This window comes from Lactuca virosa, chromosome 8 (genome assembly GCF_052849685.1).
Source record: "Lactuca virosa cultivar CGN04683 chromosome 8, Lactuca_virosa_CGN04683_v6, whole genome shotgun sequence".
Taxonomy (NCBI): Eukaryota; Viridiplantae; Streptophyta; class Magnoliopsida; order Asterales; family Asteraceae; genus Lactuca; species Lactuca virosa.
Genome location: NC_136433.1, coordinates 101,896,273 through 101,968,361, shown reverse-complemented (window position 1 = coordinate 101,968,361; position 72,089 = coordinate 101,896,273). Strand labels below are relative to the sequence as shown.

The 72,089-nt window shown below is 38.5% G+C and overlaps 1 protein-coding gene across 1 annotated transcript; it reads right to left on the bottom strand.

Annotated features, from left to right (window-relative positions):
• Positions 1-25,458: 25,458 nt before the first annotated feature.
• On the bottom strand, positions 25,459-27,292 carry LOC145132079 (putative indole-3-pyruvate monooxygenase YUCCA5). Its single transcript, XM_079066732.1, has 3 exons — positions 26,521-27,292; positions 26,040-26,411; positions 25,459-25,946 (listed from the first exon to the last, which is right to left on the bottom strand). The coding sequence occupies exons 1-3, from the start codon at positions 27,181-27,183 to the stop codon at positions 25,722-25,724; spliced, it is 1,260 nt and encodes a 419-aa protein (XP_078922858.1). The 5' UTR covers positions 27,184-27,292; the 3' UTR covers positions 25,459-25,721.
• Between the last annotated feature and the right edge of the window lie 44,797 nt (positions 27,293-72,089).

The window sequence follows — 72,089 nt, the reverse complement described above, 5'->3', positions numbered from 1 at the left end:
GCATGATCACTTCTCTTGATGTAACGATTTTGTTCTATTGTGATTATCTTCAACCTATATATGTAAAGTTCACACTTTAGTGCCATAAATTGCTACTAGATAGCAATTAATTAGGAGCATGTCTAGAGTTTAAATGCATTAGAACTTAATTTATGATTATTCTCTTAGGCATTTCATCAAACAGTTGGCGTATCAAATAATACTTCTCCAATTTTTCTGTCCTCAAATAGATGGTACATCAATTGCTACTAATGATGAGTTGTTGAAATTGTTCTATAATGGAGAAATTGTTCCTTCTTGATGATGAATTGAAGAAAATCAATCCTTACTTATCCTTCTGTGGTTTGCAATTTGCGATTGAACAAAACTGATTAAGAAAATCATGAAGATATTGACTCATATTTGCAATTACAATTGAACGAATCCAACTCAAACAATCATCAGATAAAGAATAAAGAAGATGAACTAGCAAATCACTAAAATCATGAATTTAATAGCTGAGATTTTGATAGGAGAGGATAATTGATAAATCAATGAATGTCAATCTCAAAATCACGTTGATATGGTATAAATACATACCTATTCAAGGCGATGAAGATCTTGATTTCCTGAATGTGATGATTTTGATATGAAGGATAACTGATCGATCAATGAATATCTATCCGACATAACGATGATCTGGTGTGAGATTTGAAGATCGAATGAGATAAAGATCTTGATTACGTGAATATGAAGCTAATTTTTGTAACAGGTATGTTGATGATCTATTTAACCTAACAATGACTAATCTGCCCTTAATTAACAAATCAGGTACATTAATAAGTCTTAATCACGTTTTTTTATGAGCCATAGGATCAATTTTGATCAAAGGCTAATATGTTGTCCCCGTGTCTCACAAAAAACTCATGGTCTCAAATGAACCTCTACCTACCTATATATATATATATATATATATATATATATATATATATATATATATATATATATATATATATATATATATATATATTGACGGAAATGAGGAATAAGAACCCTAGTTCGTGAATAAGTTGTACTCTAGAATTGATGACTTGTACATAAGCTTAATATCTGAATTATAATCTTAGAGTTATGATGTGAGTAATTATTTGAAATCATGATTTGATTGTTATGTGGTTCCTATGGATATTATGGATAATTGGATATTATGAGCATTAAAGGGTGATTCCAATAGAATCCACCATTAGAATGGAACAGAATGATTTTCTAAATAAGTTAAGTTATTTATGTTTTTGGTTAATTTAAATAAATATTTGGATATAAATCTATAAGTTTTTGGAAAGTTGAGATGGACTAAACTTTTTGATGATGCTCATAACCACCACAAGTGTATATAAGTGTTTAGACTTTAATGTTCAAACTGGAATCATGTAACTAGGGAATGGAAGCATGATTAGGGATTGAATTGACATGAAATTAAGTAGATATGTTGTATATATAGGATCATCATGATTATTTAGTTGTGATAATGTAAACAAGAAACTTGTATTAAGTCATTTAAGACTTAAGTCATAAAGTGTTGGTTGTTGTCATTTGTGTGTATCTTTTAACTAAAATGACATTAAGTTCTTAAGCTATTAAGACATAAATGAACAACGTATATTTATGTAGAAAAAAATTAAAATAAGTCTTTTTTTAATAATTAATAATCATTAGTTAAATTGTAAATGGTTTCGGGGCCAATTGACTAAAGTACATTCCATTAATGAGCAAAAACGACATGTTTTATGTTGAACAAGGGTTAACCTGGGTGGGTCCAACCCTAGGAAAAACGGCCCCAATCGGCATTAGGCCCCTATTTAAATAATTTAAATGTTGCAACTTGAGTTTGGCTTACCCTCTTGAACTCTAGTTGCTTCATAGCTTCTATAAAAGCTTGAAAAAGTAAAAAATTATTAAATCAGTTAATCAACTTTGGAAGGGTATTTTGGTAATTTTTTAACCGTTTAATGGTAAACAATAGGTGGAGAATATAATTACTTCATACTTGAAGGAATTAGGAATTTTAACTTATTAGCTGATGTGAGTTTACACGAAGTACATGTGTATATACTATTTTGTTGCTTTGATTGATTGATCTATATAACTTTTTTTATGTAACACCCGATTCAAGGTACTTTTCATTTTTGACCCTTGGTGTGTAAATATTTTGCAGATTTGGTCCCTAAGGGGCAGTTTTGCTATTTTTGGAAATCTTGGAGTACGTTGGGCGTACTTCTCGTATGCAGGGCGTACGCATCCAAGGGGTAAACCCTAAACTTTAGGGTTTGGACCCTATTTAAACAACATTATGACCCGTGATCCTCTTATTTCTTAGCCTCCATTTCCTTTTGAGCCCCATTTCGAAACCATAGCCCCTATTCAAGAGATTTGACCCTCTTGTGTGTGTTTTAGTGTATGTTGGTGAGATTTGAGGAAGAAGAGCTTGGAAGAAGGAGCCTTGATCAAAGGAGAACTTGTAGATCCAGATTACACACTTCATTTTTAGCTTCATTGAAGTATAAAGCTTGGAATTTTCTCATTGTATGCTTAGATCTAGTATTTCTGAAGTTTTGATCCCTTTTTGGTCCTATGATGAGATCTAGTGAGTTTCTTCCATTCCAAAAGTTAGGAGTTGCTTCTCTTGATGTTGTTGAGGTCCCTAGTCCATAAAGTGAGCATCTTGATGGTTGTGGATCAACCATGCATGTGTTTAGGTTCATTTGGTAAAAGTAGAATGCTAAATGTAAGGTTTGGGTTCCTTTGAGCTATACAAAGGCTCCAAGTTCATGACTTTATGGATTACGACGTTCCATAAGGCTTAAATCTGGAGTTTGGACGTTTGGTTATAAGAACTAAGCATTTAATGGAAAAGGTGCTTAATTGGCGCGTATGTTGGGTGTACGCAAGCGTATGTTGCCGAGTCCCCGATCCATCACGCGACCTAGTACGTCGGGCGTAAGTCTGGTACGCAGAGTACTAGGCCTGGTCTTTAGGCTTTACGGTTTGGGATAATTTTAGGCTATTGGGGGTTGTAGGCCTTTTGGGCCACTAGCCTTTGTGACTTTGGGCCATTTTTAGGCTTTGGGCCTTCCTGGATTTGGTCATCATTTAGGATTTTAGGCCATATTGGGCTTTTGGAGCCATTGGATTGGGCCTCGGTTATTGGGTCAAGTAAGGAAGGGGTAAAATGGTATTTTACCATGAGAGTTAGACAAATGAAATATATTCCTAGTTACGGTTTATGGTCCAATTATTAATTGGGGTTATATTAGACTAATTAGCGCGGGGACTTTTCGGATCAACAATCTGAGCATTTATCTGATGTTTAGCAGTTTCAGGTGAGTCTCCTCACTGTGCTTGGCGGGTCAAAGTCACCAATGCCGGCCAATGGTTTATTATGATTAGGATGCTAGTTTTCTATGTGACACTTGCATGTGTAGTATGTGATATGTATATCGGGCGGGGTCCGATGTCAGGCGAGGCCTGATGGGTGTATTGTATGCTATTTATCTTAGTGATTCTTGCATGTGTTTATGTGTCTGTATGAATTTCGGGCACGTCCTGATGCCATGCGGGGCCTAATTAATGTGATGTGGCGGGGGCCATCTCATGTTCTGACAGATCTATTCCGAGTGGGGCTCGATGCCGGGCTGGGCCCGATGGTGATCGGGCATGGCCCATCGTATGTTCATATGTATGGTATAGGGTGTTTTGGGGAACTCACTAAGCTTCGTGCTTACGGTTTTCAATTTATTTTTCAAGCACTTCTGAATCGAAGGGGAAGAGATCAGTATGATCGCGTTGCACACACCACGACTTCTGTTTATTTGACTTTGATGTATTGAGATGATTGATTGATATACTATGATTTTATTTTATGGTTTTATGAAAAGGTTTTGGGTGTTGGTTTTATTGTTATTAAAATGAAAATTTTGGTCTTAATATTTGGGATGTTACAAGTTCGTATCAGAGACTTGGATTGAGGGATTCAGACACACCCTCGGATGTGTCTGAACTCAAACTGAGGATTTGGTAGATTTTCCATAAAAGGAATGTTTTATATAAAGATTTTTTTACAAAAGAAAGGGGTGTGGTGCATGAAATCGATCGAGCTTAAGTAAGTTTTCCCAAAATACCCATACATGTTTATGTTATATATTGAATTATGAATCTGTGAATCACATGCTAGATTAAGGCTAAGGATCTGCTCAGGATTGCATGATAGAATGCTAAGAGAGATGCCCTTGTATGCCTGATGTATGAGCTTGTAGACTTGCATACTGGTAGTGATCAGTCAATGATAGGATGGCCTGGTTAGGTTATGCTTGATTCTGATTACTCGATGCCCGAATGCTACGCGTTTTGTGCTTTTAGGAGTTCCCATTAACTTCAGCTAACTAGTAAGTGAATATGCTAAGTTACATATTATTGAAGCTAGATAATTTTAGAAGGTTAGGTATTAACTCTATTATGCAGCACTTGTTTGATTCCAACCCTTGTAGTGTGAGACATTTCATTCGAAAAATTATCTAGTGTCGGTGATATGTAATTGTATTCTTGAGCTAGTTAGCGGGTGTTAGGGGAGTTCCTTGTGTAACTGATAGCGGAGAGTGGTGTAGGGTTACCTTAGGGAGACCCAGGATGTAATTCGGTGCTGAGAACCTTATCATATTGAGATTTGTTGGTTTGATAAGGAAGTGACCTGGAGGACTCGTGGTGATCCTTGAGGAAAGTACGGATAGATGTGGAAAGTAGTATGGGCCCATACTACTGGAAGAAGAGGATCCGTACTCGAGTCAAGGAAAGTTGCGATGATACCAGGAAGCTTGTAGAGTATAGGATACCTCGATGTGTATATATATATATATATATATATATATATATATATATATATATATATGTGTGTGTGTTATGATGGTTTGAATGGTCTAATTTCAGTATGGTGGTCACTCGAGGAGGATCTGGTGCCGGTGAGGGTTTAAGTTCGGGCTCTGGGGCCGAAAATTTGGATGACCAAATGCAGGAGTTCATTTCATTAGAGATTACCCGCAACATTCTAGAACAGACTCATGTGATCTTTGGTACGATCAAGGAGGGTATCATGGAGATTATGCATAAGCGCATGGGCGCTTTTCGTTCTGAGATGGTGGTGATGAATGAAGCTCGCACTTTGACTTTCCGTGAGTTTTGGGCATGTGGAGCCTCGAAGCTCTTCGAGAAGAAGGACCCAATTATGAGCAGGCGTTAGTTGTCAGACGTCGGGAACGCCTTCCGATCTAGCCATTGTCATGTGTAGGCGAAGGTCCGACTTGCATCCTGTGTTCTGAAGGAGAGAGCTTGAGACTGGTGGGAGGAGGTTGGGCATGCCTTGGGAGGCGAAGCAATTGATTCGATGACTTGGGAGGATTTTGTGATGAGATTCCGGGCTGAGTTCGCACCTATGATTAAGGTCCAACAGTTGGCGAGGGAGTTTTAAGACCTTCGCCACACTACTGAGACAGTAGCAAAGATCACTGCTATGTTTCACGAGAGGGCGTTATTGGTTCTGTAGTATGTGGCGAACAAGGAGATGAGGAAGGCATGGTACCATGAGATGTTGAAGAGCGATATCCGGCAGGTTGTGAGCCAATCCAGTTGCTGAACACTGGAGGATATGATAGCGCGAGCCAGAGAGAGGGAGATTGAATTGGAGATGGAGAGGAAGGGGAAGCTAGATCAGGTTCAGAGTTCAGAGGGTTCGGGAAAGAGGCCCAAGGTTTTTAACTCAAGGTCGAGGGGTTAAAAGTGTCGTGTCCGCTGTAGTAAGTGCGGCAAGACGCACCATGGGGCTTGCAGGGTGGGTGGCTATGGCTGCTTCAAGTGCGGTAAGACGGGTGATTTCAGCAAGGATTGTATTGTCACCACCACCACCCAGGTATCTGATCTGACTTTCTTTCATTGCAATCATAGGGGCATAAGAAGGCCAATTGCCCGAGTTTAGAAGCAGCGGTACCAGTTGCAGCACCCGCTCTGGCGACCTTGCAGATTACAGATGGCCGACAGGGTAGGGCAGAGGCGCTGGTCATGAGGAGCAGGCCTTTCCAGCTGACAGGAAAGGAGGCTCATGAAACACCAGATGTGGTGACGGGTATGTATCTTCTCCTTATCTATTTATTTATGTTGATTTTCTGCTTATATTTGTGTGTTTTGTTTTAGGATCGTTCCTTGTGAACGGTATCTCTGCTTTGGTATTGTCTGATTCGGGGGCTACCCGATCCTTTGTATCTCTTGCCCTCAGCAAGTGGTTTGTCGATGCTCCGTGGGAGCTTGATTTTCCACTAGAGGTTGATATTGTTGATGATCGTCCTGTACGAGTGTCGAGGGTTCATCGGGGTTGTGTCCTGGATTTGTTCAGTGAGCGATATCCAATCGATTTGGTTCTTATTCCCCTACGTGAGAGCAAGGTTATAGTGGGGATGGATTGGCTAAGCTCTAATGGGGCAATTATTGATTGCGAGCAATAGTTGGTGCGTATCCGGGCCACAAGTGGGGAAGAGTTGGTGATTGTTGGAGAGGGTGTTCAGTGCGGGCCGGTTTTATGTTTCGCAGGTAGGGCCATACGCTATCTTCAGCAAGGTTGTTTTGGATTTTTTGCCTATGTTATGGATGCCCGGTAGAAGGGTAAGGTGACTGTGGTCGATGTTCCGATTGTTCGGGAGTATCAGGATGTGTTCGCATATGATTTTCCTGGACTGTCTCCGGAGAGGCAGGTGGAGTTTTGGATTGACTTGGTTCCTGGTGTGGCTCTGATAGCCAAAACACCTTATTGATTAACTCCCCTAGAGATACAAGAGTTGTCTACACGATTAAAGGAGCTATTAGACAAAGGATTTATTCGGCTGAGTAGTTTGTCATGGGGAGCGCTGATCTTGTTTGTGAAGAAAAAGGATGGGCCGCATTGGATGTGTATCGATTACTAGGAGTTGGATAAGCTCACGGTGAAGAACCGTTATCCACTCCCGAGGATTGACAATTTATTTGACCAGCTTCAGGGTGCATCTTGGTTTTCTAAGATTGATCTGTGTTGTGGTTATCATCAGATGAGGGTCAAAGAGGAGGATACGCAGAAGACGGACTTCCGGACTTGTTATGGTCATTACGAGTTCGTGGTGATGCCCTTCTGTTGAGAGAAGAACTTAATAACGAGATAATATATTGAGGAATAGTAAGTTAATCTCAATGGATCTTTGTTAGCTCAACAATAAAAGTTAGATTGCAGAAAAGTAAGGAATGTAAATAGCAGCAAGTTATATCAATAAGCATAAACAAGTAGACACTTAGTTGAATCGTAACATACTCAAACCATGTTAGTAAATGATGAACAACATAAGTGAAGAGGGACTCGGATAAAGTATCAATGAGACTACTTTAGATAGTATAGAGATGAAGAAATCTTATATTGATAAGATCAGAATTGGTACATAAACATGAAGTGGAACACTCTATTTATAAAGGTCCAAAAGTTATAAGAAATAATAAACACTTACAAGGCTACGGACTTCGGTGGCTCTGAAAGGTACACCGGATAATACTAAGATTACACGCATAGTTAGTAAAGATAACTTGTCACAGTCTTCATGGTCAAAGATGTCTTCAGGTCTTTTTCTCGTCTTCGGGTTCCAAAAGATGACAAACAGTCTTCAGCATCCTCCTCTCTGGTTCAGAAGAGCTTTTGGGTCTTCGGGTCCTTCTTAGTTGATGAGGGTCACTTTCTCGTATCAACACCTTCGAGATTACCATTGCTCCAGCCGCATTCATAGATCTCACGAATCGCGTATGCAGACCCATGTTGGATCGTTCTGTGATTGTTTATATCGATGACATCCTGTTCTATTCTAAGACCCAGGAGCTGCATGAGGAGCATCTTAGGGAGGTATTGGAGACCTTGCGGAGGGAGAGACTGTATGTGAAGTTCTCAAAGTGTGAGTTCTAGTTGCACGAGGTGCAGTTTTTGGGGAACCTTGTCAACCAGAATGGTATTCTGGTCGATCCAGCCAAGGTCGAGGCGGTGATGAGATGAGAAGTTCTGAAGTCTCCATCTTATGTTCGGATTTTCCTTGGTTTGGCAAGTTACTATCGGAGATTAATTCAGGATTTCTCTAAGATACCGATTCCTTTGACTCGATTTACGAAGAAGACCATCATATTTCGTTGGGGGCCCGAGCAGCAAGCAACTTTTGAGACCATGAGGCAGAAATTATGTGACGCACCGATTTTGACCCTGCCAGAGGGTTTTGAGGATTTTGTGGTTAATTATGATGCATCGATCATAGGTTTGGGTGTAGTTCTTATGCTGAGGGGTTGCGTTATTTCTTTCGCTTCGAGGCAGCTGAAGCCTCATGAGGCGAACTATCATACGCATGATTTGGAGTTGGGGGCTATGGTATTCGCCCTCAAGATTTGGTGGCATTAACTCTATGGGGTCCGTTGTACTATCTACATGGATCACAAGAGCCTGAGGTATTTGATGGATCAGTCGAATCTGAACATGAGGTGGCGTAGGTAGTTGGATGTGGTGAAGGATTATGATTTTGAGATCCTTTACCATCCAGGGATGCCAACATGGTGGACGATGCTCTCAGCCACAAGGCGTTCACAGCTCTGATCATAGATGTGTGCTTGACGATGACGGTGATTACTCCACTCTTGGAGCAGATTCGAGAGGCTCAGCTTGAGGCTATGAAGGAAGAGAACCGGAAGAGTGAGTGCATAGTAGGCCAGGTGGCTTCCTTCGACTATGATATGATGGGTTTTGAGCATTCTAACACTTCCTAAGTATACATGCAACCCTAATAACCTTGGATCTATGTTTGTCTAATAATCATGCAAAGTTGAATTCCAAGGTTATATTCCTATCTAGCATATATGGGGAACATTTTTAACTTGAATGAAAGATAGAATAACTTACCTTGTTGTTGATTATGATCCTTGAAACCTTGTGAGCCTAGCACCCCAAGTGTGATGCCTCAAATGCTTCACACAACACCAAATGCAAAGGAGTAAACTTTGAGAGAATCTTACACTTGCAAAATCGGCTCTAGCCCTCTTGTTTCTTAGTGTCGCCGATTTTGGTGGAGAACATGTTGCTTATATAGTGTGTCACATCTAGGGTTACACCATGTAAACCATAATGTGGCATGACTCTTCATTTCCATGACCCATGGGTTTGTAACTCCCATGGAGCCTCCATGGAGCATTCAATGGGTTTAACCCAACTTGATTATCCATGGAGCCTTTTAGCCCACTATACAAGTTATGGATGATTTACATGATCAACCCATATATTTAATTAGTCATCTTTTGATCACTTAATTAATCCTAGATTAATTCTTGATCAATACTAATTAAATAATACTATTAATATATTAGAACTTATAATATATTAATAAACCACAAGTGTTATTTCTCTCATTTAGTCTATCCAAATGCATGATGCCATGCAACCCAAATGGACCATGCCGGGTCGGGTCAAGTACATACCAGAAATAGTTATGGACTTAGACACCTTATCCAACAGTCTCCCACTTGGATAAGTCTAATAAATATAACTGCAAGTATGACTTCAGGAACCGATCAGCAATCGTAGCTCTTTTCAAGGTTTCTCGGAACTGAGAAGATGATGATACGCCATTTCAGATAAGTGATCATATAATCCTCTGTTCTAGATATCAGCCGGACAAATATATGGAACAGTGTCTTACTTTGTGTCCAGCAGTTTGTTTCCCGATTTCCGATTTGTTTGACATAGAACTCAATTGAACACATCAACTTAGTTCTGACCGGGCCCGGTACATAGGTCAAAACAAAATCATCGAGGGGCCCAGATATCAGCTTCTAATCCAAGAAGGAACAGATAAACTTCGACTCATATGTTTGTTCTACCACTCATTGAATTATACACAAAAGCACGTTTTATAACATCGAGTTACCAATGCGTTAACGTACAATCAATGCATAACCAACTCATAAGTAACAAATCATATCTCTAGGTTTGAAGACTTATATGATATTACCGTCTCACGATCACTCGAGATAAATTCCATGAAGTGATTCCAGTGAGCGTGGGTTGAGTCCAATGCTCAGAACTTATGAGCACTCATGAGTGTTGTAGCCATGTCCAACAACTTAGACCTCTGCAACCAATCATGACAGTCTTGATTCATACCTACTTCCGACATATGACCGACTGTGGAGGTTCGAATAATATGATATACCAAACATAATTATTCTGGAAGTCAAAACATGCAAAAGAAATATAGTAAACGATCGACAAGAGATAGCAACACTTTACTCATAAATAAAACACCTTTTATTCATCATCTAATGTCAATTACACTTTACAAATTTCAAGGTTATCTAACTACTAAATCTAATATCATCCTTCAGCCCTATGCTCCGAGCATGCTGGAGATGCTTAACCCGAGTCAGTCCCTTCGTGAGGGGATCTGCTGTATTCTCATCCGATGATACCCTCTTTGCCACGAGGAGTCCTTCTATTCGATGTCTGATGAAATGGTATTTTCTGTCGATGTGTCTGGATCTCCCGTGATCCCTTGGTTCCTTGGCTAAGGCAACTGCACTTTCACTATCACAGAAAATTTCCATTGGCTCTTTAATAGCTGGTACAACTCCAAGGTCTCCAATGAAGTTCTTCAGCCATATCGCCTCCTTTGCTGCCTCGCTAGCTGCTATATACTCTGATTCGCAAGTTGAATCAGCCACTGTCTCTTGCTTGGAACTCTTCCAAGAAATTGCTCCTCCATTTAAGGTAAAGACCCAGCCTGACTGAGAGCGGAAATTATCCCTATCATTCTGAAAGCTAGCATCACTATAACCTACAACTCTCAAGTCTTCACTCCCACCGAGGGTAAGGACCCAGTCTTTAGTCCTCCGTAGGTACTTAAGGATATTCTTTACCGTAGTCCAGTGTACCTTGCCAGGGTTCCCCTGATACCTGCTAACCATGCTCAAAGCAAAGGCTACATCAGGTCGAGTACACGTCATAGCATACATGATCGATCCTACAGCCGAAGCATAAGGTATTCGACTCATTTCTGCTATCTCAGCCTCAGTACTAGGGCTTTGTGTCTTACTCAATCTGGCATTACTCTGGATGGGTAACTCTCCTTTCTTGGAGTCCTGCATGCCAAATCTCTTCAACACCTTATCCAAGTAAGTACTCTGACTAAGTCCAATTAGTCTTTTACTCTGGTCTCTCAAGATCCTTATCCCTAGAATATAGGCAGCTTCTCCTAGGTCCTTCATAGAGAAACACTTCCCAAGCCAGGACCTAACTTCCTGCAGAGTTGGGATGTCATTTCCTATGAGTAGTATGTCATCCACATACAATACCAAAAAGCTAACTATACTCCCACTAGCCTTGACATATACACAAGATTCATCTTCACTCCTAGAAAAGCCAAATTCCTTGACTTTCTCATCAAAGCAAAGATTCCATCTGCGAGGTGCTTGCTTTAACCCATAAATGGATTTCTCAAGCTTACACACTCTATTAGGGTACTCTGTGTTGACAAAACCCTCTGGCTGACTCATGTAAACATCCTCAGCCAACTTTCCATTAAGGAAAGCGGTTTTGACATCCATTTGCCATATTTCATAGTCATGAAATGCGGCTATGGCTAACAGAACCCTAATAGACTTAATCTTGGCCACTGGAGAAAAGGTCTCATCATAATCAACTCCCGGAGTTTGTGAGAAACCCTTTGCAACCAGTCGTGCCTTATAAGTGTGTACATTACCATCCATGTCGGTCTTCTTCTTGAAGATCCATTTGCACCCTACAGTCTTACGACCTGGTACATTCTCAACCAAGTTCCAAACTTGATTGTCATACATGGACTGTATCTCGCTGTCCATTGCCTCTTTCCACTTGGCTGACTCAGGGCCTGTCATGGCTTCCGCGTAACTGTTAGGTTCATCCAGACCTATCAGTGTCTCATCACTGATAAGTGTATCACCTTCCGCAGTAATATGGAATCCATAGTAATGCTCAGGTGCATTCCTAACCCTTGTGGAACGCCTCAGAGGTACAGACTTGTCAATTGGCTCAACAGGAGTTTCCTCCTCAAGTTGAGTGCTAGGGTTTGAAGTTCCTTCACCACTTGACTCTTGAATTTCTTCAAGGTCAACTTGCCTCCCACTGTCTCCTTGGCTTATGAACTCTCTCTCTCTCGAAAGAAAGCCCTCCTAGCTACAAAGACCACATTCTCACTAGGTCTGTAGAAGAGGTAACCAAAGGATTTATGTGGGTAGCCGATGAAAATACACCTCTCACTTCGAGGTTCGAGCTTATCATGAGTCTCGCATCTCACGAAAGCCTCGCAACCCCAAATCTTAATGTGGTCTAGTTTGGGTACTTTACCAGTCCACATCTCATGAGGAGTTTTGGCAACTTTCTTTGTGGGAGCTAGATTAAGGATATGGGCGGCAGTCTCTAAGGTATACCCCCAAAATTAGATTGGAAGCGAAGCTCGACTCATCATGGAACGAACCATATCCAACAAGGTTCGATTACGCCTCTCAGCTACACCATTCAACTACGGTGTCCTGGGAGGTGTCAATTGTGAGACAATCCCACATTCCCTAAGATAGTCGAGGAACTCTGAACTAAGATACTCACCACCTCGATCGGATCAAAGCATCTTAATGTTCCTGCCCAATTGATTCTCGACTTCCTATTTAAACTCTTTAAACCTCTCAAAAGTCTCTGACTTATGCTTGATTAAGTAGACATATCCATATCTACTGTAATCATCAGTAAAAGTCAAATAATAACGATTAGCATCCCTTGTGGCATGTTTGAAGGGCCCACACACATCCGTGTGTATAAGATCCAACAAACCTTCACCCCTCTCACAAGAACCTGTGAAGGGTGACTTTGTCATTTTTCCAAGTAAGCATGATTCGCAACTATCATCTGACTTTAGGTCAAATGACTCCAATACTCCATCCTTTTGGAGTTGGCCTATGCGTTTCTTGCTTATATGTCCAAGACGACAATGCCATAATGATGCTTTACCCAAGTTATTATCATTAACAGAATCAATACACAATACATTATTTCCTAAGTTATCAACCACAGATACAGTTTGATACACACCATCACAAGGTAATGCTTTAAAATAAAGAACATTATTAAAGAAAGCATTAATCGAACCAACTTCATTATCAAATGAAAAGGTGAAACCTTGTTTATACAATGCATGAAAGGAAATAATATTTCTTGCCATTTCTGGCGAATAACAACATTTATTCAAATCTAAACTAAACCCACTACTTAGCGATAAAGTATAAACTCCAATCTTGGTGACAGTTAAAGCTTTCCTATTCCCCATGATTAAGTTTATTCTTCCATGCTCCACATTCTCACTTCTTCTTAGTCCCTGCAAATCAGAACAGATATGAATACCACAACCGGTATCAAGGACCCAAGAGTTAGAATGGGGTGAGTTATTAGATAAGATAGTGTAAATACCTGCATGGTTGGGTTTAACTTTCCCATCCTTCACATCTTGCTGGTACTTTGGGCAGTTCCGCTTCCAATGTGACTTTTCATGGCAATAGAAGCATTCAGCCTCTTTAGGGTCAGAAGAAGGAGTGACAAAACCTTTCTTGGTTCCACTTGAAGAAGAGCCATCAAGGGTCCTAGCCTTGGTACCCTTCGAAGAGCTCTTCCTCTTCTTCCCTCTACCTTTCTCGATTGCCAAAATCGGGGCGGAGTTTGGATTAGGAGTGTTAACAACCGACTTACCCTTAAGACCTGTTTCTACGGTCTTGAGGAGTCCCTGAAGTTTGCTGAGTGTGACCTCTTCCTTATTCATGTGATATGTCATGCGGAATTGATCATAGCACGATGGTAAGGAGTGCAAAATGATATCTATTGCAAGCTCCTCAGGGAAGTTCACATTAAGCTTCAGCAACCAATCCACATACCTTTGTATTTTCTGCATGTGGCTCGTGACGGATTCCCCGTCCTTCATCATGGTTGTTATGATAGAGCATATGATTTCATACCTCTCTTGTCGTGCACTTTGATGGTATCTTTCCATCAGATCTTGGTGCATTTCAAAAGGGTAGAAGTCCTCATAGGACTTTTGGAGTTCCGCTGTCATGGTGGCCAACAGGATGCATGCCACTTTTGTAGCATCCCTTTCATGTGCCCGGAAGTCAGCGATCTCCTGGGGAGTTGCAGTGGTCTCATCAATCTCCTTAAGCTCCTTGTCAAGGACATATTCTTTGTCCTCGTAGCGGGTAATCATCCTGATGTTTCTGATCCATTCATTGAAGTTGGATCCATCAAAAGTGACTTTCCCACACAAGTTCATAAGGGTAAAGGAGCCATTAGGATTAGAGCCAGAAGCAGCATTGTTTGAAGACATCTGAAAGAAGAGGACAAGATTAGTTTAGATATTAAGAGAGTCCTTAATAAAACACCCAAATGTAATATTAAGGCTAGGATCCAATCACAATATATTATAACTTCGAAGAGGTATGTCGTAATCCAAGCTATAACATATTTGAAAGGTAGGTGAATGACGATTCACCAATTTCTACCATGAAAAACGAAATATAAATATTAGGTTTTTAATTGGTTCTTAGAAATTCCTAGATTCTTTTGAGATTCAATGAACTTTTCAAAGGCATGTTTCAATCTCGAGTGTGCCCTCCAAGTTTTGTGACTGGGATACCGAGGATCACAAAACGAGGTGTGAAGTAACCATGCAAATCACTTGGTACCCTCAAGGTTTATCACTCAATCGATGCGCCGGTAAACCACACACGCTCCACCGATGCTATGGTAAACCTTAAGTCACCCTTTACCTACCTTGTTAAGTCCAAGTTAGTGTGCCGGTTAACCACACACGCTCCACCAACGACTTAAACAAAGTGTAAAGTGTAATTTCATGGATTAGCACCTTATTCACATTTTCCTAAAGTAACTAAGATTGGGAATTTAATAAAAGCATTTAGTTACTTTATAATATTCATCATACTTTTAATGAGAATTTATAAGTCCTTGTCTTACCCGTTCGGCTAACGACCCTCCACCGATCAAGGAAGCGGTGGGTGAGAGTGGACACCCATTAAGTTACCATTTTATAGGCAACAACCTTATACCCCCCTTATAGACCGGCTTCGTGAATGAGGCGTACTAGCGGTAAGACGACTTGACGTTATACATATATATATTAGTAACTTATAATATTATAAAGTATAAGGGTTGAATTTTAACTTTTAAAATTCTAAGGGTTGGAACTAAAGTTTTAATCAAGACTTTACATGTTCCAAAACTTGAGGGCAAGTTTTGTAAACTTCCAAAACTTTTCATTTCTTATAACTTATGAATTAATTGAGTAATAAAAATGAAGACTCTTCATTTTTATAACTCTTGTGTTCTTTTAATGGCTTTAATAAAAGTGAGACTTTTGGTTTTCCATAACTTGAGGATAAGTTATGGACTCCATTAAAACACATTATGATCATGAATTAAACTACCATGAAGGTTACAAACAATTCCTATGATCATCTAATCTTCATAAGTTCAAGAACATGAATATGAACACTTTCAAGAATCAAAAAATTACACTTAAAAAAAACTTGTAATTTTAATAATTGCCATTGTAAATGGATTAGCATAAACATTACACCATCTAAAACAAGCTTTAAAACATCAAAACAGTTTAGGGTAATGTTTCTAGTCCATTTCCAGCAACAAGTGTGCAAACTTTCATACGAGCAGAAAACAGAAAAACGATTTTTTTTTCAAGCTGTTTGCACACAAAAAAAAACAACAACAAACGAACCTGGCTCTGATACCACTGATGGGTTTTGAGCATTCTAACACTTACTAAGTGTACATGCAACCCTAATAACCTTGGATCTATGTTTGTCTAATAATCATGCAAAGTTGAATTCCAAGGTTATATTCCTATCTAGCATACATGGGGAACATTTTTAACTTGAATGAAAGATAGAATAACTTACCTTGTTGATTATGATCCTTGAAACCTTGTGAGCCTAGCACCCCAAGTGTGATGCCTCAAATGCTTCACACAACACCAAATGCAAAGGAGTAAACTTTGAGAGAATCTTACACTTGCAAAATCGGCTCTAGCCCTCTTGTTTCTTAGTGTCGCCGATTTTGGTGGAGAACATGTTGCTTATATAGTGTGTCACATCTAGGGTTACACCATGTAAACCCTAATGTGGCATGACTCTTCATTTCCATGACCCATGGGTTTGTAACTCCCATGGAGCCTCCATGGAGCATTCAATGGGTTTAACCCAACTTGATTATCCATGGAGCCTTTTAGCCCACTATACAAGTTATGGATGATTTACATGATCAACCCATATATTTAATTAGTCATCTTTTGATCACTTAATTAATCCTAGATAATTCTTGATCAATACTAATTAAATAATACTATTAATATATTAGAACTTATAATATATTAATAAACCACAAGTGTTATTTCTCTCATTTAGTCTATCCAAATGCATGATGCCATGCAACCCAAATGGACCATGCCGGGTCGGGTCAAGTACATACCAGAAATAGTTATGGACTTAGACACTTTATCCAACATGATAGTCAGGAGTTATTGAGCCTTCATATGAGGGTGTGGGTTCCATATTTGGGCGATGCACACCAGGTTTTGATGGAGGAATCACAAAAGTCGAGGTTCTCTATTCATCACGGAGCAACAAAGATGTATAGAGATCTCCAGCTTGATTATTGGTGGCAATGTATGAAGCGAGATGTGGCCTGGTATGTTGAGAGGTGCTTGACTTGCGGGAAAGTCAAGGCCGAGCATCAGCGACCTCATGGCAAGATGCAGTAGTTAGACATTCCATTTAGAAACATGAAGAGATTACTATGGATTTCATCACGAAGTTGCATTGGACAGCGCGCAGAGTGGATTCGATATGGGTCATCGTGGATCGATTGACAAAGAGCATGCATTTCATTCCGATTCAGGAGAGTATATCTGCAGAGAGGTTGGCTGACATTTACATCAGGTAGGTTGTAGCACGGCATGTGGTGTCTGTTTCAGTAGTTTCAGACAGGGATGTTAGGTTTAGTTCCAGGTTTTGGAAGAGGTTTCACGAGGATTTAGATACTCGTCTGCATTTCAGCATGGTTTTCCACCCGCAGACTGATGTAAAGAGTGAGCGGACTATCCAGACCCTGGAGGATATGCTATAGGCATATGTGTTGGATTTAGATGGGAGTTACGATATGTGTCTCCCTTTGGCGGAGTTTTTGTATAACAACAATTATCACATCAGCATTGATCGACCTCTTTTTGAGATGCTCTATGGGAGGAAGTGCAGGACCCCGATATGTTGGGGTGAGGTCGGTCAGCGAGTCATCGGGAGTAATGAGGTGGTACTCAAGATTACCAAGTTGATTTAGCAGATCCGAGGTAGATTTCAGACAACATAGAGTCGGCAGAAGAGCTAAGTCGACAAACGTCGATCAGATCTAGAGTTCCAAGTTGGGGACATGATACTTCTAAAGGTGTCACCCTTTAAAGGTGTCATCCAATTCAGGAAGAGGGGCAAGCTGGGCCCCAGGTATATCAGTCCTTTTAGGGTTTTGGCTCGGGTGGGTTGGGTTGCTTATCACTTAGATCTACCCGAGGAGCTTAGTCAGATCCATAGCATGTTTCATATCTCTCAGCTGCGGAAATGTTTGGTTGATGATTCCATAGTGGTTCCATTGGAGGATATTCAGGTGGTTGATCGCATAAATTATATTAAGAGACCGATTTCTATCCTTGACAATAAGACGAAAACCTTGAGGAACAAGGTTGTGAAGTTGGTGAAGGTGTAGTGGCAGCACCGAAAGGAGTCTGAATGGACGTGTGAGCCTGAGGACGAGATGATGGAGCATTACCCAGAGTTATGTACGGTACCGGACTTCGAGGACAAAGTCTGATTCAAGTGGGGGAGAATTATAACACCTGATTCAAGGTACTTTTCATTTTTGACACTTGGTGTGTAAATATTTTGCAAATTTGGTCCCTAGGAGGCAGTTTTGCCATTTTTGGAAATTTGGGAGTACGTTGGGCATACTTCTCGTATGCAGGGCATACACACCTAGGGGACAAACTCTAAATTTTGGGTTTGGACCCTATTTAAACAACATTATGACCCATGATCCTCTTATTTCTTAGCCTCCATTTCCCTTTGAGCCCCATTTCGTAACCCTAGCCCCTCTTGAAGAAATTTGACCCTCTTGTGTGTGTTTTAGTGTATGTTGGTGAGATTTGAGGAAGAATAGCTTGGAAGAAGGAGCCTTGATCAAAGGAGAACTTGTAGATCCAGATTACACACATCATTTCCAGCTTCATTGAGGTATAAAGCTTGGAACTTTCTCCTTGTATGCTTAGATCTAGTCTTTCTGACGTTTTGGTCCCTTTTTGGTCCTATGATGAGATCTAGTGGGTTTCCTCCACTCCAGAAGTTAGGAGTTGCATCTCTTGATGTTTCTGAGGTCCCTAGTCCATAAAGTTAGCATCATGATGAATGTGGATCAACCATGCATGTGTTTAGGTCCATTTCGTAAAAGTAGAATGCTAAACGTAGGGTTTGGGTTCCTTTGAGCCATGCAAAGGCTCCAATTCGTGACTTTATGGATTAAGATGTTCCACAAGGCTTAGATCTAGAGTTTATACGTTTGGTTGCAAGAACTAGGCACTTAATGGAAAAAGTGCTTAATGGGCGCGTACATTGGGTGTATGCTACCGAGTCCCCGATCCAGCACGCGACCTAGTAAGTCGGGCGTACGTCTGGTACGCGCAGCGTACTAGGCCTAGTCTTTGGGCTTTGCGGTTTGGCCCGTTTTTAGGCTATTGAGGATCGTGGGCCTTGTTGGGCCACTAGCCTTTCTGACTTTGGCCAATTGTTAGGCTTTAGGGCTTCTTGGATTTGGTCATCATTTGGGATTTTGGGCGATACTGGGCTTTTGGAGCCATTGGATTGGGCCTCGGTTATTGGGCCAAGTAAGGAAGGGGTAAAATGGTCTTTTACCCTAGGAGTTGGACAAATGAAATAGATTCCTAGTTACAGTTTATGGCCCAATTATTAATTGGGTTTTATTTGATTAATTAGCGCAGGGACTTTCCGGATCAACAGTCCAAGCATTTATCTGATTTTCACCAGTTTAAGGTGAGTCTCCTCACTTTGCTTGGCGGTTCGAAGGCACCTATGCCGGCCGATGATTTATTATTATTAGGATGATAGCTATCCGTGTGACTTTTTCATATGTAGTATGTGATATGTATATCGGGCGGGGTCCGATGTCAGGCGAGGCCTGATGGGTGTATTGTATGTTATTTATCTTAGTGATTCTTGCATGTGTTTATGTGTCTATATGAATGTCGGGTGGGGTCTGATGCTAGGCGGGGCCTAATGAATGTGATGTGGTGATGCCCATCTCATGTTCTAATAGATCTGTTCTGAGCGGGGCTCGATACCGAGTGGGGCCCGATGGTGGTCGGGCATGGCCAATCTATAACACCCGCAGATTCGGGCTAGTCAATTTAGAGATAATAAGCGTTAAAAATGTCTTTTTGATAGAAGATTATTTAGAATAAAAATCTTAAACAAAGTTATAGTATATGTCACAAGGATTTTGTACATGTAAAGAATACTAGAATCCGACTTATAACGAAGAAGTTATGAACCATCGAAGTTTCGCGATTAAACTGGCACGGCTCTGCGTAACGTAAAAAGTGAATTGTTGATAAATTACTTTTTAGCCTTAGTAATCTAAATGAAAGTCATAGTATTCGTTAAACCGAGAGCGTGCTTATAGAGAATATCCAAATCTGACTTCGTTAGAGGAAGTTATGATTTTTCGAAGTTTCAGCGAGCAGTATACAACTCAGAAATAGAATTTTAGATTGGTAGATTTTTAACCAAAATGATATAAATGACAATTTAAGATCTCAATAATAGGAGTTCAACGATAAAAAGACAGTTGAAAACGGAGTCTATATGTAGAAGATATGAATTTTACACGGTCATTAACAGTGTAATCTTCTCAGGGTACTAAATTTAAACCGGTCAAGAACTAGCCAATAGAGTCAAAAGGAAAGTTGTATATCTTGTCAATACCTACGCGTGTATATAAAGAACGTCAAAAATGGAGCTCGTATGCGAAAGTTATGAATTTTTTAAGATTGGTTGTTTTTACATGCGTCCTGCGCCACATGTCAGCACCAGGCGAAGCCTTGGTTCCTACACAAGCCCACGACATAAGAGCCAAGTCTCATGACATGAGAGGCCCCTGGACAGCCTATAAATAGAGCCGAATTTCACTCATTTCATCACACCTTTCCATTCCACTCTCTCCCAAACCCCCAATGTCCTAAGACCTTTTCTCTAGCACTTCCTATGTGTTAGTAGCGAGCCCCGGAGCGCTGGAAGGCCCCGAGAAGAAGAGCTTTCGGCTCAGAAGTTCTGCCCGCATAGAGCCCGGTTTCTTGCTAGTTGTTCTTACCATACTTTAAGTATAACTTATGTTTAAGTTCATTATCGTTATTATGAACCTATAAACAAGATTTATTAGTGATTCCAAGTCGTTATACTGATTGATCTACTTACGGGAATGATTTCTAGGCTGTGATTTAGTGAGGTGTTTAAAGTGGGATTTCCAAACAGTATACTTCATATACCAAACGGACCCTATCTTCGATATGATCCTACCTGCTTGTTCCTTACTTGATAGATCATGAAAGTAGACTTTGAGTTAATGATGAATCTAGACTAATAATTAGTCACAATAAATATTAGACTAAAACTTAGTGATAATGACACTATGTTACGTCAAATGAAAAGACAATTGCTAGAAGCGAAGCGCTGTCCGAATTACGAATTATCAGATTAACAAGTGAGTGCATAGTTTCTTTCATCTTACACATAGATATGAAGTATCTGGATAATTACATGCTTATGTGCTTATTATCTATGCCGAGAATATTATGTGTTACATAAAATATTATGAGATGATGTTTAACTTATTTAATCATATAATTATTATATACTTATAAATATGTATTAGGTAGCGACGGGTGATGAGAGATAGGTGATGATAGAAAGGTGATGATAATTAGGTGATGATAGATATATGATGATAAATAGGTGATGCGAGATGAGAGATGATTAGGAGATGCCATAAATTAGACATGCGATGTTGCGATGTAGTCATCTACCAGAGTATAGATGGCGATCACTAACTAATTTAAACAAGTCATGTGGAAACACAGGTAGGCTCATAACCTGTAGGTGATGAATTACGAGTTCAGGCGATGTAGTAACTACGTATTCATACGATGATACTCTAACCCTTACCGGATATGTATTTGGGGAGTAATACCCGAATCAGTAATGTCTATGCAATGTAGGCGAAGATCCTTAGGAAGAGTCCTTAAGAACAAACATATAAGGAAATGTGATGTAAGGCGATGAAAGGTAAATACGATGTAGGAGATGACCCTTAGGATAAATCTTTAGGGAAGAATAAATAAAGAAAATGGGAATAGGTAATCGGGTTAATTGTTTGACATGAAATATGTGAAGAAACAAATTAACTATATTATTGTGGGTTGAAAACATTAAGTACTCACCAGCTTTCCCAACCTGACCCACTAAGTTTATTGTATCACAGGTAGCGACATTAAAGATACATTCTGCTGAGGGATTCAAGGAGATGTAGATCATTAGTGTAAATTAATGTAAGGTCTGTTTATGCTTATGTTTCTGTATTGACGATAACCTAAATGTTTTAATATAAATAAAATACACTTCTTCGGAAATGTTTTGATAATATCATTACAATGTTTCCTGGGAACAAATTCCGTAATGTTATTCCTCAAAAAGGATACTCTGATTTTTAAATAAGCATAAACAAATCGGTCTTTTCTGGCCATGAATTTGGGGATGTCACACCATCGTATGTTGATGTGTATGGTATAGGGTGTTTTAGGGAACTCACTAAGCTTCGTTCTTACGATTTCCAGTTTATGTTTCAAGTACTTCCGCATCGAAGGGGAAGAGCTCTAGATGATCGTGTTGCACACACCACACCTTCCGTTTATTTGACTCTCATGTATTGAGATGATTGATTGATATACTCTGATTGTCTTTTATGGTTTTATGAAAATGTTTTGGATGATGATTTTATTATTATTAAAATAAAGTTTTTTGTCTTAAATTTTGGGACGTTATATTTTATTTGGTAAGTGTCCAGCATGCATATATATATATATATATATATATATATATATATATATATATATATATATATATATATATATATATATTGCATTACATGAAAGTTATTTTTGGAAACATGTTTTCATTATTTGAATTTTTTTTGCTTTAAGAATATTTTTATATCATTATGTGCATTCACTTAAGATGGGAGACAATGGGAGCCATTAACAATATCCATACGGTATTTAACAAAGATGGAGTAATTAGATTTCCAGATAATCATGACTATACACTAGATGTTATCCACCCATTGTGTGTGTCTGATGGGATGGTTCACAAGATGTCTAATCGAATAAAATGTGTGTGATATGGTGTATTGAGTACAATGCATATATTACACAGTGTGAATCTGTATTATATTAGTCCAAAGTTGAACCATCACTGTGAGCTTGAACTTTTGAGATTGACTTGGGAATGTGATATATTCATATTGCATTATTATTATTTGTTGATTAAATCATCCCATTATGATTTGTTAAATTATTGGATATCCTTTGATCTTATTTTGCTAACCATTGTTAGCATTTGATTATATTGGAACTTGACTCCGAATTATAGTTTATTAAACCTTTTTAATTTGGATTATGGGTTAATAAATCCTTTGATTTTGGATTATAGATTAATAAACCCTTTTGACTTTTATATCATGGGTTATTAAACCTTTTGACTTTGGCTTTGGGTCTATAGCACCCTTATTCGAGATTTTTGGAACCTTTTAAAGTTTTGTTGATTTTAATTTGATTTTGGATGTTTGGCTTGAGTCTAATGATTGCCATCATTTTGTTGCTCTAAATGAATCAAGCTTTGACATTCTCACTAGGCATTCCATTAACTATCTTTTGAGTTGTGCTCAGTTGAAGATTAGCGAAGAAGATAGAGAATGCGATGAAATTTAAAAGGCGACAATGTTATAATGGTTTATTTGAACTATGTTTTGTTATTAATTGATGCTACCTTGCTATTTTGGAACTTATTAACTTGTTTAAACTATGAGATCATATTTTTCCGCACTTTTGAAATAAAAAACTATTTGGGATTTAAAATTAAATGATTTTATAAGTATTTTTAAAGTATCCTAGCAATGGGTGTTCTACTTTGATCCTTGAAAACTTACCATCGAGGAAGCTAACAATTAAGTCAAATTGGATGTACATGATCACATACAAACATAATGGAGAGATAGAGTAATGTAAGGCTCATTTAGTCGCTAAAGGATTCATAAAATGGAGGCATCATCCATGAGATCTTTTCACTAGTTGCCTAACTTGTTACTGTCAGAAGCTTGCTTGTCGTGGATACTAAGAAGAGCTGGAACATCCAACACTTAGACATGAATAACGTCTTCTTTCATTGAGATATTGTAAAAGAACTTTTTATGAAGATTCCATAAGGTTTCTCAAAGGAAGGATACACCAAAGTATGGTGCCTAAGAAATTTACTATATGGTGTACGACAAGCATCTCAAAACTGATACAAAAGTCCACACTTGCACTCCTTGATTTTGGTTTCAAATAGTCAAAGACGGACCATTCCCTTTTCATATATTGAAAGGTTTTGATTTATGTTGCAATTATTATTTATATTGATGATGTCATCGTAATGGGGAGCGACGACACCAAAAATAGAGTAAGTCAGAGCACATCTACAAGAACACTTCAACATAAAGGATATGGGGCATGTAAAGTATTTTTTAGGAATTAAAGTTGTACGTACTTTTGATAGACTAGTATTAAGCTAAAACAAGTATACAGTAGACATTGCCTCAAATATTAGACAACAAGGTTGTTGACCAAGTCATTTTTCATTTTACCATGGAACAAAATCTACACCTTGCCCACCTATTGATTCTTCACAATATCATCGTTTAGTACCTATTATACATGTAGGTGATCGCACATGACATTGTCTATGTCGTAAATATGCAATTGTCTATGTCATAAATATGCTAAGCCAATTTGTGTCGGACCTACCTCAAATGCATATAGATGCATCCATATGAGTGATGCATGCGTTATTTGAAAGCTACACCTAAACAAGGAATCTTACTTCTCATAAGTGGGCGTTTGACATAGCAACACATTGCAATGTAGATTGGACGGGTTGCAACTTCACGAGACTTTCCCACACGAGTGTCTTGATCATGCTAAGAGGAGTTGTGATATCCTAGTAGACTAAAAACAATTTGTAATCTCCCGAACCTCAACCCATATTAAATATGGAGCCATTGACACCACAGTAAGCGAGGTCCTATGGTTGTGATGACTGCTACGTAATCTCGATGCCAAACCCGCTGAGTCTACACCCTTTTATGCGACAATCAAGCAACGTTACACATCGTCAATAATCTTGTCTTTCATGATCGAACCAAACACGTTGAAATGGACTGTCATTTCGTGTGGAAACGAATTTAATATAATGAAATCAATACTTTGGCTATTATCACGACAAACCAGTGGCCAACATCTTTACCAGTGCACCTCGCACAAAGCACTTTCATTTTCTAGCGGGTAGGTTGGACATTCGTAACTTTCATGCTCGAGCTTGAAGGGAGTAATGGTAACCATATCTTTCTCTTTTACGTCCTTATCCTATTATATTTTATCCGTGTATATCATCTCCTTAATTGTAGGACCATTCTCTTGTAATTTCATGTATATATTCCGTGTATTATCACTAAAGATCACATAGCTTGAAAGCTTTTAACTTGTACATTTTGAAATCATTTCCATTTTGTTAGCCTTTCTATTTCAGTGAATCCAAAAACCTTAATTTAAGGGTGTACATAAACTCATAAAGCTTTGTTACCTTACGTCTTGGAAATCCATTTTCACTATAATTGATCAATGAGAGATCGATATATCTTTTTACAAACTATATAAAACATTCAAAATATAAGTGCAATGCTAAGTTATACCTTGTGCAGTAACGATTGTACATTGCTGATTTTTTTTGTTGGAAATTTGAATTCAAAGGTTGTAAAAATCACCCATCATCTCCCCATAAATGATCAAACTATTTGTTTTCGAGTCTGTGTTACAAAAGTTGCAAGTATTCGTGACAGAACCTCATCAACATGTGGAAAAAAGTATAAAGTACTAAAGAAGCATTTTAATTACCAACATTTCCTTACATATTAAAAAAAGAAGTAAATTACAAAATTAGCCTCATCATCCTAAGTATACAAAATGCCCATAAAATTTTCTACCTTTTTTTTTAATCTTTTTTTTGGGGCTTTATGGTGAGGGCTGCTGCTCTTCTATTCTATCTCTTTCCTTCTTGTTTTTACATATACATATATTTTTTACACCCCACAGTTAAATATTAGTTTTTCTAAATATTTATGTTAGATAAAATTAGAAGGTTGAGATGCATCTTCTATGCGTAGGAACTTTCAATTTTTTCTGATTTAATTCCTCCTTCCATACTTTCCCAATATCTTGAGAAATTTTCATGGCGTCAGCAGATGCACCAGCAAGCCCTCTTCTTGTGAATCCTGCTGCATATAATCCACACTTTCCCTTCCACCCGTTTGGAAATGGTGTCTTTGGGAAGCCATTTTTGGCAAAGAACTCGGTTTCCTGCTCATAAAAAAAGTCAAAATTCGATTAGTCAAACCGAAAGATTCAATCTTTTTGCGAAACAACAGAGCAGAAATGGAAGCATTTGCTCACCTGAAGCCAGTAGGGAACATTGCTACAATACCCAGTTGCTAAAACAACTGAATCGATATCAAGGGTGTCGCCATTAACGAGCTCAACGGAGGTGCAGTTAAATCTTTTGACTCCAGGAACGACGGTGATCTCGCCTGCTCGGATTTTCTCAAGTGCACCGATGTCGAGAACTGGGGTTTTTCCATGGTGGTTTTTCAGTTCTAATGGACCTAAAGATGGTCTCTTTATGCCGTAATTTTCTATGTTTCCGAGAATGAACCATGCCAGGATTAGCAGAAGCTTATCAACCAGCCATAGAGGTAGCCATTTCATCAGCATCATGGCTATATCGAATGTCGATTTTCCCATCATTTCTCGAGGCAAAACATGAACCTGTAAAGAAATTAGAAGAATTAGATGGTTAATTTTAATTGTTATTGATTTTCTTGAAAATATATTCCATCTTTTTTATGGGTTTTAAAGATTTTTCAAGATTACTTACCGAGCTTCGAACCACCATGGATGGCTTGGCATTGTGATTTGAAAGGTCTAGAGAAACCTCCATGCCGGAATTTCCACACCCGACGACCAATACTTTCTTTCCGTCATATTTCTCGCCGGACTTGTAATCTTTTGCATGAATGACTTCACCGGAGAAATCTTGTAGTCCATCAATTTCCGGCACTACCCCTTCTGCATTTTCTCCGGAAGCCACCACAAGCATCTGGCAGATATACTCAGTCTCGGAGAGGTTCGACCCGTTTGTCGAAATGGTCACGACCCGCCAGAGATGGCAGGCTTCATCGTACTTAGCAGACTGCACACACTCATTGAATTGCGGTTTGATGTCAAATTTCTCAACATAGTTCTCAAGATAGGTGATGAATTGTCTCTTGGTTGGGTACTCAGGGTATTCCTCGGGAAAGGGTAGTTTCGGAAGCTGGCAGAATTTTTTCGGGAGGTGTAGTTTTAGGCGATCATAGGTACGTTTTTGCCATAAAGAGGCAATGCAGTCGGATCTTTCAATGACCACAAAGGGAATGCCTTGTTCCCGGAGGCAAGCTGATACGGCTAGCCCTGATGGCCCGGCCCCTACTATAACAGGGCCGTTCACCCACACACATCGACGACCACAGAAGTCGTTTTGACCCGAAAAGCTAAACATTTTCTTGAAAGTTTCTTTTGGGATACAAGGTAAGATTTTGAAGTTTTATTAGGAATGATCACAAGAGGAGTAGTTTTTGTATGTTTGGAAGTTGGAAGTGAAGATGAGATGATTGTTGTTGGAATGAAATAGGAGGTGAAGGAGAAGATGTTTATATAAGGGGCGGGGGATGAAAGATGAGGTATGGGTAGAGGTCAATTAATGCACTTTGAAAGGTCATTTTCAAATCATAAGCCAATTTTTATATTGAGATTTATCACAATAATAATTATAATCAAAGTTTATATTAAATTATGTTTGCAATCATATGATCGATATATCATAGTGGTATTAGATTTAATTGGATCTTATGGGGTTTAATTAATTGTTTATTTTAATGCTTCCAATGTGGCTATGTGAGTGTATGTGGTTTATTTACAAATTTTATGTGAAAGACAGTTGTGGGCGGGTAAAATAAGGTATTTTTGGTGTTGGTCTAGTTGGGCTCGACTAATGTGAAACTATTTATTTATTTGTGTTTTATAAATGTGACAATCTGATTTTATAATTTTGTGTTTTATAAATGTCACATATAATTTTATGATTTAGTGTTTTATAAATGTCACTTATTTAACCTGTTATAAATAAAATATAATATGAATCAACCAATTAATGACCGAAACAGTCAAGATAGTTACTTTTATGTGAGTTTTAGTGCCCAACATTGTTGGAATAACAAAAGGAATATTGCTGGGTAGTAAATGATAACGTACAAAGCTTTTTTAAATGATATTTGATCATTGCAGAATAAGTAAATTTACATTAAAATTTTATAAGAAATCAAATATCCTCCTATCTAATTTACATTAAAATTTTATAAGAAATCAAATATTCTCCTATCTTTTGTTTCTATTAATCTTTATATTTATTTGGCTAAGGTAAATCTATCCTAATAATCTATCATAATAAATAAAAATCATTTTAATACATGTCACTTCCTCAACACTTTTGTTATATGTCATTTTATGGGTATTTTAAATTAATTTTTGTCCAAGATGTTATTTTTTGGTTTTTCCATTTTATTAAATTTCACATAATATTTAAATGTAATAATTTACAATAAATATAATAATAAATGAATATCAGCTTCATTAATGAATTACCTTCTAGTTTCAAAATTTATAAATTAAAGTCACATTAATTTCCTTTGTTTATCTAAATTATTTATTTATATTTTAAAGAGAAAAAAACACTTCAATTTTAAGAAAAAACATCATAAATGGTCCCTATGGTTTCCCAAAATTTGAAGTTTAGTACTTGTGGTTTAGAAACGTCATAGCTGGTCCCTGTGCTTTCAAACCTTTTGACAGTTGGTCCTTATCCCTCACACCGTTAGAACCCCACCGTTCACTCTTATTTCATTAAAATAATATAAGGGCAAATTGGTCTTTTCACGTGTGCCCTCTTCTTTATTGAGGGAAATGATTATGCTACTGTAATCTTCACGTCAACTCCCAAACAATCTTCATCTCCCAAGAGTACAGTGACTTCATCTTCAGCAAATCACTCTCATCCAAGACACGAAATAGGGGTTTAGGGTTTACACAGCAGTAAAGGACAATGGTTCTCTCAATATGGTGTTTACGTGAAAAAAATGCGTGCTTGAAGGACTTGCAATCGAGATACGGTAAGATTTTTCAAAAAAAAAAAAAACTTCAGTTTTTGTTTTCCTTGAATGTATTCATGAAGATAAATCATCTTCTTTACCCTGTCTATTTTTGTGTTTGCGGAGGGATATGATAACTATTTCACGTTGAAGATACATTATAGTGGTGTCTTCACCAAGTCACCTAGAAGGAAATACGTCGATGGTACTGTATCATATGTAGATGACGTTGACACTAATTTATTTGCAGTCCATGAGCTCGATGACATGGTTCGAGAAATAGGGTACAAAGGTGAACAAACCCTTTACTACCACTTTTGTATCCCTGAATTTCCATTAGACTACGAGTTATTGCCTTTAGGTAATGACCAAGATGTACTTAAATTGGTTTCGTATGTCCCTAAACACAAACTTGTAAAGGTGTATATTGAAATCGGTCAGACTAGGGTACTTACTTATTTTAAGTCTCCTTCCAAAGTTGTTATTGAGGAATTGGAACCTCAGAGTGTGTCACCAGAACTTAATAGAAAAAAACATTATAGAAGAGAAGTATGATCGTGTAGTACAAAGCTTGATTTAAACCATCCTGACAACCATGTTGTTGACTAGTCACAGGTAATAGATATGGATGAAAGTCAGGATCATTCAAAGACTATTGTTCCATATGTTATGTCATAAGTTAGCCAACAAAGTAATGTCATTGATGTGAATGAAGGAGTGATCATGGGCCACATAGAAGAAGTGTGTAAGGGTAATTTAGTCAATCATGCAGAGGAACCAATTTATGAAGATATTGGTGGAGAACAAAGTGTAAGACTTGATGAATTTGAAGCATTTACAAAGGATTATTTAAATTATGTTGACTTTGATGTTGAGTACGGTGTACCAAATGGTGAAGACAATCAAGTAGAAATGGAAATTCTAGAGGGCATGTTAAGTGATGATAGTGGAGATGCTTTCTATAGTCAGAATGGAGATGGTTCTGATTATAGTGGAGATGATTCTAATGATAGTGACTACATTGTACATGGTTCTAACTTGCGATTTGATGTGGATGTATACATGAGTGAATTCTAAAGTGTTGTGGATGTAGATGAACATGGAGTTTTAAACAAGCAAACCGAAACTGTAGGGAATGACATAGTTCATGAAGATTTGGAAGTTATTCAAAGTGATGATTATCAGTATGCAGGATTTTATGAAGATGAAAGGACAACAATGCTTAAGGAGATGAGTAGGTCAACTCCATGCTCACATGGGGAGATCTATTTAAAACAGTATAGGGTGGGGCAGTGTTTCAAAACAAAGAAGGAAGTTGTGGATTACATGCATTCACATACTGTAAATACAAGAGGTCCCTATACTTAGCAAAAAATGATAAAATCAGGATGAGGGTCAAATGTGGAGGTGTTGTGGGCCAATCTACTGAAACAGTTGAATGTGGTGGGCTATCAACTAGAAGTAAGGTAAAGTGCAAGGGCAAAAATGTGATTAGTAAAAAAGGAAAATGTCCTTGGGCAGTCCAAATCTCGAGGGAAGGGAGGCATTGGTGAAGTTGGACCAAAGGGGAAGACATGGGGAAAGGGGAAGACACAGGCAAAGGGGAAGACACAATGAAAAGGAAAGGGGGTTGGAAATTCTGTTAAATAGTTAGTTGGATGTTTGGGTAGTTAGGTCTTTTGAAACTTAAATTATCGTTTGGTTGTTTAAATTATGGTAATTAGGTCTTTTGTAATGTTTATATGGGTTAAGACCTTCCATCAGTAAGTATGTTGAAACTAAGTCTCATGTTTAAACTTTGGTATGTAATGGTTTTATCAACAGTTTGCTTATGAATTACCCTCTCCAAACCTTTCTAAAAAAGAAGCATGTATAACAATGTACATTTGAAATATCATTCCTAACCATTTGCAAGATGCAATTATAACAATGTATATACGAAAATGCACATCAAAACTATTGATTTATAACAAAATACATTACATTAAACTTCCATTGACTTAATGTGTTACATTTCATACAACAAAATGAAACCAAAAATCCCCATTCCATCACAATCCAAACCCCCTGAACTAGTTAGATGCGTACAAAAGAAACCAAAAAACCCCCATCCTATTACCAGCCAGATCCTTCAACCACCTTACTGGTTAAAATAAAACCAAAAAAAACATCCATGAACATAACAACATCAGCTGGTAGTTTCACAGTTCTGCACTTGTAATCGCAACCCTCTCTTCCAATCGATTCATTGATCTTCTAAAACTTGGAATCACCACCAATGCCTTAGCACACATCGGAGGGCCAACCCACCTTACGAACCCACATCTTGAACAATTCAAAATATGCCTTCCGGGGTTACGATCCGTCCATGAGGTCACCTTCGTTGTTTCGATTCCACATCTACAAATCGCCATCTTCGACACTTGCATAAGAGTTTTGCAATTGGATGCACAATAGAGTGAGAGTAGACGAGGGTGGGTGCGAGAAGGGTTTTCAAAATGATCAGACATGCATTTGGTTATAAAGAAGAGGGCACACGTGAAAAGACCAATTTGCCCTTGTATTATTTTAATGAAATAAGAGTTAACGGTGGGGTTCTAATGGTGTGAGAGATAAAGACCAACTGTCAAAAGTTTTGAAAGCACAGGGACCAGCTATGACGTTTCTAAACCACAAGTAATAAACTTCAGATTTTGGGAAACCACAGGGACCATTTATGATGTTTTTTCCAATTTTAATAATTCAATATTTTTCTTAATTTTCTTATAAATTTAAATTTCTCATATATTTAGACTTTTATATTTAACTTTCTTTTAAATAAACTCATATAATACATGAGCCTCATAACTAGTGTCAAAATGAAGAAAAAAATATTAAATGAAAGAATTAGTGGATTCTACGTGTCATTGTTTTATATGAGTATGATTATAAGTATGAATAAAAACTAAGAGAATATTTAATTTTTCAAAATTTAAACCTTCAACGCAATATAAATTGAAAATTAAATATAATTTTTTGATTATATATATCTTCCTATTTAAATAAAAAAACTACATGTTCAATCTATTAATTATCTTTTTTTTTTCGTAACTTACTTTAATCTATTGAGTAGAAAAATAAGTTTGAACAAAAGATAGAAATATATTTTATTTTTCATATAATATTTAGGCCATTGGGTATATTCATCACATTGTCACATGAAAAGTATTAGCACTGCCACCACACTACTTTGATATATAAACCATTCCACATCATTAAAGTATTTTACTTTTAAAATTTTTATTAAACTAAATAATATTTAATTTTAATTATATAACACATAAACTTGAAATTAAAATTCAAATGATCTGAAAATTGCATAAATAAAAATAAAAGCTACATAAAAGATATAATTCAAACATAAAATTACTAAATGTCATCGTCAACGTCGTTTTGGTATAATTGCTCATTTAGGACTTGTTGAAGATATTGGCAGGTTTCACGAGATTGAATTTCCAGAACTCTCTCCATGTATTCATTGGTATTAGGATTAAATTTTTGCAACAAATTAACTTCACCGACCTCATCATACGTGCAAATCACACACTACATTGTTCAAGCGTTTTGATGAACACAATGAAGATCAAATATGGGTTTGTTCTTCAAATATAGGCTTAACAACACACACATGAACTTGAATATAAAATCAGATTTGAAGTGAAGGTTGAAGATCGAAGAACATAATAACCAAGAACATGAAATTGTTTTTCAAAACCAAATCCAAAAGATTAACACACGAACCATGAACAAGAAATTGTATTCGGACTTGATTTGTACTCAAGAACACAACTAAGATTTCACGAATTAAAAGGGTTTTTATGATGTTAATCATAAACCCATTAAAGCAGAGAGAGAGATATGGGTCCTCTTATTTTATAAATTTTAAATAGATAAATAAGTATTAGATTTATAAAGATGAAAGAAAGATAGAAAATAAATACCCAATGGTATTAAAGTCATTTCAGTTTACCGAGAGACCAAATTCACATTAAAACTAGCTCAAGAGGACCATGAAACCAAAAAAGTCGAGTTTGGACTAAATCTTAGAAAAAATGCATACCAAAGCGACTATTTTTGCATTCTCTCTCTATATATATATATATATATATATATATATATATATATATATATATATATATATATATATAAAAGCAGAGTATGTATAACAATTTTGATTTTTTTAAGTAGTCCTTCGAAAGCATAGCAAAACACTCCTTAATTTTCATTGGTCATCGAGTTCCATGGTAAATAGCATGATAGACCACGGCCCTTGCACGGAAGATGGTGTATACGACCATGATTACCTTGCCACCTGACCATGAATGCTTCTAGTAACGAGCATGCCTTTCAGCCTTATGATCGTTAGACTCTGGTCGGTGTGGGCAACGCCCACCAGCGTTATTGTGACCTGGCCATCGAGATAACGTTGTTGCAAGCCTGGAACACCGCCCCGCCTCGGCATTACTAGCCATTAGGTATTATGTTATGATGTGTTGCTGTGGTAACGAAAGGAAACGACTGTTTTACTCTCTTCTCCCTCTCTCAAGACGATGTTTTCATGGACAATCACCACCATCTTTTTACCGTTTTCAAGGCGTTTTCCGGTGCAATGTCCCAAAAACGCAAGCGGACGTTGCCCACACCTTACAGCCTTATATACATATGACTTTGTAAATATCGTCTACTCTTATGATCTTCATCTGAATTGGAATTTAATGCAATGCAATGAATTCACAGAAATCAATCAAGAGCCTCTAGTTGGCCCGTGTCAACATCGAATGTAAGAACATATTAAATCATTTACCAGTTTAGTTTCTTCTATTTATTAAGCGATAATATGATATTTTCCGGCTTTATTTTCAAATACTATCAACGGACACCAATTTTATTCTCGTTCTCAAATTCAGCAGTGGTTTTAATCTACTATAAAATGGTTATCTTTGTGGGTTGATACATCTGTCATAAACATACCGATCAATATTAAATTGTGTTTGTATTATATGAATATTAAATTTTGTTGTTGTATGGAGCTATGGATAGATAAGACATATATAATAACACTGACACTTGAAAAGGAAATAACCAGGGGAGCAAGTAGAATGAAAGAAAGCCCAAAGCGACGTGCCATTCTGGTATGTAAGTGGGCCCGGCGTATCTACGTGGCGGTATCTAATTTCCTACATGGCAATAAGGGGAGCTGCTGACTGGATGCCGACAGTGTGTTCACATGGACTAGGCGTTACCAGGCTGGACCCCCGATAGCCCTCTTCACGCTGACCCTCGAGCCCCTTAACCCTCACCATATTTAACATAGACTAATGATTTATTTTCGTATACATGGACCATGGTATATGTCTTTATCAATTTATATAATAAAATAATGATTATTTATTATTCCAACATGCAACTTTCGAATTAATAAACAAGCTCGATGATTATTTACACATTGTTTTCTAGGTAGATATTAATCCAGGTTAATCATTATTTTTCATCTTAACAAGTTAGTGGTGTTTAAAAAGTGTATCTTTATTTAAATTTCATGCACAATAGCTTAACTTTTTCTAGACTTACGATTTTGGCTACAGCCGCTATCTACAACACACGATGATTAAGAGAAACTAAAGTAGTAATTAATAACTTCACAAAGTGTCCTTTTCGGTAGCTTCATGGAAGACTTAGATAGAATCAATGAGCTTGCACTATATATCTTAATTAATTATTCATCATACCTTGAAGAACTAGCAACGGATGTGAACTCCCAATCACTTTTCCACGTTGATAATGATGGTTAATTAAAGTACAAAATAGATTAAACTAGGGCTTTTTGAAATCTTTTAGGGCTCTTATTTGTATGCAGTTAGTCCTACTTAATATTGATTAAACAATTCATAAAGTGATTTGATTAAGTTGTATCTTTTTGAGTTGGATGAATGATGGGAAGAAGAGGGGAAGCATGTGAAACCAGACTTTATTTTCCCCACAAATTCTCTCCTTTCAAGAAAAGGCTTGGAGCTACCAAGTTTGGCTTTTTCTAGGGTTTAAATATATACATTATATTATATATCTTATAAATACTACTATCGAAATGAATATATTATCAGGTTGGGATATTTAAAGATGTAACAAAAAGGCTTATGTGTATGTTTTGGTAGGCTGTAACAAGGGTGTGAAAGGAAAACACCATTACCGATGAATGAAAGCATGTTTGATTAGGATAATGAAAGGAATAAGGGCTTTTATATATATATATATATATATATATATATATATATATATATATATATATATATATATATATATATTTTATTTTTTTATTTTATTCATTCGGAGATGAAACTAATAACAAATTATGTCTTTAACCTTTATCCTTGTTAATTGTTAATGTAGATAACATCTTTTGTAGTTTACTCTTACGCCACTCCGAGTGGCTTCAGCAATGGGCTCGGTTAGCTCGGTAAACATCAGACCGAGCCCTCGAGAACTCGGCTAAAACTTACCGATGAGAGAAGGTATTAGGTTTGGGTATTATTTTGGGCAAGAGCAATGTTTTAAAAACCGGGTTGAACCGGCCGGTCCAACCGGTTGGACCGGGAACAGGGAGAAGGAGCGGTTCAACCATCACTGGTTTTACATTGATTTCTGAACCGGATTGAACCGGCCGGTTTTTAGAAAAACCCGGTTGAACCGGTCAAAATAAACCGGTTGAACCGGTTAAACCGAATAAAAACACATGAAAAAGAATCATTTACATAATAAACTTTGGTGATTTTTTTTTCAAATCTATTTAGTTTTTCTAAATAAAAACATATGATAAATGTTATAAAGTTTTTTGATGTGTTTGTATTCATCTAAAACTATATTTCGTTTCGGTATTATACTTTATTTTCTTTTTGACGTATATGGATTGATGTAAAACACTAAAGCCTCGTTTGTTTTTCTACAAAAGTACTTTTTGAGCATTTTTTCCTTCTGGCGGGTAGACATTTCGCAAATGCACGTCTTCTTCCGCAAACTTGGAAAAAGACAAAAGACATTTAACCACTTCCAAAACAAACGACACCTAAAACTTATGGTTATGTGTTAATTTAATGTATTTGGATTCATCTATAACGTATTTTTATGTGTATTTTTAATGTTTGAACTGATAAATATCAAATTCATATTTTATATATCTATGTATATGTAGGAAAATAGAAAAAAACATGAAAACTATAGAAACCGGTTCACCCGGCGGTCGAACCGGTTAAACCGGTTGAACCGTAAACCGGTCACCATACCGGTTCAACTAAAAAACCGGTTTTTAAAACATTTGGCAAGAGGTAACCATAAACTTGCTATAAGGCTGTGTACGCTTCTTCACAAGGAAGAAGACAATCAGATTTGCAACTTTGGCAGACCTGGTCCCTGCCAATTTGTCTAATAACAGATCCTATCCAAAAGTTGAAATATCGAAATTGACTTTAGGAAATTGCACAATAACCCTATGAACTTATAAAACCAATTTATATTAAATAAATCGATTTATTTTTTAATTATTATTATTAATATTATTATTATTATTATATTAGAAAACCTACAAAACTTGGTCTTAGATTATCTTTTATATTAATTAATTTTAAAAAAAAAACTATCATGAAAAATGTGGCAACCACGCCATGTAAATGAAAAAAATTGACTAAAGTGTGACCAAGCTGACGTGGCGCCTACGTGGACTATGACAAGTGTGACACCACTCCCACCGGTCTTATTTATATATGTTAAACAATACTAACATTGTTTCTTTGCCTTTATCGAGAGCAACCATGCCAATTTCTTATCAAACATGTAATTTAGTTATTCCTTCATATTCAACAAGAGAATACATGGTAACGTCCCATAAAATGTATTTTTCAATGTTTCTTCATCTTCAACAAGAGCAACCATGACATAATCTCGCCAAAGCTTTTTTTTTTAAACTTTTGTCACTCTAATGACATAGGAATATGCTATGGCAATAATGATGTCATCTACACCTTAAATTTTGACGGGAACTAGAAAAATCATCAATTAAATGAGACATATACACCTTTAATACGAAAACAAGACATCCAAATGAAAGAGTCTGACCAAATAAACCAAAATACATACTTTAATCGAAGGTGCTAACTAGATCAATGGAAGGATGGAGGTGGACGGAGTCGTGCGGTAAGTGGGGTGGGTTGGGAGAGGTACCGTCGATACCTCCATTAACACCATTTCCTGCCTTGCGAGTTGGCGAAAGATACATGTTAAGTGGGTTACTCAGCCCGCCGCTCTAGAATTTTTTTTCTTTTCTCTCGGTTTGTACTATATGCATCATAAATTGTATCATGTGTTATGGGTTGACAGAGATCTATTTTCATACGTTGTGGCATTGGAAGGATGAAAGTGAGGTTAAAGAAAGTTGATGTGGCACATATGTGTGAGTTGGAAGAGATGGACTCCCTTCACATTTATATGCAATTTTTTGTTAACACTGTTTGAGAAGCACACTATTTTATAAAGGATAGAAGGTTTATTGTTTTTTTTTAAAATATGAAGATTTATAGTTTGATTGTAATTTGGTGATGTAAAAACATGGTTTAATTTGGAAAAGTAATAGGAGATGGTGAAATTAGGTTGAATATTCGTTTTGGGTTGGCGAAACTAAAGAGACTAAATAAGGTTTTCACATTTTAAGGATTTGAAAAACCTATCGAAATGTATTGAATTGATTGGATTTGACAAAGCTGAAAACATTTTCCGTAAGGTCCAAAGCTAAACCCAAATGCACCTTGAAAAACCTAGGAGACAGTTGCAAGCAATATAAAAAAGTCCCAATATTTGAATATTTACGGTTTCTTATGGTTTTTAAATGACTACATATCTTTCAAACCAAGTATGCCATTAAGTGACCATCCAGTAGGGCTATAAATAAACAAAACTTTCAACTGAAAGTTTTTTTTTTATTTTTGTTTATTTAATAAATGAACGAACATGAACAGAAAAAATTGTTCATTTAGTTAATAAAAGAACCCGAACAATGGCCTCGTTCGTTCATTTATGTTTGCTAATATTCGTTTATGTATGTTCATTAATGATCATTTATGTTACTTTGTTTACGTTAGTTTATGTAACATTCGCTTTCAAGTATTACTCTTGTGAAGTCTAATTATTTTAAAGTCTTGAATTGTGGGATGTTTGAACGACCGTGACGGGGTGGTAGATATCTACCACGGTGCGACCACGTCATTTAAGTGGCGGTGCGGTGGTAGCTGGGTTCAAAACCCTAGGTCTCGTGCCTTGGTCCATATTTAAAGGAAGTGATGGCTAGGGTTTCCTCCACCATCAGCCACCATCCATTCCAGAAAACCCTAGCCTCCAAGCATCTTGTTCTCCCTTCATCTTTTAAGTGTTTGTGTGATTGTGAATCTTTAGAAGGAAGTTCCCATTCTCTTGAAGCTTTTTTTGTGCATTGGTGTGAGGATTTTGCCTTCTTGCACACTTCTGGACATTAATATGTGAGCAAGTCTCTATCTTTGTGTGATTACTTCATGGATCTGGTGATTTATATGCAGTTTTGGCCCTTTTTATGGATTATGAGTGGAGTTTTGGGAAACTCCAAAATAAAGCTTGGATTTTTATGGTCCGTTGGTGTTCCATAAGAGGTTTATGGTTCAGATATGAAGTCTAAACCCCATTTGATGCCATGCATGGCATTTTGACCATATTTTTACAATTTTAACCTAGATTGGTATGAGACTTGCATAGTACATGCATGTCCATAAAGTTCTGATTTTTATGGACCTTGAGGGAGTATGAAAGCTTTCTATAATGTGAGGGTTTACCACGACATGGCAGACGAAAGGTTGTGCATTTTTTTTGTCTTTTAGTCACCACGACACGATCAAGGATATGATCGCGGGGCGGTGGTCGATGAGGGTTGACCGTTGACTTTTGACTAGTTTGATTTTTAGTCAAATTTGGAGGTTTTAGGAGGTAGAATGAGGTATAACAATAACTGTTATAGGTGGTTCTTGTACTAGTTCTACGTGATTGAGAGTATTGATATCTAGCTTTTAATTCAGATGAGTTGTAACGTCCCAAAAATATGATCCAAAAATTTCATTTTTAATTTAAATAAAAAAGTATTCCAAAAACATTATCCATACAACTCAAATGAAAATAAGTATATCAACATCATAACAATCAGAGTGATATCTCAAAAGCGGAATCCATGTGGTGTGTGCGATGCAGTCAACCTGAGCTCTTCCCCTTGAAACCAAAAGTACCTGAAACATAAACTGAAAACCGTAAGCACAAAGCTTAGTAAGTTCCCCAAAATACCACATACCATACATGATAACACATAATAGGCCCCGCCCGACATTGGACTCCGTCCGATATTGGACCCCGCCCGATATCGAGCCCCCCGCGGTAAACAGATCTGGCCTCGCCCAACATACATATAACATATATTAAATAAACAGATACACAAGCAATAATCACAAAGATACATAGCATACAAAATGGTCATTGGGCCCCTATCGACATTAGGCCCTGCGCGATAAACATATAAGCAAAAAACACATGCAAGAGTCACACAAACAGGTAGCATACTAACATGGCAAAATCATGGGCCGACATTGGAGCCTTCAACCCTCTAAACCCAGTGAGGAAACTCACCTCGCACTGCTGAATCAAACGGATAATCCCTCGCTGCTGTAACACCGTAAATTTTCAAATAAAATTTTCATTTTTAAATCATATAAAAACTCAATGTCACATGTTCTCAAAACCACAATGTATCAATGTCAAAACACGAGTCAACAAAACAACTGATAATATCCCAGAATCCACAACATAATCTGCAACAAGTGTGTACAATCAAGTCGGCGCCTTCCCGCGATCCTGAGAAGTACCTGAAACACATATCACACAACACGGTAAACATAAAGCTTAGTGAGTTCCCCAAGATACCACATACACAAATAATAAGCCTCTGATGGTTATAGCTCGGCATGGACCCTCCGGTCATGCGTCTCGGTGAGGACCCTCTGATCTCACGGCTCAGTGTGGACCCTCTGGTCATGTGTCTTAGTGAAGACCCTTCGGTCTTCACGACTCGGGTCGGACCCTCCAGTCTTGTATCTCAGTGAGGACCCTTCGGTCTCACAACTCGGTTTGGACCCTCCGGTCTCACAACTCGGCTTGGACCCTCCGGTCCGACTCAGTAAGGCACATAATAATATAGCATATATCACAAAGACAATATGCATAATATCACTTAACTCAATATAAGCACATAGGACCCTCTGGTCGATAACTCAAATAAGACCCTCCAGTCACACAACATTACTACTCAGGTAAGTATAGCGAGAAGACTCACCTTGTAAGTAAGCAAGTAGATCTAGCACCCCACGAACAGTCTAGACTCCGCCTACATAATATAATTATCTCTAATCAACAATTTGTAATAACCACCAAGCTAACTCTTCCACTAGGTCTCAAAAGGGTGAAAATACCATTTACCCCCCCCCCCCCCCCATGGAGTCCAAAGTCCACAATTGACCAAACCCTAAAAGTCAACGGAAACTCGGCGAGTCCCTGTTGACCCAACTCGGCGAGTGCACCTATGTGACTCGTCGAGTTCCTCTTGTCCTCAAAAAATCGGGAAACTCCAACTCAACTTGTCGAGTTGTCTCATCAACTCGCCGAATTGTAGTGCGTTCAGACTATCGGGGAAACCCTTGCCGACTCGTCGAGTTGGCTCATGCACTGGTCGAGTCCCTCTAGACCAAATCTCATTCTGACGATTCTAAGCAGAAATAATGTCCCAAACTCTAGATCTACCCTCCCAAGGCTGAAATACCACGTAAAGCTGCAAGCTTTACGTCCATGCATGGCATCCAAGGCTCGAAATGCCATAATAAGCTCTATATGGGGTTTAATGCATAAAAGCTTGTCTCTAGCTTGATAAAGCTTGGATCTTTGGACTCAACGGACCTCATTCAGTCCAGATATGATGTATCAACTTCATGTCATGCTCAAATGACTCAATATCCAAAAGATGGATGGGAGAAAACCCTAACGCTCCCTAGAAATAGATCTAACAAAATAAATAATCAAGGTGGTAGATTTTTACCTCCAAACAGAAGCTAACATTGAAGATCACTGGATCTAAACGTCCCTCCTCGTTCCAAGCCTTGATGCTCTCCAACCTCCTTCCAAAAGTGCACTAGAACACACAAGATTAGCCTCTCTTTCTCTCATACAAGGTTATAGCTCGATTAGGGTTTCTCACAGAGTGGTAGGGTGATAAGGGAGGTTGAAATGGAGGCTTAAGGTCCTTTAAATAGGACACCAACCCTGAAAATTAGGGTTTTCTCACTCAACACCTACTCGTCGAGTTGGGGTCCTCCAACTCGTCGAGTAGACTCTAAAATTCACGCGGTCATTAACTCCTCTACTCGGCGAGTTGGGGCATCCAACTCGTCGAGTTGATCTGAAATACGACTTCAAATTTAATTAAATATTATACCTGGGGGTCGGGATGTTACAATTCTCCCCCACTAGAATCAGACTTCGCCCTCGAAGTCATCCTTTGGAAACAACTCTGGGTGTTGCTCCCGCGTCTCGGACTCCGGCTCCCAAGTCCACTCGGATCCCTTCCGATGTTGCCACTGAACCTAAACCAAAGGAACCTCTTTGTTCCTCAAGACCTTCACCTTCCTATCCAAGATCGCTACCGGATTCTCAATGTAGTTCAGGCACTCATCAACCTGAATGTCCTCTAAGGGGACCACCGCCGTCTCATCCGCTACACACTTCCTCAGCTGGGACACATGGAAGGTGTTATGAATCTGACTCAACTCCGCAGGCAGCTCCAACCGATAAGCTACCTTACCCACTCGAGCGATCACTCTGAAAGGACCAATGTATCTAGGGCCCAGCTTACCCCACTTACTGAATCAGATCACCCCTTTCCATGGGGATACCTTCAGGAGGACAAAATGTCCGACCCGAAACTCCAGCTCTGAACGGCGTCGGTCGGCGTAACTCTTTTGACGACTCTGGGCTGTCAGTAACCTCTGTCTGACATGCTGGATATGCTCTATCGTCTTGAGTACTATCTCAGTGCTCCCCATCACTCTCTGCCCTACCTCTCCCCAACAGATGGGAGTCCGACACCTCCTCCCATATAAGAGCTCAAAGGGAGGCATACCAATACTGGAATGATGGTTGTTGTTGTATGAAAACTCAGCCAAGGGCAAGTAAGTGTCCCAACTTCCTCCTAAGTCCATAACACATGCACGTAGCATGTCTTCGAGCGTCTGTATCGTCCGCTCGCTCTGCCCGTTGGTCTGTGGGTGGTAAGCGGTGCTGAAATGCAACCGGGTGCCCAACTCCTCATGAAATTTCTTCCAGAACCTGGAAGTAAAACACACATCCCGATCTGACACTATCGATGTTTTCACCCCATGCTGTGCCACCACCTCTCGTACGTAGATCTCGGCCAACTTCTCCGCGGAAGAGATCTCACTAATAGCCAGGAAGTGAGCACTCTTCGTCAACCGGTCTACAATCACCCATATCGCATCGACACCTCACGCGGTCCTCGGTAATTTGGTGATGAAATCCATGGAAATCTGTTCCCACTTCCACTAGGGAACCTCTAAAGGCTGCAACAGGCCATGTGGACGTTGGTGTTCCTTCTTGACCTGACGACATGTCAAGCATCTCTCGACTACCCACGCCACATCCCTCTTCATACAGGGCCACCAATAATCCCTTTTTAAGTCCAAATACATCTTGGTGGCTCCTGGATGGATCGAGAATCTCAACCTATGGGCCTCCTCCATCAAAGTACGCCGAGCTCCACCCGTATACGGCACCCAGATCCGCCCATGGTAAGTCATAAGCCAATGACTATCGGTCTCAAACTCAGAAATCTGTCCAATCACCCGCTCTTACGGTTCTCTGGTCTCATGGCCACCACCTGGGCCTCTCGGATGGTATCTAAGACTGGAGTCATCACCGTCATCCTCATGCACACGTCTCGGATCGGAGCACTCGCTGCTCGGCGACTCAGGGCTTCGGCTACCACATTAGCCTTGCCAGGGTGATACAAAATCTCCCAGTTGTACTCTTTCACTACATCCAACCATCTCCTCTATCTCATATTCAAGTTGGGCTGATCCATAAGGTACTTCAGGCTCTTATGGTCCGTATATATGGTGCACCGAACTCCATACAGATACTGCGCCAAATCTTGAGGGAGAACACCACCGCCCCCAACTCTAAATCATGGGTGGGATACCTCGTCTCGCGAGGCTTCAACTGCCTCGATTCATATGCAATCATGTGTCCCCTATGCATCAACACAACACCCATCCCTAATATAGATGCATCACAGTAAACTACGAAGTCCTCCACTCCCTTGGGAAGGGCTAACACTGGAGTTTCGCACAATCTCTGGCGAAGAGTATCGAATGAGGCCTGCTGCTCGGGCCCCCAAGAAAAAGTAACACTCTTCCTGGTCAGTCTGTTAAGGGGAACGACAATCTTGGAGAAATCCCTGATAAATCTACAGTAGTAACCTGCCAGGCCAAGAAAACTCCTGATCTCGGATGGGGACCTTGGCACCTCCCATCGCATAACTGCCTCAATCTTGGCCGGGTCGACCAAAATCCCATTCTGGTTAACGAGATTCCCTAAGAATTGGACCTCTCGTAACCAAAAATCACACTTGGAGAATTTGGCATAAATCCTCTCCGTCCTCAATACTCCAAGAATCTCCCGAAGATGCTCCACGTGCTTCTCTCTGGACCTTGAGTATACCAAGATGTCCTCGATGAACACGATCACCGACCTGTCCAACATGGGCCTCCACACCCGGTTCATGAGATCCATGAACACTGCCGGTGCAGGGGTAAAATCAGTCGTTACAAACTTCCACCAGTCCTTCGCTCGCAAGCGAAGCTGGTTCAACGCGAACCGGACTCTCATATGCCCTGTACATGAACACGTATAGAAACACCCCTCAATGTCGGAGATCCATCTCATGGCAGCGATCGGATCCTGCGTCCCATCAAACTCTGGTGGCTTCGTGTTGCTGAACTCACGGAACAACAATGAGTCACCTCCCTGTGGCCTCGAAGCAGCTAGGGCTGCGGCAGAAGCAACCTCGGTAACAATAGCGTATCGCTCATCAAACTTCTCAATCTTGGTGGTCTTGATAGACCCGAACATCTCTGTTATAGCCTCTCTGATAGCTGCAATCACCTCCTCATGTATGATCCTACGGATCTCCTCGTCACTGGTACCACTGCCCCCGGGATTATTGCGGGTAACCACCATAGTGTCTCTGAAATACAACACGAAAATCATCAGAGACTAGATCAAGCACTCACGCCATTACCCACCCTTACACGCTCCTTAGTATCATATGGTTCTTACTTGGGTCGCATACAAATCCGGTGCTTTCAGTAGTACAGGCCCAATACTACCTTCCACACCAACCTGTAGTCGTCCCAAGTCCTCCTCCTAGGATCCTAATTCACAAGTACTCTATCCCTCACGGATATCAAACTACTCTCTCGGTAGATTCCTCGATGCTCATCTAGGTATCTCCCCTAAATTATTCACAACTCCCTCTAAAAGATTCCTACTATTTTTCCTACTCAGTACACACAGAGCAAATAGCATATATGATCAAGCAATAGCATACCCTCGGCTAAGGTATCATGAATAAGGCAACTCTAGCTCTAAATTCTGAAATACCTAGCCTATCCTCTAGCATGCAGCTCTAATATCTCATAAATATCTCATAATATAAACAAGTAATGGTATTTTGGGAAATCACCGTTCGGGCTCTGGCTGATTGTACACACTGCTCCGTCTCTTTATCTCTTAAAAACTCTTAGTCATTTTTAGAAAGATCATTTCTTTTTAGAAATTTTTTTTCTCAAATCCTCAGTTTGAGTCCAGACATACCCGAGAGTACATCCGAATCCCTCAAACCAAGACTCTAATACCAACTTGTAACACCGTAAATTTTCAAACAAAATTTTCATTTTTAAATCACTTAAAAACTCAATGTCACATGTTCTCAAAACCACAATGTATCAATGTCAAAACACGAGTCAAAGAAACAACTGATAATATCCCAGAATCCACAACATAATCTGCAACAAGTGTGTACAATCAAGTCGGCGCCTTCCCGCGATCTTGAGAAGTACCTGAAACACATATCACACAACATGGTAAGCACAAAGCTTAGTGAGTTCCCCAAGATACCACATACACAAATAGTAAGCCTCTCATGGCTATAGATCGGCATGGACCCTCTAGTCATGCGTCTCGGTGAGGACCTTCCGGTCTCACGGCTCAATGTGGACCCTCTGGTCATGTGTCTCAGTGAAGACCCTCTGATCTTCACGACTCAGGTTGGACCCTCCAGTCCTATATCTCAGTGAGGACGCTCCGGTCTCACAACTCGGTTTGGACCATCCGTTCCTACTCAATAAGGCACAAAATAATATAACATATATCACAAAGACAAGATGCATAATATCACATAACTCAATATAAGCACATAGGACCCTCCGGTCGATAACTCAAATAAGACCCTCCAGTCACACAACATTACCACTCAGGTAAGTATAGTCAGAAGACTCACATCGTAAGTAAGCAAGTAGATCTAGCACCCCACGAACAGTCTAGACTCCACCTACATAATATAATTATGTCTAATCAACAATTTGTAATAACCACCAAGATAACTCTTCCACTAGGTCTCAAAAGGGTGAAAAGACCATTTTACCCTCCCGTGGAGTCCAAAGTCCACAATTGACCAAACCCTAAAAGTCAACGAAAGTCAACACTTGAGTCAATAGTCCCTGTTGACCTAAGTCGGCGAGTGCACCTATGTGACTCGTCGAGTTCCTCCTGTCCTCAGAAAATCGGGAAAACTTCAACTCAACTCGTCGAATTGTCTCATCAACTCGCCGAGTTGTAGTGCGTTCAGACTATCGGGGAAACCCTTGCTGACTCGTTGAGTTGGCTCATGCACTCGTCGAGTCCCTCTAGACTAAATCTCATTCTGACGATTCTAAGCAGAAATAATGTCCCAAACTCTAGATCTAGCCTCCCAAGGCTCAAATACCACGTAAAGCTGCAAGCTTTACGTCCATGCATGGCACCTAGGGCTTAAAATGCCATAATAAGCTCTATATGGGGTTTAATGCACAAAAGCTTGTCTCTAGCTTGATAAAGCTTGGATCTTTGGACTTAAGGGACCTCATTCAGTCCAGATCTGATGTCTCAACCTCATGTCATGCTCAAATGACTCAATACCCAAAAGATGGATGGGAGAAAGCCCTAAAGCTCCCTAGAAAGAGATCTAACAAAAGAAATGATCAACGTGGTAGCTTTTTACCTCCAAACAGAAGCTAACACTGAAGATCACTGGATCCAACTGTCCCTCTTCATTCCAAGCCTTGATGCTCTCCAACCTCCTTCCAAAAGTGCACTAGAACACACAAGATTAGCCTCTCTTTCTCTCACACAAGGTTATAACTCGATTAGGGTTTCTCACAAAGTGGTAGGGTGATAAGGGAGGCGGAAATGGAGGCTTAAGGTCCTTTAAATAGGACACAAACCCTGAAAATTAGGGTTTTCTCACTCAACACCTACTCGTCGAGTTGGAGTCCTCCAACTCGTCGAGTAGACTCTAAAATTCACGCGGTCATTTAATCCTCTACTCGGCGAGTTGGGGCATCCAACTCGTCGAGTTCCTCTGAAATACGAATGCAAATTTAATTAAATATTATACCTAGGTGTCGGGATGTTACAGCTGTTGATCTGACAAATCCCCGAGCTATCAATATCAAATAAAATCCAATTAACATTTTGGTTCCAATCCATAACCATAAATCCATACTTGGGGTAAAAAGAACATTTTACCCCTAACCTACATTCATCCAAAACTAAGGCCCAATCTCACAATCTAAAAGGCCCAAAAGTCAAATAATCCACCAAGGCCTAATTATGACCCAATGTTCCAATTGGGTCCAATCCCTTCTCATGGTCATTAACCCAAGGCCCAATAATGTTCAGGGCCCAAAACTCCCAAATTCAAATGGCCCACCTAAACCCAACCTTCTAAGCCCAAAACATGGCCCAAATCAAAGGCCAAAATTGAAAAGCCACATGACTGAGTATGCGGGGCGTACTCAGCTTGTACGCTAAGCGTACTGGCTCAAGGGCTTTTACACTGCGTTTATAGGCTTGTATGCCCAACGTAATCTTCCAGTTTTAGCCACCTTATAATTTCAGATCTTAACCCATTAAGACTTCACTCCAGAATGTAGATCTGACTTCCTTGAGCTGGATTACCACGTAAAGTTGCTAACTTTACGTGCATGCATGGCTAAATGAAGCTCTTAAGCTCAACAAGGACTTAATAAGTGAGTTAAAGCATGCTTGAGGCCCTATACTCCATAAAGTTGGCACCTTTATGCTTAAGGAGCCAATGATAAACCTAGATCTGAAAGGATAAGACCTTAGGACGTCTGAACTTAACAATCCAACCAAAAATGGCCAAAAGCATGACAAAGCATCCCAAAAAGAGATCTAAACAACTAAAAGTCAAGATGAGAACTTGATACCTCTAAAGCTTTGCAAAAACGGTGGTGATTCTGGATCAGAGACCTTCTCTCCAAGATAAGCAACTTCAAACTTCTCCAAATCGTTCAAAATGCACAAAATGAACACCAAATTCTCTCCAAGGGCTCATACACTCAACAATGGACGCTAAGACTCGTTTCTAGGGTTTTGGGGCTTTAGAGGCTGGTAAGGAGGCCAATCCTAATGAATAAGGATGTTTATATATGGTGCAAAACCCCTAATTAGGGTTTCATTAAAATCCAAGTATGCCCAGTGTACATATATGTATGCCCAATGTACGTGACCGGGCTCACGACTCACCATCAACTCAGTACGCTAAGCGTACCAAGTGGTACGCCCCGCGTACTCGCTTTTCAGCTCGTACGCTAAGCGTACTAAGTGGTACGCCTCGTGTACTACTCTAGGGACTAAAATGTACATTTCCAAAAATAAAAGGGCCATAAGGTACATACCAGGGTACAAGTGTTACAATTCTCCCCTACTTGAATCAGACTTTGTCCTCGAAGTCTGGTGCTCCAAATAATTCTGGGTAATGCTCCCTTATCTCATCTTCGGGATCCCAAGACCACCCCGAACCCTTGCGGTGCTGCCATTGCACCTTCACCAACTCAACTACCTTGTTCCTCAAGGTTTTCGTCTTTCGATCCAGAATCGCCACCGGTCTCTCAATATAATTCAGGCGGTCATCCACATGAATATCCTCCAATGGCACCACTGTGGAATCATCTACTAGGCACTTCCGCAGCTGAGAGACATGAAACATGCTATGAATCTGACTGAGCTCGGCTGGAAGATCTAAACGATATGCAACCCGGCCTACCCGGGCCAAAACCCTGAAGGGACCAACATACCTGGGGCCCAGCTTGCCCCACTTCCTAAAACGGATGACACCTTTCCAAGGTGACACCTTCAGGAGAACCATATCTCCCACCTGGAACTCTAAGTCTAACCAGTGCCGATCGACATAACTCTTCTGCCAACTCTGAGCTGTCTGGAGTCTGCTCCAAACCTGCTAAATCAGCTCAGTGGTTTTGAGCACCACCTCGGTACTCCCCATATCCCGCTGACCGATCTCACCCCAACAAATCGGGTTCCTGCATTTCCTCCCGTAGAGCATCTCGAGGGTCTGAATGGTCCGCTCGCTCTGACCATCGGTCTGCGGATGGAATGTAGTACTGAAATGAAGATGGGTGCCCAACTCGTCATGAAATCTCTTCCAAAACCTGGAATTGAACCGGACATCTCTGTCAGAAACCACTGATACCGACACACCATGACGTGCCACCGCCTCCCTGATATAAACCTCGGCCAACTTCTCTGCAGAAATACTCTCCTGAATCAGAATTAAATGCGCGCTCTTGGTCAAACGATCCAGAATGACCCAAATCAAATCTACTCCACGCGCGGTCCTGGGAAGCTTCGTGATTAAATCCATGGTGATGGTTTCCCATTTCCATACAGGAATCTCCAACGGCTGCATCTTGCCGCGAGGACGCTGATGTTTGGCCTTGACCTTCCTGCAGGTCAAGCACCGCTCCACGTACCATGCCACATCTCTTTTCATGCAGGGCCACCAATAATCAGGACAAATATCCCTATACATCTTCGTCACCCCGAGATGGATGGAGAACCACGACTTGTGAGCCTCCTCCATCAGAATCTGGCACACACCGCCCTAGTACGGAACCCAGACTCGCCGATGCAGAGTCAACAAACCACGACTATCATAATCTAAGGAAGCCACCTGTCCCACAATACGCTCACTTTTCTGGTGCTCTTCCTTCCTAGCCTCAACCTGTGCCTCCCGGATCCGTTCCAATAATGGAGTAATCACAGTTATCCTCAAGCATATATCCCTGATCGGAGCCGCAACCGCCTTGCGGCTCAGAGCATCGGCCACCACATTCGCCTTTCCCGGGTGATAAAGGATTTCGTAATCATAGTCCTTCACCACATCCAACCGCCGGCGCTGCCTCATATTCAGATTCGGCTGATCCATCAAATACCTCACGCTCTTGTGATCCGTGTAAATAGTACAACGAACCCCATAGAGGTAATGCCACCAAATCTTGATGGAAAAAACCATGACCCCCCAACTCCAAGTCATGCGTCGGATAATTCGCCTCATGATGCTTCAGCTGCCTTGAGGTGTAGGCAATCGCGCGACCCCTCCGCATCAACACCACCCCTAATCCAGAGATCGAAGCATCACAATAAACCACGAAATCATCGACACCCTCCGATAGGGTCAAAATCGACGCCTCACACAACCGCTGTCTAAGATTCTCAAAAGCTGCCTGTTGTGCAGGCCCCCAACGAAATGTAACCGTATTCTTTATCAGTCGGGTCAAAGGAACAACTATCTTGGAGAAATCCTGGTTGAATCTCCGATAATAACCCGCCAAACCAAGAAAAATTCGAATCTCAGATCGAGACCTCGGAACCTCCCACTGCATCACGACCTCAACCTTAGCCGGATCGACCAGAATACCATCTTGGTTGACAAGGTGCCCCAGAAACTACACCTCGCGCAACCATAACTCACACTTGGAGAACTTTGCAAAAAGTCTCTCCCTCCTCAATGTCTCCATCACTTCCCTCAAGTGTTCCTCATGCTGCTCCTAAGTCTTGGAATAAACCAAGATATCATCAATAAATACTATCACAAGCCGATCCAGCATCGGCTTGCACACGCGGTTCATGAGATCCATGAACACGACTGGAGCATTGGTGAGCCCAAAAGGCATCACCACGAACTCGTAATGACCATAACGAGTCCAGAAAGCTGTCTTCTGCACATCCTCATCCCTAACCCGCATCTGATGATAACCCGATCGCAAATAAATCTTAGAGAACCAAGATGCACCCTGAAGCTGATCAAAAAGATCATCAATCCTTGAGAGTGGATAACGGTTCTTCACCATTACCTTGTTCAACTCCTGGTAGTCGATACATATACGATGAGACCCGTCCTTCTTCTTCACAAACATAATCAGTGCTCTCCAAGGCGAAGTGCTCGGTCGAATAAATCCCTTGTCTAACAGCTCCTGTAGGTTTGTAGACAACTCCTGCATCTCGGGAGGATCCAACCGATATGGTGGTTTGGCTATCAGAGCCGCACCTGGGACCAAATCAATCCTGAACTCAACCTGCCTCTCTGTAGGCACCCCAGGCAAGTCCTTCGGGAATACATCCGGGTAATTCCGCACAATCGTCACATCATCCATGGTCACCTTACCCTTATCCTGTGTATCCATGGTATAGGCGACGTAACTGGAGCAACCCTGCTGAAGATATCGTTTGGCCCTCGCTGCAAACACAAAACCGGCCCAGGATGCGGTCTCTCCCCATGAATGACCAACTCTCCCCCACTTGGGGTTCGAACCCAAAATAAATGCTGCTCACAGTCGATCACTGCTCCATTAGGTCTCAACCAATCCATGCCCATGATAACCTTGTTCCTACGTAGAAGAAGGGGAACCAAATCAACCGATACTGCTCGTTGAATAGCTGGAGAGTACAACCCCGATGAACCCTCGCATCCCAAACGTACCTATCAGCAACAATCTTGACATATAGAGGGAAATCCAGCTCCCCTGGAGCTCCTGCAAATATCTTGCTCAGCGCAAGCGATACAAATGATCGGGTAGCCCCCGAATCAAATAATACCAAAGCAGAAATACCGTTCACAAGGAACGATCCTAAAACAAAACTTATAAACATAAGTACGCAATTCAATATAAATAAAGAGATAAGGAGAAGATACATACTCGTCACCACATCGGGAGTTGCACGCACCTCCTCGGCCGTCAACTGGAAAGCCCTGCTCTTTGCCACAGACACGTGTGCCCAACCCTGGCGGCCGTCAATAATCCGAAGAGTTGCAGGAGTGGGTGCTGACACCGGTCCTGATGCCTAAACTCGGGCAATGGGCCTTCTTGTGGCCCCTCTGATTGCAATGAAAGAAAATCAGATCAGATACCGGGGTGGTGGTGGTGGTAGCAGTACAATCCCTGCTAATATGACCAGTCCGGCCATACTTGAAGCATCCAAAACCACCCACCCTACACGCCCCCTCGTGAATCTTGTCGCAATTTCCACAGAGGTTACGACCCTGATGGCCTCTCGATCTAGAATAAGATACATTGGGCCTCTTGCCCGCACCCTCAGAACTCGGCACATACTTATGCTTCCTCTTCTTCTCCATCTCCATGTAAATCTCCCTCTCCCTAGCTCGAGCTATCATATCCTCCAACGTCTTGCAGCTGGACCGGCTCATAAACTGCCGAATGTCACTCCTCAACATCTCATGATATCGGGCCTTCTTCATCTCCTCATCCACCACATACTGCAGAACCAGAAGCGCCCTCTCCCTGAACATAGCGGTGATCTCAGCCACCGTCTCAGTAGTCTGGCAGAGATCCTGAAACTCTCGCGCCAACTGTTGCAACTTAATCACCGGTGAAAATTCAGCTCAGAACCTGGTCGAGAAATCATCCCATGACATCACATCAACCGCATCATCACCCACTGCACGCCCTACCTTCTCCCACCAGTCTCATGCCCTGTCCTTCAAAAGGCAGGAATCTAGTCTGACCTTATCCCCCTCGGGACAACGATTGGTGCAGAAGGCGCTAGCAACATCCACTAACCACCTCATGCTCATTATCGGGTCCCTCGCCCCGTGATAATCTAGAGATCCACATGCTCGGAACTCCCTAAAGGTCAAACAACACGTCCCAACCAAGGCTACCATCTCAACGTGAAAGACACTCAACCGCTCATCCAGAATCTCCAGTATACCCTCCTTGACTGTGCCAAAGATCAAAGGATTCTTCTTAAGGATACTGCGGGTAATCTTAGACGAGATGAACTCCTTTGTCTGGTCATCAAGCTGCCCGGCTCCAGAACCTGAGCCCGAACCCTCACCAGCACCATAACTGCCAACATGTCTACCTCTCAATGTCACCATACTTAAAATAGATCATATAAACCATCAGAATACGCATCAATATATATATATATATATATATATATATATATATACATATATATATATATATATATATATATATATATATATATATATATATATATATATATATATATATATCGAGGGATTCACAAACTCCACAAGTTCCCTGGTATCATCGCAGCCCTCCATGAATCGAGTACGGATCCTCTGCTTTTAGTAGTAAGGTCCCATACTACCTTCCATATCTATTCGTACTTTCCTCAAGGATTACCTTGACTCCACCAAGTCACTCTATATATGCATACAATCATCCCTCTCAGATAAGGCTCCCAACACTAGATCTCATCCTAGGTTTCCCTAGGGAAAACTCCAAACCACTCTCCGCCATCAACTGCAGAAGGAACTCCCTCTAACTTCCCCTAACTAGCTCACGAATACAATTACATATTACAAAATAAGATAATTCTTCGAATGAGATGTCTCACAGTACAACAGTTGGACTCATACAAGAGCTGTGCAATAGAGTTAAAACCTAGCATTCTCAAATTATTTAGTTCTCATAATATGTAACTTAACATATTCGCTTACTATTTGGCTAAAGCTAGTTAGAACTCCTAATAAGCATAAAACAAGCATCATCCGGGCATCAAGTAACCAGATTCAGACATTACCTAATCAGGTCACCCTATCCCTGACTAATCAGGATCAGCATGCAAGTCTACAAGCTCATACAATAGCATACAAAGGCATCTCTCTTAGCATTCTATTATGCAAAAACTGAGCAGATCCTTAGCCCTAACTAGCATGTGATTCACATATTCACAGATCAAAGCATAACAGATAACATGTATGGGTATTTTGGGAAAACTTACTTGAGCTTGGCTGATTGCATGCACCACACCCTGTCTTATTTTTGAAAAACCCTTTTCATAAAAGTATATTTCTTTTTTTGAAAAACTTTACCAAATCCTTAGATTGAGTTCATACACACCCGAGAGTGTGCCCGAATCCCTCAAACCAAGGCTCTGATGCCAGCTTGTAATGTCCCAAAAATATGATCCAAAAATTTCATTTTTAATTTAAATAAAACAGTATTCTAAAAACAATATCCATACAAATCAAATGAAAATAAGTATCTCAACATCATAACAATCAGAGTGATATGTCAAAAGAGGAATCCACGTGGTGTGTGCGATGCAGTCAACCCGAGCTCTTCCCCTTGGAACCAGAAGTACCTGAAAGATAAACTGAAAACCATAAGCACAAATCTTAGTGAGTTCCCCAAAATACCACATACCATACATGATAACACATAATGTGCCCCGCCCGACATCGAACCCCATCCGGCATCGGGCCCCGCCCGGCATCGAGCTCCGCTCGGTAAACAAATCGGGCCCCGCTCATCATACATATAACATCTATAAAATAAACACATACACATGCAATAATCACAAAGATACATAACATACAAAATGGTCATCAGGCCCCGCCCGACATCGGGCCTTGCTCGGTAAGCATATAAGCACAAAACACATGCAAGAGTCACACAGAAAACTAGCATACTAACATGGAAAAATCATGGGCCGACATTGGTGCGTTCAACCCTCTAAACCCAGTGAGGAATCTCGCCTCACACTGCTGAATCAAACGGATAATCCCTCGCTGCTGATCCGACAAATCCCCGAGCTATCAATATCAAATAAAATCCAACTACCATTTGGGTTCCAATCCATAACCATAAATCCATACTTGTGGTAAAAAGACCATTTTACCCATAACCTAGATTGATCCAAGAATAAGGCCCAATCTCACAATCTAAAAGGCCCAAAAGTCAAATAATCCAACAAGGCCCAATTATGACCCAATTTTCCAATTGGACCCAATCCCTTCTCATGGGCCTTAACCCAAGGCCCAATAATATTCCTGGCCCAAAACTCCTAAATTTAGATGGTCCAAATAAACCCAACCTTCTAAGCCCAAAACATGGCCCAAACTCAAAGCCCAAAATCGAAAAGCCACCTGACAGAGTACGCGGGGCATACTCAGCTTGTACGCTAAGCGTACTAGTTTAAGGGCTTGTACGCTGCACGTACAGGCTTGTACGTCTATCGTACTCTTCCAGTTTTAGCCACCTTCTAATTTAAGCCCTTAACCCACTAAAAATTCACTCCAGAATGTAGATCTGACTTCCTTGAGTTGGATTACCACGGAAAATTGCTAACTTTACATCCATGCAAGGCTAAATGAAGCTCTTAAGCTCAACAAGGACTTAATAAGTGACTTAAAGCATGAATGAGGCCCTATACTCCATAAAGTTGGCACCCTTATGCTTAAGGAGCCCATGATAAACCTAGATCTGAAAGGATAAGTCCTTAGGACGTCTTAACTCAACAATCCACCCAACAATGGCTAAAAGCATGACAAATCATCCCAAAAAGAGATCTAAACAACTAGAAGTAAAGATGAGAACTTGATAGCTCTGAAGCTTTGCAAAAAGGGTGGTGATTCCGGATCCAAGACCTTCTCTCCAAGCTAAGCAACTACAAACTTCTCCAACTCCTTCAAAACGCACAAAATGAACACCAAATTCTCTCCAAGGGCTAAAACACTCAACAATGGAGGCTAAGACTCGTTTCTAGGATTTTGGGGCTTTAGAGGCAGGTAAGGAGGCCAACCCTAATGAATAAGGATGTTTATATAGGGTGCAAAACCCCTAATTAGGGTTTCATTAAAGTCCACGTACGCCCAGCTCACGTGACCGGGGTCCCAACTCATCATCAACTCAGTACGCTAAGCGTACCAAGTGGTACGCCCCACGTACTACTCCAGGGACTAAAATGCACATTTCAAAAAATAAAAGGACCATAAGGTACATAGCAGGGTACACGTGTTACATGAGTCTTCTCACTATACCATTGGACAGTAGGTGTCAGGCTATGCTAGTTGTCTTTGTGTCTCTTGCATGTTTGTTGTATGTATTTTGGGTTGGGCCCACTTAAATGAAACATAACTGTTGGGCTAGGCGCATTGATTGTGTGGTATGTGATATTTTGAAGAACTCGCTAATCTTTGTGCTTACAGTTTGAAGTTTAAATGTTTCAGGTACTTCTGGTAGAAAAGAGAAGAGCCCAAAATGATCTCACCGCATCGAAATTTATGTTTTTAAGATGTTCCACCTATGAATTTGTTACTCTAATTTTATTATTAATATGAGTTCACGGATTTGTGCGGAAAAGGTTTGAAAACTCAAATATTGAGTTAAATAATGACAATGGTTGCTTGTAATATATGTCCAGTCAAGTCTGGATAAACCAGTCTAGCCTTGAATAATATAACTCAACAAAGTTCTCAAATAAGGTAAATTAAAGTATGAACAATGAAGAGTAAATAAAAACAAGAATAATGTTAGAGAGAAATGATTGATTGAATAATTCTTGATTCCATAGAAGTGAAGTAGTTCTCAAATTTCACGCTGATTACAAAGGTTGACACGCCTGTTATAGTCAAAGGAGTTACAAAAGAGAAATTCTAGTAATGTGTGCATGAAGTGAAGATCAACAGCCTGACATAACCGTTTGTTATTGATCTTGTCGAATGTATGGCACTAAATAACAAACACTAAACAACAAAATTTACCTTTTCTAATTTCAGAAACAACGGGAACTCTGAACTCTATTCTTATCGGAATCTCTTCTCAACTCGGAATAAGCATTATCTTTAAAATGGACTTGGCTCGGATTGACTAAGGGTTACTTTTCATGAACTAACAATCTCCCCTTAAGTGGACTTAACAATCCATAGGCTTTTATACTTTGTCTCCAAACACAAACAGGTAGGCGGTTTACAACCAATTTTTTACTTCGATCCACCATTGAAGTTGTTTGATCAACTGCTCCTTCACTTGCTTGTAACATTGTGACTTGACTGTCTCAGCAATGATCTTCTAAAGCACACTGGTATGAACCAAGTGCTTTTGCCCAACTCTGAAGAATTCTTCTTCCTGTAGAGATATCCGAGTTCTGGTTTGGAGATTGGACCTTCATCTAGAAAGTCGATCTCTTCCAACGAGGTGTCAAATGGAGCAAGGAGTTTGTTGGTTTTAAACAGAGGAGCAAATTCGACGTTTGATCGGCCAAATTCAGCAATGTAGTCTTTTAGAAAACATAATGCTGCATTATAGGCTCCAATGTTTGTTTCACTATCTTGTTTATCTTTCAGATGAGTTGCAACCATGAGAACATCGTTCAGATTGATGGTTGGGAAATCAGCATCAGTGATCGTAAGCCTTTTCTGAGAGTTCTGAAAGATATAGTAGTTGTGGAGGAGACAATCTAATTTATATTTTTCGTAATACTTTCATTCCACATCCACTAATTTGAGTAATCCTTCCTTTTGACCATACTTGCTTTTCTGGAAGTGCATTGGTAGCATAGAAAGCGTTCAGCCTTTCTCTTTATGTTCGGATAATGGCTTCAACATCGTCATTTAGATGGAGCGGAGAGAACTTGATGTAGAATCGTACATATGGTGATCTTGGTAGATCAATTTGATCGGCGTCCATGATTAGAAGGCCATAGCTTATACAAGGCACCATATGATGCTCATGCATGATCCCATCAGGGTAGAGAGGAAAAGTTCTGAAGAAAGGGTTAGGTGAACCGTTTTGAGCTTGCAGTCTCTGGATTTATTCGATAGCTTGATTGATCTGATATTGTGGCCAACCCTATGACTTTTATGACGACTTCATCAGGCTAATCATCTTAAACGAAATTCCCTTGCGTTTGTCTTTAATAGGCGCTCCAGGAGTGACTTGAGTTAATGACGTAACGTCGGAAGCTGGTAGAATCAATTCTGGTGCTGGAAGATCATCATATTTTCAGATTTAGAAACCTGATCGATTTCAACAATTTTAGGAGATGAAAATGAAATGGATTTCTATTGAGTAGCTTGGAATGCGTCAGCTGTGATCTTTGTTTTTAACTTTTCCATTTCTCTGCTTCGTTTAAACACTTCAACAAGATTTGATGGCCAAGCAACATATGATCATTTTTGCTTCTCTTCATCCGAAATGATTTTTGAGGGCTGCTTTCTGATGGATGGTAGGGTAAGCACAACTTTCACCAAATCACTGTCATCATCACTTTCTCCTTTCATTCCTTCATCTTCTCCACTTTCTTTCTTTTCTCTAGTCATCACGAGTTCATCTTCATCTATTGAATCATCTCGGAGTTGAAATTCCGAGCTTGGTTTCCATTGAAACATCTTTTTCCCCTCTTGCGTGGGAAGGCTTGACTTCCGATGTAAGCAATGTTCCAGGTTGTAGATTTTCAAAATTTTCAAAGACCCTTTGGAAACTGACATTGATATGTTTGGAGAGTTTGTCATATGCATCAGTCATTGGAGCTTGGGCTTTGAGGATGTCAAGAGTTTCTTCCATGACCAAGAGAACTTCATCGAACTTGGAATTCAGAATGTATGTGAAGTGTTGGACAGGCCGAATTACCTTGATCAGAACTTGCTACATTATCATATTCACCCCATCTCTCTCTTGGATCTCCTTCTCCAATCTTTGAATTTGTTTTTCATGTCGTACATGAGTCTGCTTGATGAGTTCTTTGGTAGCAGAAATCATATCGTTATGAATTTTAAACATTGTAGAGATGGTGGAGATGTGGTGATCGACATTCTCTTTGTATCTATGCTCAACTTCTTCCAACGTATGCTTCAGTCGAAGATAGATGAGTTGATCTAGTTGGTTGGCTTTATTAAGTTCAGAGGGAGTAGCAAACTTGATCTCAGAAAGAGATTTTATCACTAAATTAATTTTAAAGTCAAGTGATATGACTTTGGTATTGATATTTTCAACATTGGAATTAACTTTTTCAAATTTGTCTCGAAGTTCCAAAAGAGCAAAAGGATCACCAACTTTTTCGTTAGAGGATCTCGTGTCGCAACTGGATCCTTCGGATTTAACAACATCATCATCATCCGATTCATCAACACCTTTAGTATCATCACCACCTTTGTTTGTTTCAATATCACTATCTTCAAGATCCATTCCTTCAGAAGATGACTGAAAATCAATCTGTGGTTTGGAGGAGGAGGCTTGAAGATATTGAAAGTTAGATCTGAGAGGAAGAAGATCAACTTGAGTATTGGCAAACTCAATCTGTACTTCATCATCGGCATGGTCACCATGAGGAAGATCATCTGAGACCGAATTGGTAAAGGGAACATCTCTTACATCTTGATCATCTTTCAGAGGAGGCTTATCCGGTATTGGCGTTGAATCGGGAACATCTCCTTTCTAATTCTTCTATGACATCCCCATTTTCACGGCCAGTCGAGACTAATTTGTTTATGCTTTGTTTGAAAATCAGATTAACCTTTTAAAGAAAAGTGTTGCGGAACTTGTTCCCAAAAGAGAATATGATAAATATTTATCAAAGCATTTCCGAAGAAATGTATTTCATTATATTAAAAACTCGGGATGTCATTCTCAATACAGATCAAAAGCATAAATAGAACAACATAGGCCTTACAACATTTATTTATATCTACTAGCCTATAATCCATAATCCATCATCAAGTCATCCAACTATGCTCTTTTGCCACTACCTGTAATACAAGAAACTAAGTGGGTCAGGCTTGGGAGCTTGGTGAGCACATAGGGTTTTCAACCCACAATAAATAAGTTTATTAATTTCATCAAACCAAACAACCCGATTACCCATTCCTGTTATCCCCACTTTACGTCCCTAAAACACCTATCATAAGGGAGCTAGCCTAAGGATTATCATCGGGATGGACACTACTACTAAGGGGATTCCTGAGCAATAAATGTCTGTATGGAAACCATGAGGGGGATGGAGTACACCGGTGAACACATCGTTCACAAACACCTACAGGTTGCGAGCCTGCTAGCGTTCCACTGGACTGTCTAGAATTGTATGTGGTCGTCATCTCTACTCCGCTAGATGACTGGATCATCGTCAACATCGAGGCCTCTCATCGTTTTATTTCATCACACACCAACTATTACATCTACCCATGTTTTACCCAACATATTTGTAGATATAAAATACATATACAGTTTAAATCATTTAAAACATGTATAAAACGTTCATCCAACATAGATATCAGGTAAACAGATAATATGCACTCATGACACGTAATTTATATAAAATACTTCATCTCTATGTGTAAGATGAAAGTATCTATGCACTCACATGTTAAGGTGGTGATTCCGAACTCAGACAGCGCCTCGCTTCTATTAATTGATTTTCCTTCGATGAAACCTAATATCATTACCACTAGATTTTAGTCTAATATTCATTGCGACTAATTATTAGTCTAGATTCATCATTAACTCAGAGTCTACTTCATGATCTATCAAGTAAGGATCAGCCAGGCAGGACAGTTGGGAGGCATGACCATTTCGTCATATAGTTTTTCTGAAATCCAACAACCAAACCCAACGTGACCATTCTAGACACCTCTCCTGGAAGTTTTTCAATCAGTATAATGACTTTAAATCACCGATAAATCTTATTTATAGGTTCATAATAACGATATTATATTTAAATATAAGTTAGATTTAAAATAGGGTATGCATAACTTACTTACAATGAGTTTTCTTAAAAACCGGGCTCCACTGGAGCAGAGCTTCTGAGCCGAAAAGCTCTTTTTTTCGGAGCCGTCGAGTGCTCCTGGGCTTTCTTCTAGCGCTAGGGGAGTTCCCTAGGGCTTAGGGGAGTTTTGGGAGGTTTAGAGAGAGAGTAGAGAGAGAGAGAGAGAAGAGAGAGAGAGAGAGAGAGAGAGAGAGAGAGAGAGAGAGAGAGAGAGAGAGAGAGAGAGAGAGAGAGAGAGAGAGAGAGAGTGAGAGAGAGAGAGAGAAGGGTGGAGGTGTAAATAAATGATGGTGGAAGGGGTTATATTTATAGGCTGAAATATGGCTCAACTTGGTGCCACATGTCACCATCTGGTGGCAAGACTTGGGGAGAAAGCAATGGCCCAGATTCAGCCATGTCACCCCTTCGCAGCAGCACCCTGCCGACTTCTAAACCCCGTAACTTTCGCATACGAGCTCTGTTTTTGACGTTCTTTATATCCACGAGTAGGTATTGACAAGATCCACAACTCTCCTTTTGCCTCCGTCGGCTAATTCTCGACCGATTTTAAATGTAACAGTATGAGAAGATTACACTCTTAAATAACTGTGTAAAATTCATAACTTCTACATACGGACTCCGTTTCCGTCTGTCTTTTTATCGTTGAGCTCCTATTAATGAGATCTTTTATTCTCATTTAGGTTGCATTGGCCAAAAATCGATCGATCTAAAATTCAAATTTCGGGATGTGCACTACTTTGCCAAATCTTAGAAAAATCATAACTTCCTCATACGAAGTCAGATTTGGACGTTCTTTTTATGCACACTCTCGGTTTAACGTATACTACAACTTTCATCTAGATTGCTAAGGCTAAAAAGTAGTTTATCAAAAATTCACTTTTTACGTTACGCGACGCCGTGCCGGTTTAGCCGTAAAACTTCGACGGGTTATAACTTCTTCGTTATAACTCGGATTCCGGCGTTCTTTATATTTCCGAAATCCTTGTCACGACCACTACCACTTTCTTCATAGATATTGGGTTTATCTACACTTTTATTTTTGGCATTTATTTTCATTCTTAATTTATTATATCTTAATAAATAAGTACATAAGCACATAAAATCACATAATTCACATAATATTCAAGTAATTCCTTTTTATTACTTCAAAATGAGTTACAATGGTTGAACTTGACTATTACATCATTATACTAATGCATAGCCCAGAAACACGGGCGTTACATCTTCTTAGCTTCGTTGATCGATGGATCATCTGTGTTATCGGTAACATCATCAATTGGTTGTTTTGTAGGAGCAGGAAGAAGAGCATCGATTTCGGAATATGAGGAATGGATCATTGTGAGCTTGTTGCGGAGTGCTCGATGCCTCATTCGTAGAATGACATACTCAATTCGATCTCTTGTCATATCAGTATGCCTGAGGTGTGCCATGTCAAGAATATCATTTGAATCAATATTAGTAGAACCCGAACTTCCTTTACCCATGGTGGGTATCTGTTCGGTTGATGCTTTCGAGGTCGGATGGACAACCCTTGGCTCGAAAAGCTTAGGAACTGTGGCAAGGGTCCCAGTTCGTGCTTGTGTGGAATGAAGATGTTTAACAAAGAATCGTGTGTGTGTGTGTGTGTGTGTTTCAGGGGGTGCAATAAACTATGTTTAATGCCAATACCATCATTTTGAGAGGATGGGGACATATTATATGTAGACTCCCTGTGAGTGTGTTCAAGTGGTACTGAGACTCCGAAGGGTGCTTCGAAAGAATGGGCAGGAGGGGTAGGCGGAGACCCATATTCAGGTCCAAAACCGATGTGTGAATCCTTTTGAGAGGATTCACCGACTTTGGATCTCTTTTTGGCTTTGACTTTAGCAGTGGGAGAGGCCGGTTATTTCTTGATAACATCTTGATACAACCTCCCTTTTTAGATTATTTCTCACATTCTGAATGTTGAGCATCCAAAGTCTGCGTAGGAATTGGCGAGACAACCAATTTTGAAATATCAAGATGTTTTGATTTGAATGGAGAGTCAGAAGGAAGATAGTCAAACATATGTTGAGGTAAGCATCAGATAGGACCAAAAGAAGATTTATTTGGTAGACGATAAGTTTGAATCACTTTAAAATTGCAATGAACCTCAGGTGCATAGGACATCAAGGGAATTCGTTCACGTCGGTCGAAGAGTAAGAGTCCAAAATCTCGGACTCGAGATCCCATTAGGTATGTATCCTCCTCTATGAATTTCAATTTCATTAGGGTTATGGGGTTCTTGTTGTTCAATAAAATGTTACTTCAATAGTGTTATGACTTAGATATAATAGGTTGCATGTACCCTTAAGTGTATAAGGATTTATCCGCGTTATTGCATGTAAAACCCATCAATGATATCTTATAGTGCGAAGGAATAGCTGACCACTTTTCTTAGGATCAACGTTTGATTTTTTATCAGAATTTGGCAGTGGATTTAGAAAGCACCTTTGCTGTTTATTCGGAATTTATACTTGCAATTATAGTTGACGACTTATCCAAGTGGGAGACTGTTGGATTAAGTGTATAAGGTCTTAACTAAATTGGTATAATCTTATGAATAAAAGCAAAATCCTTTTTGGGTTGACCTCATAACCGGAAATAGTTAGAATTCATATTGGGAGAGAGATAAAATGATTTGTTAATATATTATATGATTACTATATTATATAGTTTTAGCTAATAATTAATTTTGAATTAATTAGAAACGGTTGAAATTAATTAATTGTCAATCAGAATTAATCTAGAATTAACCTAGAATTAATTTGAGATTAACTTGAATTAATTAAAGGTCCAAGGGTTGAATTGTAATTGTTCATAATTAAGCTAGGAAACAATTCTAGAACCCTCTTAAGGTGGTGGACAATTTTACTAGGGATCATGGAGGATTCTGGAAGACTTGAAAAGCTGATAAGGATTACCATATTCGAATAAATAAAATAGTATTATTTTATTATTCAAATCTAGGGTTTTCCTTGTACCCCCTACACTATAAATATGACCCCAAGGAGTAAAAAAAATTTCATACCCTTCCCAAGAGGCTTATAGACAAAATTTTCCTTCCTTCTCCTCTCTTTCTCTCTCTCTCTCTCTCTCTCTCTCTCTCTCTCTCTCTCTCTTTTTCTCCCTCTCTCTCTATCCCTCTCTCTCTCTTTCTATCTCTCTCTCTCTCTCTCTCTCTCTCTCTCTCTCTCTTTGTCTTCATTGTAGGAGTTCTAGGGTTTTAGGTGTGAGTCATTAGAGGCAATCATACTTTTGGTGCTAGCTTTCTAAAGTAGATATGAGGATTTTAAGTGTTATATACAATTATAACACGAAGGTATGTATTCCATTCTAAGAATTACGATTATATCATATGGTTCTTAGTTTAGTTTCATAAGTATGTTGCTATTAATTGTAAAATACATAGATCCTTTAGGTTGCATGTACCCTTAAGAGTTAAGTCAAATTTCGCATGTAAAATACTTTTGTAACCTATAAATTCCATTAATATTAATATCACGATACATCTCAACTAAAAAATATGCAACTTCACATATTTAAAACCATATGTGTCATAGTAGAGTTACTCACTTTAATAGTAGTGAGATTAACTCCGAATTTAATCTCAGATCTTCATTGCTTCCCCACTTGGTATTTTCCAAAACCTATTCAATAATTTACGAGTTCCTTAGAACATGTCACAATTATACAGAGCTTAACTCTGAAATCATTTATTTTTCATCTAATTGTCACTTAAGGTTTAACCCTCAAGACTTTCATGTAATACGAATTTATGACTTACAAGATTTCCTCCCAATATACGCAAATTAAACGTTATATATGCTTACCCTTGATGCTGGTATCACGTATTCAAGGCTCGTATCGACTTTCGTGCCTCTCGGTGACTTAACCTCTTCAATTCTTCCCTTTTTTCTCTTTCATTCGAGTCCTCTATGTTTCTTATGTTTCTCCAGATTACTTTGCCCTAAATGAGGAGTTAAAGAACTTAAATACGCATCTTTTTTGAAGTTAGTTACGGGGCACGTCACACATTTTAAAGGGCACCCCACGCTTTTCCTGATTTTCTGCCAGATTTTCAGAATAGCAACGTACTCTTCGAACGACCATAACTTTCACATACAAACTCCGATTTTGACGATCTTTATATCCAAAGAATCGTCTTTGATAGAACTATAACTTCCTACATCATTCTCTCAATAATTTCTCATTTATTTCTCTTTCTTGTTATAAAAAAAGTTGTACTTCCTCATATTACACTTGTTATGAAAAACGGATGTTAGATGCATCGATGATGTTAGAGGTCTCTAAGGATGGTTAAGGATGGGAGAATGTGAATGCTGCTTACAGTGAAGGATTATTGCAAAAATTTTGCCAAGACAAAACTGCAAAAATGGTCCCTGTGGTATGCATTTTTTTGGGGTTTTAGTCCAAACCATGACTTTTTTTGGCTTCGTGGTCCTTTTGGACTAGTTTGTATGTGAAAATAGTCCCTCCGAAAATTGAAGTGAATATAATACCCTTGGGGTATTTATTTTTCATTTTTCTTTTATTTTTTTAAATTTAATATTTATTTATTTTAACAATTAAAAAATAATAGAGGACCCACCTCTCTCTTTCTCTCTCTCTATCTCCATCTCTCCGTTATCATCCCACACCGATGAACCCAAATCTGATGAGGTAGTGTCGCCATGATTCAATAGACACAAAGATGAACTATTATTCAACATACATACATTGATGAACCATGAAAAAAATCCTAAGTTCTAAGATTCGAAAAACATAATCATCGCAGAACACATTGATTCAACAAACTACACATACTGATTTAACTTTTTATGAGTTGTCATACACTGGTGAACTTGATTCAACACACACACACACACATACACGCTAATGAACCCAAATATCGAACACCAGACCGACCTGTTGCACCTACGATCAAACACATCACCCCATTCTTTCACCTTTATCTCCCAGCAGTTCCCCATCCCTAGCAGTTCCCCACCCCTGTACAAACCACTTTCGAAATTGATTTTTTCAGATACAAAAAGTGGAAACATCACCGGCTGACCTAAAATCAAAATCAAACCTAAAATAAAACATGTTGTAGAGTCGATGAGTTCCCCACCTACATTGGTCAGTCTCCGATCAAAGAAGCACAATGCTCCAACACCTGCACCCGTAATGGCGTCATCACGTGCTCCTACCGAATGTCCTGGGTCGAGCATCGATTCCCCTTCTCTGTTCAAGTTCTAAAAAAACGTAACAAAAAACTTCTCCAATGAACACGAACCGGATTGCAGTGTATTTGGGGTTTGTTTACAAGAGTCAAGTACACGGCGGAACAAAAATTACAGTAAAAAGAATGGAAGCGGGAGCTATATTGATGAATTCCAAGCAGGAATAGTTGTGCTTTCCAAAGTTCGTCATTGGTGTCTGATGGAGAGAAATCAGTGAGTTCATGTGAGGATTTAGGGAAAAGAAGGGAAGCAGTAGGCCTATTGGCGGCGATGAGAGGGAAAACGGGTTAGGGCAAAGAAGGGAAGGAGCAGACGATGACGGTGCGGGAGGAGGAAGTAGACGACAGTGGTGTGGTGAGGGGGGAAGGAAGAATCGCCGATAATGATGGGTTATTCGAGGATGGAGATCATCGAAAACATTGAGTCTTCAATGGTTTATTTGAGAGGGTCGATTAGAACGAAGAAGGTATTAGAGAGAGAGAGAGAGAGAGAGAGAGAGAGAGAGAGGTGAGTCCTCTATCATTTTTAATTGTTAAAATAAATAAATATATATTAAATTTAAAAAATGAAAGAAAATGAAAAATAAATACCCCAAAGGTATTATAGTTATTTCAAATTTCGGAGGGACTATTTTCACATACAAACTAGTCTAAAAAGACCACGAAGCCAAAAAAGTCGTGGTTTGGATTAAAACCCAAAAAAAATATATATCATAGAGACCATTTTTGCAATTTTGTCTTTCGCCAATGGAGGAGAATTTTTGAAGAGCGACTGCGATGGCTCTATGGTATTGTGATTTAGGGTTCTGGTGTTGAAGGATTTTCTCTTACACGCCAACTCATCGTGATTTGTATATCTGCTACACACTAGTGACGAAGAGGAATGAATGTGAGTATTGTTTCCTTCAAGGTGATTTCCGGCAAGAATGCAATAGTTGGGACGAAGGAATGAGGATGAAAAGATATGACGGCATGCATATATTTTCTTACTTTATTTTAGTTTTTTCAGTTTGTTTTAATTATAAAATAATAGATAAATAATATATATATATATATATATATATATATATATATATATATATATATATATATATATATATAATAAGGGTAATTTGGTCATTTTATGTCTATTGCGGAAGAAACAAATGACAAAACAAAGTAGGATGATCGGAATTAAAAAAATTAAAAACCAAATACGTAGATTACCCCAAACCACATAAACTATTTGTACAATTTAACTTTTTTATTACCAACATAGAGATTAGATTATATTTTTGAGTATGGTTTAGTATAAAACACTGTTGAGAAATATAGAATTTAATTTTTAGAATTATCATACTAAAGAATTTCCAGTAACTTTCATTTACTATTTTTTTTTTCGTACCATTTTGAGGGCTCTCATACTAGTTTACACTGTTGTCATCACTACATACAATTGTTGATTCTTCATCATCCATTCGCTCAATAGAATCCTGAAAGAATTTAAATTGGATAAAATAAAATAAAGAATGATGCATACCATCGAATATACAATATACTAATAACACTTTATCCTATTTAAATCGTTTTCAAATAAGAGCATGAAGCTTTCCAAGTGCTAAACGCAGAGCAAAAGATACAACATACCAAACAAAGATAGAAATAAGTGTTTTGTGAATATTTAAACTACTTTCTCTTTAGGGTATCAAAATATCAAATACAATTATGATTTCTTTTTTTAGGGTATCGTATAAAAGTATGATTTAATGTTTATTTGGTTATACCAACCTTGCAAAATTACTTTACAGCAAAAAGTTTTTATATTTTTTTTGTCTTAAAGGCTTTTATTCTAATCACCGGTTAGTGCTAAGTATTAAAGTGTGGTTTTGGACGAATATACTTTTTTGAAAGTAATATATAGAATCAAAATATAGTAATAACATTGAAATTGTTATATTAATTGATTAAATTTCTTGTTTTCCAAACAATTAGTATAATAGTTCTTTACATATAATGGGGTGTGACTTTGTGAGTCAGTACGCGTAATCAATGTGTAATATATATATATATATATATATATATATATATATATATATATATATATATATATATATATATATATATATATATATATATATAAAAGTTCAATAGAGAACCATACTTATTTGTTATGCAATGAACCAAATTTTTTTTCAAGTTCTAGAGTTTATTTTTTATCGGAAAAAAAAAATAAAAAATTTATAAATTCATAACTTAACATTGTGAATGTTAAATATATTTTCGGATTCACCGTGTGAATTTAGATTCACACTGTGAATATTCAAAGATTCACATTGTGAATTTGACGAAATTTTTTTTATCGAATTTGATATCATTCGAAAAATGATAAAAATTTATGAATTTCTGTATTTTTAATTTTTTTTTTATAAAAAATAAGTTCTAAAAGTTGAAAAAAAATTGGTTCCTTGGTTCATTTATTAATTACGGTTCTCTATTGAACCTCACTATATATATATATATATATATATATATATATATATATATATATATATATATATATATATATATATATATATATATATATATATATATATATATATATATATCAGGAGTGGTTCAAATGAGAATCCAAAAAGGTTAAGAATTCTAACAACCATTTTTAAAATGTTTTCATTAAATATATTTTGGACAAATCAAACATTAATATTATTTTAAACAAACTTTTTCATTCCCTAGTTTACAAAAGTTGTCACTTGTCATCGGACCACCATCGGACCGCCGTCAGACCACCGTCGGACGGCCCCCGGAGTAACACCAAATATAGTGACATTTTTCTGGCCGTATTCACAGCTTAATAGAACAAACATTTTGGCTCATATTTCTTTCATAATACTTTTTAACACCTACAATTTTATTTTTGCAGCCAAATATATAAAATTTAATGAAAAAAATAAAATTATGTCTTGACAGTTTTAATTTTCTCTCTTCAAAATATCATATTCACAGTTTAATAAACATATTATTTCACTAATTCATTGTCAATTATTTTCATGCATACATTCATTCGTACTTTAAAACAAAATTTATATAAAATACGCACTTCAATACAATTCATTCTCAGTTTAATACATTAAATTCATAAATTAATACAATTCATTATACGTGAATATACATATTCAGATAAGTCAAATGAAAACTTTGACACCGCCAACTACCACATGCCACCAGCAACCACCCGTGCCACCGTTGCATCCATTATTTCTTCTAAATCAGATCTGTATATAAAATCATATATATAAAATCATAGATTCGCAGCTTAAATATTATATTCACAGTTTAATAAACCATATAATTCAATAATTTTGAGTTTAATGCAAAATAATTATAAAAACTAATACATTTTTACATATTTATACAACACAAAAAATAAATATATTCATAAGAAAATCAATATAAACATACTTACATAAAACATTCATATTTTAACACAAAATTCATTAAAATTTTACAGCTTAAAACAGTCAATTCATAATTTAGTACAAAAAATTCACAACTTAATATAATAATATCATTGTTTAATCACAACAAGAAAAACGCGATTTTGCTAGGGAATGTCGCTATGGAACGTATTTTCGTTGTTAATCTGCAATGGATCGTGCTATGGAATGTCGTTCCATTGCAATGTTGCTACCACATTGTCTACGGATTTTATTTCTGGTAGCAAGAATGAGACTTGCTAGGGAAAATGCTACCGACTCCATATCCGTTGGTATTATGCTACTAATAGTTCTATGGAACAAAAATTCGTAGCAATTTTCCAACGACATTTGTTACGAAATCACTTTCCGTTGTACTGCTGCTATGGAATTAATTATCGTGCTTACTATGCAACAGAGTTTGTGGCGGAAACCAACTCCATAGTTGATTTGCTATATAAGTATCATTCGTAGGTATTTTGCTAGGAAATTCTGCTATGGAATATGATTTCATTTGCTTGTTTTGCTATGGAACAAAACGTGTAGCTAATTTGTGACGACATTTGTTGGGATGTTGTATGCTTAATTAACTTTCTTATTCTATGGATGAATTATTATTATGATCAGTGGAATTTGTAAGATATGGTTTGAATGAAATGTTTTTGAATTGGTAATATGTGGCATAAACTAATGGCTAAAAATGTAAAAATGAATTATAAAAGTAGATATTGCTGGCAAGCGGACTCGAACTTAAGCTTATGTTAGAAAAGGGCGCGGTTAAGCCAGTTGTGCTAATCAAGTTGTGTATAATTTCTTAAAAAACATAGTATATAATGACTAATTAACCATATAATTTTATTAGAACTCGGACCCTATTTTTTCCGGGGCGTGTGCGGTTGCACCTCTTGCACACCCTTAAAACCGGGCATGTTAAAGTATATAATCTATGTAGATTATTTTCCTTAATAACGAATTCATTACAAACTTATTTTTAATACCATTAACTATACTTCATCACAAAAATAACATGGTTTTTACGTATACTTCATCCTACTCAAACAACATAGCAAGCAAAAATGACTAAAATGCCCTTTTAACAGAATGATGTAAACATAAAACCAAAATAAAATTATAGTAGTATACAACTTCATATACAATACAATATGAACACTAATATTCAATGTCCAATCTATTATCAACCATTTATATTTTTAAGACATATACAAAACCTACCATACTCTACATACCAACGAGAAACCATGCAATATCTTTGTTGATCCTCATCCTCTTCATGGCCTATTGCAAATGCACCTTTAACAGAATGACGTGGGTCTTCACATTGGAATGTGATGTTATTCGTTGTAAGTCTATGAACAACATCAACAGCCCGCAACAACTCTTTGGCACTATCAACAACACCCGTGTACTCCCCATCATCCAGAACTGCCCAACCAAAATATGCATCAAGTAATTGTAAACCTACACATTAAAATATCCATCAGTTAATCCAATGTATCCTTTTCAATACAACAGTAAATATTATACAACACAACACAACTAAATACTAACCCCAAACTACAAACATGCCTTAATTAACTATATATATAATTTAATTTACATATATACCATATATATATACCTTCATCACATTGATGACGCCCTCTTGAAATGTAGATCAATCCAAGCAAATAAATTGCCTCAAGATGATCTTCATCTGCTGCTTGTCTCAACAAAGTCAATCCTAAATCAAAATTATCATAATAAAAGCACTCATCCTGTTGACAGAATAACAATATCAGTATATAACATCAATGACACTAAATATTAATAAATGGTATAGATTACATATAATTACTGAAATTAAACATACAATTCCTTGTCTGAACATGACTTCAATGTTATCATACAATGCACATGTGCGTATAAATGAATTAGCTTTCAGATTTTTGGGACCCATTCCTTCAATTGTCAATGCATGTTGTTCTGAACACTTGAGGATCACCCCCCGCTTCATACATCTTCTTTGAACTTCAAAAATTTAAATACACAGTAAATAACAAATAAATAAAGTTGTATTTCATCAAATATACATTCATTAGTTGATGTTTATTGAGAATTACCAAAGTCTTGCAGAGACGGTGTCTTTCGCAGATTCTGACCCTAATACTACAAATATCCGACTCAAAATCTCTAATGGGAGATCATCTAACGAACGACGACTTCTAGTATTTGACATTCTACTTACAAAATAGACATTGGAGCAGTTGATTTCAATTTCTTTTTAAAAATTAAGCGTAACTATGAAAAACAGTGTAACAGGGTATGGAAAAAAAACTTACTTTATGATGATCTGGTCGCGAGGAGTACATAGGTCCCTATTATCGGAGAAAATCGATTTTAAGAACGATTACCCTTCGACGATTTGGGGGTTTTAGTGTTTGTATGCAGATTTATCGTCCGGAAAAGTTGAGACGTTCTGAATAGTTGAAGAACTGATAAGGCCGGTGTGACGTCAGAGGTATGATGGCGCCTTAACGATTTAGAGTGCAAAAAGACCAAAGTTCCCTTGAAATCATTCCAAATATGTGAATACTAGGGTATTTGTGTCAAAACACATTATTCAAATATTATAACATTTTATAACTTTTATAGGTAACAATGGAATTTTGATTGTTGAAATAGAAGTGGAATTTTGATTGTTGAAATGGAAAAGACAAAAATAACATATATATCATAATCTATAATGTAATACATTTATATTAACATTTCACCAAATTACTAGTATATATTCATGTATTGATATTAAACCAAATTACCAAATCCAAAATAGAATACATTTATGTATTGATACTAAACCAAATTACAAATTAATATATATTAACATTTGCTTTAGGTTTTTGCCACAAATGTTTGATGAATTTATCATTTTTAGTCCTCGAAGTGATAAGTTTTACATTTTTAAGTTTTGATGAAGTTTTTGTTCCTTTAGATTTTTTTCCACAAATCTTTAGTGACTTTCACACTTTTCGTCTTTGCAGTCAAATCATTTAGGAGTAGTAAACTTTTGTTGACTATCATTTTGCCACACGGCTTCCAAACTTTTACTCTTTTAGTCCCTTATTAACTACACAACATATTTACTAATCAAGTAACAACATCAAGTAATTACTTATCAAGTAAATTACAATATATTCGTATATTAAACCAAAAG

Excerpts from the sequence above, each read along its gene's own strand:
- LOC145132079 (XM_079066732.1), bottom strand. The coding sequence starts at position 27,183 with ATGTTTAGCTTTTCGGGTCAAAACGACTTCTGTGGTCGTCGATGTGTG. Across the intron at positions 26,412-26,520 it reads CCATGGTGGTTCGAAGCTCG|GTTCATGTTTTGCCTCGAGA; the intron begins GTAAGTAATCTT and ends ATTTCTTTACAG. Across the intron at positions 25,947-26,039 it reads ATGTTCCCTACTGGCTTCAG|GAAACCGAGTTCTTTGCCAA; the intron begins GTGAGCAAATGC and ends TTTTATGAGCAG.